A 71,540-nucleotide genomic window follows, 5' to 3' on the forward strand; every position below is an offset into this window, starting at 1 on the left:
ACGCAGTGATTTATTAGACATTCTTTTTTAATTCACTGACTGTGCTTATGGGATAAGATCATACAACATTTAATGGCTGAAATATGAGCTCTGGTGTTCTGAACCTATATGAAAGTTTGGAAAGTGGCACACAAGAAACCCGCCCTTTGAGTGGTGATCGGTTGACAACGCTTATTTGAAAATCACAGGACAAGCTCTTCAAGTCCAGACTGCATCTTTAAGATACAAAGAAAAGCTTTTATTTATATAGAAAATGTAACAAATAAGCAGACAAAAGACACTTTCCTTTCCCTTTCCCCTTGTCGTCAATCTCGTCATCCTCCACTCACACTATAGCAAATAAACCTTACCGCTCTGGAACAACCAACAACTAGCACAACCAAATTATTCATTAACGGCAGTGCTTTTAGTTATTTATTAATGCTCTTGTATAGTTAAACTTTATGTTACAGTTTTCAGTGTTTCACAGTAAAAATAATTTCCCTGCGGTGATGAAAGTTAATCTTCTTGTCATCTGTTTCTAATACAGAGCATTCTAAAACATAAATGTACTACAGCTGTTGCACACTGTAAACACTCCAACCTAGTGGCTCACAGGTCACAGATATACTGCCAATAATAAAGTTCTTCTACGTGAGTCTGAAATCTGATTTATACTCAGTGTATGTACTTGCATGCCAGAGTGAGCTTGTAGATCCGCTATTTTCGGCACGCGACTAGTAGCAAGGAACTAAGTATAAATCTGGCTTGACTTGTCTGCACATTCAGACGCAATCCAGCACTGCTGCTGTGTACTGAAACTAAAGTAGCGAGGTAGGCTCACTTGGTGGCGCACGTGCATGTGTGTGTGTGTGTGTGTGTGAGACGTTTGTGTGTGTTTGTATGTGTGTGTGTGTAAGTGTGTCACGTGACGTGACGTGTGTGTGTGTGTGTGTGGGGGGGGGGGATATGACAGTCCCCAAATATAACAGATTTGGTGAAAACAACAGCAGGCCTGCTGATCAGCTGCAGTTTACTCAGAGAACACCGTAGATTGTTGAGCTGCTGCCCATTCCCTTTGTTTGTAACAACCCCAGTGCAAGAAAAAATATTCTGCAGAATTTGGCAACATTGCAGAATTAAACGCATACTGAGGATTTTTTTTTTTTTATCATTATATATCGACTAATATATATTGACTGCATTTTATTTTAAATCCTCACTTAACCATAGCCCCTGTTTTCTGCTGTCAGCCTGAGTCTGCAGAGGCAATCTGCAGACTCAACAGGCCAATGCAGGAGCCCAGAGCACTTTAGGCCTTCCATTAGAATCCCATTGGGGTAATAACAGGAACAATGTTATTTTTTATTAGCTGTCTCGGTCGAGCCCTCGGCTGTGACCAGACCTGGCTCCTTGTTGCCACGAGGCTGACTTTAAAGGACAACTTGACAGGTAAAAGGAGAGAGAGAAACCTTTAAGAGAGGAACTGAGAGCTGAACCCAGAAAAAGAGCTAGTGGAAAATGACTCTGGTTCTGGTCCCCATGAGAAAATGTGTCATAAATGTCTTACAGTTAAGTCAACAATTATAACAATTTACATTATATTAAAAATAATTTTGTGTTATACCTACATATAATTTAAAAAAAATCACACCTGTGTGAACTGAGTGGTGTAAGGTCTTATATAGACTGATCAACTGTGGTCTGACGTAATGAAATCACACCTGTGTGAACTGGGTGACCATAGCAACCATGCTCATTTTTTGGTACGAACAGACACGTAAACTAACAAAGCTGAAATCACACCCGGGTGAACTGGGTGACCATAGCAACCATGCTCATTTTTGAGTACGAACAGACAGACACGTAAACTAACAAAGCCAGTTGTAGGAGTGGTTTACACCACTCAAAAATTAATCATTGCTTGTCAAGATGTTAAATTGAGCTCCAACTGCCAGTCTGTAAGAAACAGCCATGGAACTGCATGGGCTTGCACCACTGGACAACACTAATGTAATTACAGGAATGTTCTGCTTGCTCAGAGGCTCACTCCAAGGGTGGAGTACAGCACAATACAAGGCCTGCTGCACAAAACCAGACATTACTCAAGGCTGAAGCCCTGCCAAATCTAGCCACCTCACTCACCTCAATCCTCTGTATTACTGTCAAGTGATGTTGACAGTAATACACAGGATTACAATGGCAGGGCTGAGGATCTCAGAAAGTAGACAAAAACATGTCTTCATACTTACACACTTTAAATGCATGCATGGCCTCGGATCCCATAACTACCCTGCTATAATACTAGGTAAGAATCAATTATCTGAGCAGCTTGTGCCACATATCTGCATATTTCATTCCTGGGGTTGCACACAAGTATGCTAAAGAGATCCTTGGATCTCTTTAGCATACGTGTGCAAGCCAGCACCATATTAGAAAGATGGATATTCTCTTATTTACCAAGAAGCCCTGCCCCGGCAGTGTGCCTTTGGTTCAGGTCAGACCATGCCAAGTGTACAATCAGGCTGACCTTGCCAAGAATTACCGTAACCAGGAATGATGCAACAATCAAATGAATGTTTCTGACTATGACAGTTAGCTCAACACTGAAAGCTTATCAAATTTGCATTGCTTTTATATATTGGGAATAAAGAATTCCCCTGGGGATAAAAGGTAGCAAGGACACTGATTAAAAAAACAATTAAAACAAAAATATGTGAAAGTTTGTCACTTTGAAAATAACGGATGTTTGTATGGGATTCAAAGCTACTCATATAAGTTAAATAATGACCCCTGCATGGCATCAGATCACAAGACTGCCAAGCCTCTATATACAATAATGAAGTTATTTCCCCTGCTTCAGGCCTTACACTAGATGCAAAAGTTTTTTTGTTCTTTTCATTTTCTTAAATTGTATAATTGCCAATTACCCCATGTATACTCTGGTCCCTCCCGATCTCTACCAAACTCCACTGTTGTCCTGGAGGGCAGCAGACATTATGCAGATATTATGCCTCCTCTGACACACATGGTGTTGCTAGCTACTCCTTTTCACCTGATGGCATTAAGCGGGCTCATCTCTCCCAGATGCTGAAGCGGCACCTATCTGCACCGACCGGTAGGAGTCACTAGTGCAGTCACTGCAGTGACAAAGACATACAGTAATCCCCTGCTGCTTGTCCAGGAACACTGCCAAGTGTAGCCTACTTGTTGGAGTGCTTCAAACTTTGATGGTACAAAAAGGCTGTGGTCTCAAGAAACACACACCATGAACACAGTCATCAAATCAAAGCCACAATGTCATGCAGTCACATCAACCATTCATCTCTTGTATAGCCAAATATTTAAGGAGAGACATTTCCCCTTCAACAACAGTCAACAGCAACAGCACCACTAGTAGTAGAAACAGTGTTCTGGCAGCAGGACCATTTTCCACAATAAGGCAACACTCCAGCAACATGGAGTTATCATAGCTAAGTGATATTGTCTGATCACTGAGGATCTGCCATCTTGGCTTTGTCTTGGTAAAACAGGTTGTGCTCATCTGCCGCCTTGCACTCAGTGACAGTCCTTATCTAATATTGGCTTCCCATTTCTCACTGGAGAGTCAAGTGTTACAGTAACAGGTCAGCCTTAATCCTAACATGGTGGCCTTCTAATCCTTGTGCAGAACTGGTCGCTCCAGTACTGCTGAGCGCATCAGCGCTGCCAATGGATCAAACAGGTCCAGTTAACAATGTGGGCTATTATCCTTACCTTCCTAAGCCCACAAAAATAAACATGGCTATTAATGTAAGCAGTGGAGAGGGCTAACTGTGATACAGGAATGAAAGCATCAAAACAGTATGCTTTGGTATTAAAGTTTTACAATTCAATCAAGAGTAATTTCAGTTCAGTCAAACCATAAGATGTCATTACTACTAAAATACTGTAGCCTATATATCTTGCAATGTTTAATTTCATATTTGAAAAAATAAACCTAGCCTACTCCAGCCTACATTAAACAATTTAGAAACAATCACACCCGTGTGAAGTAAGTGGTGCAACTCCGTGTGGGGGTCCCCGGGAGGGGGGGGGGGGGGTTCCAGACCCACAGGAACGCACCCATGGTGCCGGCCCGATTCTGGCGAGCCGCCCCACGTCCGAAACGGTTGAGAAATGACAGAGTTACCGTGTGGGGGTCCCTCTACTGTACCCATACTGTACTGTACTGTACTGTACTGTACTGTACTGTCACTGTAGTATACTGGCACACCCAAAATCACCATATATACAGTTAATATGTGCGTGTGTGTTTGTGTGTGTGTTAGGTTGCGCACAGGTGGTGAAAAACAACCATGCTGTTTTCGTGCTCAGACGCACCCAGCTACCCAGCCAGGCAGGCAGGCGCCCACACACATACTCACTTAACACAGCCGACGCGAATCGCGTATCAATACGTTATCAATTAATCAAACGTCGGGTGCGAATCACGTATCAATACGTTTCAATCACTTTTTTATAGCATACTTTCATTCATCTTTTTACCCACCCGGACAATGAAGAACCATCGCCCTATCATTGCTGCTTAGACTTATTGTAAGTCGCTTTGGATAAAAGCGTCTGCTAAATGACTGTAATGTAATGTAATGTAATGTAGTCCCGCTCACGTGATCAGAAAAAAAAAAAAAAAAATAAAAAAAACCTCCCCTCCTGAAAACAGGAGGGCGGGCCGCTTTACGTGTATAAACCAGTGTACAATGGATGCGCCCATGCCGATCTAGTCTGTGTGTGAAAAGAATCAAATTTCACCTAACCTCGCCTCACCAGGCTTTCCTCCACCTATTGGCTTTTATACTCGATTCCCCCCTCCCCTCCTGTTTCTCCTGCAGGAGGAGGGCCTTGCGAGATGGGGGCTCATGTCTCGGAAAAAAACATGAACGGAACGCTGTTACGCTGCCTAACACATGATCTGCAGATTCTGCACCAGATCGGCATTGCACAACGTCTGCAACACACATGGACAGATGCATGTTTACTTCTTCATACTGTAGCGACCAAACGATCCCCGAGCCTACAATACTACGAACTAACAAACAAACTACAGTATCGAGAGGGGCCGCCATGACAACAGACAGTCTACCGTTGGTGGATCACGTATCGCCATGCAGAGCCGTCATAATCGGAGATCGCTCAGACGTGTGATTGTAACGCTTTTTTATTCATTATAATTGTAGTGATAAGACCGCAATGAACGCGTCGGGGACGTAATCGACCCGGGTGTAATGTATAACGAACTTTTCCGCGTCCTAAACCGTGCATGCCCAGGCATGTTCCCTATACTAGCTTGAAAAACAAAATCAGCTCATGATGACAACGCGTCTCACCGTTATACTATAGTTCTGAACCGAACGGTGGAATGGGACTTTTTATAGCCGTACGATCAAGACTTTTGCTGCCCAATGTGCCCATGACCCCCCCCCCCCCCCAATGTTACTGCGATCAAAACAATGAAAGCAGTGAATCATCATCATCATCTAAAGGATGCAGAGTTATGAAGGTTTATAGTCAGACATTGACAGGCAGATATAACAATAAACACAATAAATATGCTATACATCCTATACACCGAATGAAAGCCCTGAATGTGTACTTTTACGAGGAAAAGAGTAAACATTGATCCCATGTACAGTCTGTCATAAATTGGTTACTGGGTGGATGCACATTGCGCCCACCAGATATAACTGCAGAGAAGACATGGACCCGAACTCAATATTCACAAAATAAGGCCTATAGCGACATATAAATACTATATACCGTATGAAACAGAAGACTCTCTGCTTTCATAAGAAAAAAACTTCTACTGTAGTAATAATAAAAATCACACCCATGTGAAGTGAGTGGTGCAACTCTGTCCCATATTCTGTTCTCTGCTTATTCAATACAGCTCGCTATATACGGACTGAGGCAGAAAGTCATGTAAACCTTTTATTTACAGTTTGGTCTGTAAACTTCTACTGTAATAATAAAAATCACACCCCTGTGAAGTGAGCGTTGCAACTGTTCTGTACTTATTCACTACAGCTCGCTATATACGGACTGAGGCAGAAAGTCATGTAAACCTTTTATTTACAGTTTGGTCTGTAAACTTCTACTGTAATAATAAAAATCACACCCCTGTGAAGTGAGCGGTGCAACTGTTCTCTACAGTTGCGCGGTGCAATTGAAGTGGACAAGTTCAGCTTTCTTTTGATGTATGCGTGTGATTCTCGCTATAAGAGAACATTTTGCTGTGGGCCCCCGAACAAGGCCTTTGTGCAATGTTAAACGGTAGCAACATCCAAATAGGCCTGTCGAGATCTTGTAGCAATCAAAGTGTTAAGGAAGTGGTTGCACCACTTAAAAAGGAAACTATCTTGCAAATGCAAAATAGCGCTGGATTATAGTCACCAGTAAGACACCTAAGGGCGAGACATCAGCCATGGAGCATGTCTTGAGTGTACAGGGTTTGATGAGGTCAGATCAACATATGGAATGTCAGAACAGGTCAGCTACATATATGGAGATCTAAGGTTGGTAGCGGGGTCATTCTCTTGAGTGTACAGGGTTTGATGAGGGCCGGGACTTAATTATTGGGCCTGTGGAGAACTCTAGTTTTCGCCGGCTGCCGGGTGCAGCTGCACTAATAACTTTGGGGCAGGCCCGTCTAGAGTTTGAATGGACAGGTATCAGTCAAAAGGGAGACATCGAAGAGGAAGGATGGATTGGGAAGGATCAACATATGAAATGTCAGAATAGGTTATGACATATATCCATATATGGAGATCTAAGGGTTTGACGTCAGATGTAGAGTTGCTGGCCAATATTGATGACAACTACAGGGCAGCGCTCTGTGGATTCGTCTATATAGTCTACTTGCCAGCCTCGACAAACAAAAACTTTAGGCTACTCAAAATGTCCTGAAATGTTAAGAAATATTAATTTCAAATTGTCTGGAAAATAGCAAAAAGAGATGTCACGATGGCGATGCATATGTTGTGAACTTGTAGATCGGCTCTGTTCGCTACAATGAAGTACAGGGTGTAAAGTTGTTTAAGTATTAAATGACAAATGTTTGATCATTTGTCAACCTTGAGAATAGTGGAGGGAGACAGGAATCATAGATAGAGAGAGTGACATGCAGCAAATGGTCTGACCAGCATGGAGTCAAACTGGGGACTCGCTGTCAGGCAGTAGAGGCCACGTACATACTCCCTGTAACCACTATGCTATCGGGTTGCCCTCAGTCTCAAAGGAATTTTATTCTGGGTTTTTGAGTGGTGCAAACGACTCCAACAACCAGCTTCGTTTGTATCCGTGTTTGTGTGTACCTGTAAGTGGGGCCCAAAAGAATGAGCATGGTTACTATGGTCACTGACATTACGTCAGACCACAGCTGATCAGGCTATATAAGACCTTGCACAACTCAGTTCACACGGGTGTGATTTTTTTTTACAATGAGGGTGAAGAATATACGTATATACCTACAGTATGTATAATATATTATATACAGGTATAGGCATTTTGTATTAAAGTACCCATTAAGAAAGTATCTATCTGGGAAACTAAGCAATTAAATGGGACTAATGTTTCATTGCAGACAATACGATTCCATTAAACTCTAAACTCTAAACACAAGAAGGGAGCCAGATTAAACGGAGAAAAGAACACAAAGGGGAATTTGAGTGCCAGTTTAGTAGCACTTTGAATGTAAAAAGCTGCCTTTAGACCCATTCAGCATGTCACCTGTGCCCTGTGCTTTCTCTCAAAACTGTGACAGGGCGTTTTTTCTACCAGCCTGCCTTCCGTTGTAACACACAGGGGAGTCAGATACGTGCCATTCAGCCCTGAGAGCGTTGAGAACTGGGACACCCACAACATTTACTTCTGTACAGACATACAAACACACACACACACAAGTGTGTGTGTTTGTGTGTCTAATGAGCACAAATACACGCGCATGCATTGCATATAGTATAACCCCCTCAGGGCATACAAGAGAAACTTTGAAATATAAGTTATATAAGTTATGCCATATGCACAGCAAACTCCTGAGTGCCAGCTATAAGTTAAAGCCAGCGCCGCCATTCCCAGATTAAACATGATGGAAAACCCATTCTGAATAGCAATGATGGATGGAAACGGAGGCCTTTCCAAGCTCAAACACAGCTCTTCACGGATGAACTCACACCAATTAAAACACAGGCGAACAAAGAGAGGACCTCTGTATGTCAGATCTCTCTCTCTCTCTGGATTTTTCTCACTAATTAAATTACAAAAAGAAAGACAGACAGACAGACAGACAAAAGCTGGCAATGGGCTGCGATTTATATTAGAGACACAGTTAGCGCATAGTATCCTTTACGTTTTCACATTAACTGAAGCCTTTGTATTTTACTTACTTTAATTTAATTTCATGGAAAGGCCACTTTAGTTGACAATAATCACATATAATTCTGATGAAAACACTTAGAAAATAATTATAATTTCGTTACATCCAAGTCGTAGCCTACTAGCAGAGCTGCAATGTCATGAGACATACAGCTGCACTGTACGTATGTAGCCTATTTATAACTGCAATTTGTGGGTAGCAAAAAGTTATTCACTTGGACATCTCTTGTGTATAGGTGTCCCATAGGGCTGTCCCCATAGAAGAGATTAAACTCAAATAGATGGATAATGACAGGAATATCAAGTTGTGCTTTTAAAAGAGTATAGACAATAGACATCATCTGCAAAATCAGCTTGTGTACGTGTTCCCCTTCAAATTATTCAAATTGAAATTCCACTTTATTGAAGAAGACCATGTAAAAACTTTCCCAAGCCATAGCTAAACTCAGAAAAGTTTTTTTTTATTAATCGGTTAATAATGGGTATTTACGTGGGACTGTGTAACTGTAAAAAATTAAACCAAATTGACCCTTGCGGGTGTCCATTTGGTTTAATTTTACACTCTCAAGAGTTCAATTATTTTTAAACATCTGCATAACTTATTTTTCAAGAAGTCTACACAATTAGAGAATGTAGTAGAATTGTTATTTTGATCGTTTGCCTGATAACTTTCCTATGGTACCAGTGCCACATCAATAAACCATGAAATTGTGGGCAAAACCTTATCCAACGATAATCAAAATATTCTTTAGTTTGGGGCTATTTTTCATCGCCTTGACATGAAAAAGGTTGAAAACCACTGGTTTAAGTTGTTTATAAATAAAATACAGACTATTTCTAGTCAACTGAGCCATTATACATACATTGTAGAACCAAGAGGCCCCAGGGCAGATTTGGGGTGACATGTAGCCTATGCCATGATGCCAATAGATTTGGCAGCCCCAAGGACATGGCTTAGGCTGATCATCACATTCTTTGCAATTCTATGAGCAAGAGGGACATGGCATAACAAGTTGTGAAAGTAAATTATATGTAGCCTATACCAGCTAGGTCGTTGAAAAAAAAATACTGTAACATCATGTAGCCTATACACTTCTGCCTACCAGAAACTTTGGTGATTTTGCCCTCATTATCACTTTCTATTTTATTGAGAGAAACTTAAACCCTGTCATGAAATGACTTAACTGAATATTGACAGTGGGATTTGTGTGTGGCTTGCCGCAGCGGCTTACTGAGAAACATGAGGGCAGACATGGTTAGAATGCAAATATAACACATTGTTATAAACACCCAAGGCCTGATTCTCCGTTTATATACAGTAGATGCTTACAATAGCGAATTGCGAAATGGTTTGCCAGACAGCTGTATAAGCAAAAAGGCACGTTGCTGGAAAAACATCAATATGGGTGATGATTATCAACGTAGGCTATAGTATCACAGAGCCATCAGCGTAATGTCACATCTGGTCAAATGCAAGAACCACGTCTGCTCCTTATTGTGCACAGTAATGTATGTGAGAAACAACCACTTACCTTCCACATCCAGGCCATTCTAAATTCTATGCAGACAATGGTGGACCGCTTGTTTTCGCGAGCCGAAATAAACACCATAATCTGTGTTTGGGAGTGCATGTATTTATGCACGCAGCGTAGATGCTGTGTGGTTACGAGCGGAGATCATCTCCATAAATATTGTAGCGTACCGTTATTCGTGTTCTCTTTGCGTTCTCCATGGAGCTGCTTGGACTGACGCTCACACCGCCACTGGCCGGCGGGCACGCAGCGCCGCCTCCTCCTGCGTCATGTGACCACGTCTGATTCTCATTCCTCGACTCTTTTGCTGAACAGTCAAACTATATATATAGTCCATAGTACGACGGTGTCGCTGAGGAGGACGTTCCTGCACAGTCGGCAGGAGAAAGCAGTGTCAGATAGATTCATATTTTGTTTTTGTTACACATGTGTCTTGAACTGAAAATCTACATATCTACAAGCTGACAACAGCAGGAAGCATATGTCAGCTTGTAGCCTAGATCAGCACTTTTTGGAGTGGGATACTGGTGCTTTAGATCATTGCTTCCCAACCTTTTCAAGTTTTCATACTGAAGTACCACCTCAGAAAATATTTGGCTCTCCAAGTACCACCATTGTTAAAATACCTGCCCTTTTTGTTGCATTCCTAAGCCAATAATGCTGCTGCTCTGACAAACCTGTCTAATCACTAATCAGCACAACTGATGATATTTCTAAATGTGATTAATCCGTTCTCAAATCTTTTATTCGCGGCTAGGTGTGCTGTCATGCTCATTTCAGCACGGCTGGAGAGCCTATTCAACAAATTGCTTTGGTCAGAAGACCTACCTGTATAGTAATATAAATATTTAATTCCACTTTAGTATTTTTTCTCCTTTTTTGGACAGCAAATATAAGATTTAAAATTAGGACTACCCCAACCTATAACCCTAAAAAGCTCAGATATTTACATTTGTTGTCCTTCCTTGTTGTATCGTATCGTCAGATGTACAGCTCAACGTTGTGTAGCCATGCCCTCGTTTCTGGGCCTGCGTCGAAGAGGCCAGCTTCTGAGGGTGGTCTGTAAAGGTGGTAATTGTATGTTCGGCAGTCTCTTCAGGCTCATCGACCCCAGTGCATATAGGTTCAGTAGGGTCCATTGCCGGCATGGTAGCCACCCATAACCTCCACGAAAAATTCCAGTCAGGATTTAAACCTGCAGGCCACAGCACCGAGATGGCTCTCCTACAGGTTTTGAATGATCTAATTTTAACTGCCGATTCTGGTATACCTCTGCCATTTCAGTGCTCCTGGATCTTTCAGTGGCTTTCGATACTGTTGATCACAGGATTCTCCTTTCTCGCCTCGAGCACCAGATCAGCATCACAGGCACCGCCCTGTCCTGGTTCAAGTCCCATCTATCCGATAGGACTTTTGCTGTTCAACTGGGGGATTTCTCTTCACCCACAGCTCCCCTCACATGCGGGGTCCCCCAGGGATCTGTCCTAGGCCCACTGTTATTTCTCCTCTACATGCTTCCCCTCGGGTCTATTTTCACCAGCCACAATATCTCCTTCCATTGCTATGCCGATGACGTCCAAATCTACTTACCCATAAAACCAGATTCAATCCATTCATTTCAACCACTCCTAGACTGCTTAGAGGATGTCCAAACCTGGATGGACAAAAACTTTCTGACACTTAACCAGAACAAAACTGAGATCATCATCTTCGACCACAACACTCATCCCCGGATATCCTCGCCCCCATCAAATGCTCCACCGCCAAAAACCTTGGCGTAGTCTTTGACAGTTCATTCAAAATGGACAAACACATCAGTTCCGTCGTTAAAGCTAGCTACTTTCAACTCAGATTACATTAAGTTAAGCCCTATCTCCCCCGCCAACAATTAGAAATAGCCATTCATGCTTTTATTTCTTCAAGATTAGACTACTGCAATTCCCTGTACATCGGTCTAGATCAGTCATCCCTCAGGCGCCTGCAGCTGGTCCAAAACTCAGCAGGCACAAAGAGACGCGAACACATCAGTCCTGTTTTGGCCTCACTTCATTGGCTCCCCATCAAATTTATTTGCCTATAAATCCTTAAACGGGCTAGCCCCGATATACCTCACCGAGCTTTGGGAGCCTTACATTCCAGCCAGGGCTCTGAGGTATGCTGATCAGTCACTATTATGTACTTGAAACCACCAAAAGGACCAGGGGCGACCGTGCCTTTGCTTCAGCCCTCTGGAACAACTTACCTTTCCCTATCCAATCTGTCCAGTCCATTGAGGCGTTCAGATCCTTATTGAAAACCCACCTTTTCTCCTTGGCTTTTAATTGCACTTGTGTCTGCTTGCGGGCGCCGCTGTCATTGTGCTGTCATGCAGGTTGTGACAATCACATTTTGGGGCTTTCCTTGCCAGGGTGAGGTTAACAGCCTTCCGTCAGAGGCCGGCCGGGGCTGTTGATGGCGAGGTCAACCTTTTTGACGTGTGGGCTTCTGCTCCAGGCTGGAGAGAAGAAATTGTGCAGATATTCATCGTGTCTTGGCAGAGGCCGTGCTCCCCAGGTCGTGCCAGCGAGACATCGGATGAGAGACCCTTGACCCGAGTCCAAGTTTCAAGTCTACAGCTCTGCCCATTCCATAATTAAATATCCTACCTAGTTTGGGGAAGGAAACGTTTCAGTGGCCAAGTAGATTTGCATATACCACTGCACCTAGACTTTGTCTGCATTTAATTTGTCTACATTTGTGTACATTACATTTTCTCATGAATTTAATAAATCCTAAGTGTCAGGAGCAGTAGGCAGCAAGTGAACAGTGCAATTTCAAGTCTATAGTTCTGACTATGTTCTTGGAAGTGCATACACAAAGAACTGCATACACAAAGAGTAAAAGGAAATTAAGGCCAGCCATGCATTTGAAATGGCCATTGAATCATTAAGAGGCTGTGGATGGATACTCTGTCACCTTTTAAGATGCGATAAGCTATCACTTTCGTGCACAGAAATGCTGATACTAAAGGTAACACTATGCCTCTGAGATAAAAAACAGGCCTTTTTCCACCCATCTGTCTCAGATCACTCTCTCATAGAGGGTTCATCTTACCAGATCTCATGACAACCAAGTCAGCCATCTGGGCCACCAGGGAGCCATCCTTTCACCCTGGATTTAGAAGCATTAGTGGAGTTCCCTTCCAAAAATGAAGATGAAGATAAACGTCAATTGAAGATGCGCCACCTGTCTCTTGTAAAGTTTGTGCAATATTAAAGCATGTTATAGCAGATCACTTAAGACCTGCAAGGAAATACGTGACAGCAATTTTACAGCATGTACTTACAAATATAATTAATATGATATTGACTGAAAAAGATGTATTGTTTTGAAATTGAGCTGTTCATTTCATATATGACATACATGACTTTATATGACAATAAATTTGGATTTCTGACAACATATAGGCTACAGTATATGAGACCAGTCTTGTCCAAAGACAAAGAGCATAAACTATCTCGTACAAAGAGCCACAACACAATCCCACTATAAATGCGCAAACTCTCTGTGAGGTGTGTAGTTCATCTATCTCATATTGATGATAGTCCTCTCCAAACTTTACATTCATTATAAACTGTGATTTGATCGGTTCAGTGGTTTACAAGATCCAGACAGACAGACAGGCAGGCAGGCAGACAGGCAGGCAGGCAGGCAGGCAGGCAGGCAGGCAGGCAGGCAGGCAGACAGACAGACAGACAGACAGGCAGGCAGGCAGGCAGACAAGACAGACAGGCAGACAGACAGGCAGACAAGACAGACTGGCACAAATGTGATGGACAATAGACCGTAAAGCTCTGTTTCCACAGAGCTTTACATGAGGCCATTGTGACTGTAAACAATCAAGTTCAAGTTCAACACTTGGATTCCTATTATTACATGCAGGCAAGAAACTGAAGGAAAGCAGGCCCACACTCATGAAACAACATTTGCTACTTCATTTTCAGATTTAGCTATTGTTAATGAATGTAAAACAATTGTAAAACAACCAAAACCTGTACTGCATTTGAGCTCTCACTTCCCGTTTTTAGAGAGAGAGACAAAATTGTGGCTCCAGTTCTCTGCTTTCTGATCACCTTGTTCAATGAGAGTGCTGGTCCGTGTGGGTCTGGTTCCCAGACATTAGTGAGAGGAAGGTTGAATGATGGGCCCTCTCATCTTCTGAAACCCTCTCCCTCTACTGACAGACATACACACAATGTCACAGGCGGATGTTCCCAGGCGATGTCTGCGAATCATCCCTTTACAAAGACCGGTAGAATCATTTTGCAGGACACAGTGTATAGATTTGGAGACGGGAATAGACAGAGAACAATTAAACTATAAAAAAATCACACCCGTGTGAACTGAGTGGTGTAAGGTCTTATATAGACTGATCAGCTGTGGTCTGACGTAATGTCTGACGTAATGAAATCACACCCGCGTGAACTGGGTGACCATAGCAACCATGCTCATTTTTTGGTACGAACAGACACGTAAACTAACAAACCATGCTCATTTTTTGGTACGAACAGACACGTAAACTAACAAAGCCAGTTGTAGGAGTGGTTTACACCACTCAAAAATGAGATAATTGGAGTTCTGATGCTTTACAGTTCCATCAAAGGAGACTGTATTTATATGTCAAACATATTGAAGATACATTATTTGGCTTGGTAGTAGCACTGTTGCAAGGTTCACTGAACTTAATCCCAAATTCTTATAGTTGTTTTCATAAAACCATGTAAAAAAAACACAATCCTGTGCCACCCACATTCACCCAAAATAGTAATGCTCCTTATGTAGTTGCACATACGTAAAACCCATAAAAAGAGTAGCTATTAAAACTGTAATGTCTTCAAGTGAAGGTATGTGATTATAGCCTGATTATATTGTATCTACCCATCAAGTGGACTGGTCACAGCAAGAAGCTCCTGTGGCCAAATCCCACTGGGGGTTGACTATAGGTAGGTCTATGTAGAGTATGCATGTTCTGCCAATGTTAACGTGAGTTTCCTCTGAGTGCCCCAATTTCCTATCACAAATAGACATGCATGTTATGTGCATGCTCTACATACACTTACCTTTTTACTATTGGTGTTTGCTCTGTCTTGTCCCAGAGCAAGATAATGAATCCCTAAATGCTCCGCAGGTGCTGTATTAATATTGCCCACTGCTCCTAATAGTTAGGATAGGTACATTTCACATTACAGTATGTACAAATGTACAGATATAGATAGATTAGCCTAGGCAACTGCAGAAAAAAAAAGTTCTTTCATGTTGTCATTCAAATGCTACCGGTGGTGTCATCTCATCACGCACGCACGCACCCCCCCCCCCCAGTGTGTGTGTGTGTGTGTGTGTGTGCGCGCGTGCGTGCGTGCGTGCGTGCGTGCTGAGATGACAATAGTATGTCATCAATGTGCTATCTTTTTTTCCTCTGTGTGTTAAGCATGTTATATATTACATATAATGTAACCTAATTCTGATCAGTGTTTGGGTCTATTGTATTGTGCCTCTTGTGCAGATCCAAAATAAATAATAGTGTGTGAGTGGGGGGGGGGGGGGGGGGGGGATTAATGCTTTGATCGAGAATAATCTGGACAATTCAGTTTCATCATGGGCTCATCAACAATAGTACTCAGTGCATAGTGTATTGCGTAGTAAAAAAAAATAAAAATAAAAGACCACAGACAACAAATGCCTTCAACAAACGTTGAAGGCATTTTGTGTGTGCTAAACGTCTCCCTCAGGTACTCATGTGTCTCTCATTGCCATGGTGCTCGACAGCCAGCCCAGAGGCACAGCGGTTGAAGGGAACAAGTGGAGGCTTATTAGGGGACTCAGAAGCTACTGAGGTGTTAACGTGAGCTGCACCAGCATAAAGAAAACAGTCTCATAATATGAAGAAAATGACTAAAAAGAAACATTATGTGCTTGAACAGACAAGAATGGAGAAGGATCACTATCGTTATCTATTTCTGATCAACGAGGAAATGCGAAATGTGAAGAGGTGGTTAAGGCATGCAGAGGAGACTAGTGGATATTCTCACCAAATGCAGCAGTCCCTGAATCTAAGACTGCACACCTCCTCGGCTCAGTCCCTGAATCTAAGACTGCACACCTCCTCGGCTGAGAATTGCACAACTTCCATTCCAAAATTTGAAAAGTTATCTAATAAGCAGGACTTGCCAGGTTTGGAAGGAAAGACACTGGACTTATTGCTGAGTGACAGCCATGGGGGAAGAAAGAATGGTCGAGACATATGCACATCATTGCTGCCGCTTCCTCCTCGTCAATCATCTGATGTGTGGAATGGGACATGCAATGCTCTTCAAGATGGCTACTCTTCAATAGGCCTGGGCCGGTCACATACAGACATGAACAAGTCCCTGACCAATTCTATCATCTCTGGTAGGTTGGTGTCAAAGGAGAGGATTGATGCTGAATTGCCAGGAGTGACAAATGACCTGGCGATGAGATGGAAATCGTTTGATTGTAAATCAGGATATGCAAATGATGGCAGCCTGAAGAGGTGCGTGAAAAAGGCCATGTCTAAAAGTGCAATTCAAGAGGGCCTCAGAAACCTTGTTCTGGAACACAATAGGCCTATGGCACCTATTGAAAAGGAGAGGCAGAGACAAAGAGCTTTAGGAGAACAAGTAAATGAATTCATCAAAAGGCTTACGGACACTTCTTTGCAAGGTGATGCATGCAGACAGGATAGCAGAGGCCCAGTGTAGACAGAAGACACTATCAATATGATATGACATTTAGGGCCTAAAGACTTTGGAAAGTTCTACTAGTAGCCTAGTGAGATTCCCTGCTCCTCAACTACAGAGCAGAGAAGCTCAGTATTTATTTAGTTATTTGTATAACCTGGTCCTGTCTGTTATTGTTTGTTTTGAATGCTGCATGTTTATTATGTGTGATATCACCTCTCTGTGATTTTTGTTGCCTTGTTAACGTGGTTTTGATGTGTACGTGTTTGTATTTGCATTGAAGAAACAAGATAAAATAGATAATCATAATTAAATAATATAATTAATAGTAGGCTACATAAATTAAAATATATAACTACACACTGAGAGGTGCCCTTAGTATGTGCTGTGAGCATGGGTTATTATGGTAGTAGTAGCAGCAGCAGTAGTATGAGTGGGGACACAGAATATAGGGCACTACAATAGAGGGACACTACAAAAACATTACATATTAACTTTACTCTTATTCACTATTGTGTCACCCAAATCACTTCACACATACACTTAGTTAGGGAAAATGTGCTTTTGGATAATGTTGTTCCATAACATCACTATTTACAGTAGTAAGCCTACCATCAAATTCAGTTCAACCATGAGCACACCATGTGCTTTTGCAACAATGTATTTACTTGTTTGCAGGTTTGCAGAAGCCCACAGATATGGAATTAGATTGACAACACTATAAATCTAATCTGTGTGTGCTTTCAAAAGGCGTTTACTATTATTACTAAGTTTACTATTAAGGCAGCTACTACTAAAATACTGTATGTTAAAGTTAACTCCTCCCTTTTTCCCACTCATCATAATGTACAGTATGTCTCTATTCATTGTGTCTCTTACCTCTTTAATCAATATTTAGACTGGAAATAAATGTCTTGGGGGACCATCTAGTTCTAGTATACTCTCCTAGGTTTGGGTTTACTTTAGGTCTTAATTTTAAGATTAATTTTAAGCGTGCCTGTCTGTCTTAGATGAAACCAGGCATGACAACATCCATGAAAAGGGCCATGTCATCAGGCTCTGGCCATTCTGGCTGAGACTCTGGAACCCTGGGATATTCTTAGCAAACTCCACCAATGAACCACTGAGATAATGACTCCCACACCTGACTGGAGCGGCTTGCGGCCGCCAGCAGACATGAGTTCAGAGGATATGCTGTGGAACTTTGGCTCAGTCCGCAGGGATTTCATTCCTACTAGAATTTGACACAAAACGTTACTTTAGAATAATGTAATATAAAGTACAAAAACCTTGCACACAATCTTCTTTAAACACTCACTGTAGAAGGAATTGACTATTTTCATAATAGTATGATATTAATCACCCTATGAAAATGTTTTCGTATAATAGTATAACATTTTTGTAATGTAAAAACATATAGTATGACTTTTTTGTATAATAGATTAGTAACATCTCTTTCATATAATAGTGTAATACGTGCAGGGGATGGATGAGATGGCTGTTTCCATGCAGCAACGCTCCCCTAGGTACAGGATCATTCTCTGTCAACATGACTACTGTGTGTGAGCTTGCTGTATGGAAAACAAAATACACTGCAACCTGTAAAGGGGCAGTTCACACAAGTTTCCCAGAGAGCAAATGAGCTCTTGCAATCCCAGAGTGACCTGGGTCTTAATCTGGCTTCAGTTAATTGGGAATTATTCGAACCTTCTCTAAACGTGTATGTATATATATATACACACACACACACACACACACACACACACACACACACACACACACACACACACACACACACACACACACACACACACACACACACACACACACACACACACACACACACACACACACACACACACACACACACACACACACACACACACACACACACACACACAAAAAACAATAATCACACCCGTGTGAAGTGAGGGGCGCTAATATATTAAAGTCTAACTCATGTTGATTAGGTGATGTAATGGTGAGGTGATGTAAAACAAACGGTGCCAACACAAACATTAAATGCCATAACAATAAAGAGACAATATGACGTAATGAGGGACAATATGATGTAAATTTGACGTAAAAATGACCTTCAGAGCTAGAGATGTATTCATTTGCCAATATTAGCGAAGAAATAAAGATGAATGTTCTATCTGCCCAGATTCCTCTGCCGTTTTCACTTTTCAGTGTCCCTGTATTTCTCCCAAAGTCACTGTTTCAGTCCATTGATCGTCATTATAGAATTTGGGGGGGTAGTCACCAGAGTACAAAAATAACTCCCATCCTGCAGCAGCATGCACCGATAATGACCCTTATCATTTGACCCATTTAGGCCTGACCTTCTAAATCCTCCAGTTTTCTGAAATAAATATTTTCACGATTTTTCAAAAATAGCAGACCTACAAGCTCGTAGCGCGCCACTCGGTGGCGCGCTATGAGCTTGTAGATCTGCTATTTTTCAATAGCTAAATTATAAAATGTTTAAAACAACAAAAGGGGTTCCCGCCCAAAATGGGTTAACTGTCCTTTTGCGCAGATCACGCAAACCTCAGCAAAAAGAAAAAGACAATATCGATGGCCTCCAACTGTAGGTCCCATCCAGGGCAGACTGGCTCTACCACATTTGCTGTATACTGGGGTGGCCAAAAATCAGAAAATCCTATACTGTGTCCAAAATACCAAAACCAAGCTGGTGCAAAATTGAAAATTAATCACACCTTTTATCATCACCTCCCCACACTCTCTGCACCTCTAAACCTGTTGTCAATAGAACTTTGGTCACAATTTCAATTTGTGACACTTCCATTCTAGGCTCTCTCTAATCTGGCAATACTTTCACTTTATGGAATTATTGACAAATATGTCTAGAACCTTATCCTTCTCAAATATTCTACCTTCATCAGTCAAATAATTTAATTGATTCAGAAGCAAAATGTCATACATCTTGATTCAAAGTTTCCCCAGCTATTTGAAAATATCCTCCAAACTCCTCCCAATCTAAAAGGCCTCATTTCAGGTATTTATTCTCGTGTAATCCCTCAGAGATGCTTTCCTCAATCAAATCAAATAAGATTAATGGGCAGAGGAAAAGGGGACATAATGGAATGATGTAAATACATATATTTATGGACTTCTCCTCTGCTTATAATACAGTCCAACAGTAATCTCATTTTGTGGATTAGGTTTAGGGAGTTTCTGAGAGAGAGACCCCAACGAGTCTGTATTAATAACACTCTGTCTGACTGCCTTGTCCTAAATACTGGCGTTCCACAGGGGTGCGTTTTATCCCCTCTGTTATTTTCCCTATACACAAATGAGTTGAAATACAACAACAAAGAGTTCTCTCTCATAAAGTACGCTGATGACATGGCCCTGGTTGCCTGCCTGCAGGACGTTTCCAGTCCCTCTTACTCCCAGCACATCGACCGTATTGCCACCTGGTTTGACAGCAGCTTCCTTGACCTAATGTCACCAAGGCAAAAACCCTGACCATGGTCTATAGATCACTCACTGAGAGTGTTCTCACTTTTAACATCGTGTCCTGGTTTGGGAATCTCTCAGTTAGAGATAAAAACAAACTCAACTAGAAAAAGTGCCCTTCTGGGCACAGGTCTCCACCAGGAGGATAGGATTGTGTGTGATGTTTGGCAAAATGTTTAGGAGTAATATAAACATGTTTGTGTGTGTGTGTGTGTGTGTGTGTGTGTGTGTGTGTGTGTGACGTGACTTGGCCTGTTGTAGCGCCACCATGAGGCTGATTTGAAAACTGTCAAGTGGCATTTCTTCCTCAGCCTAGTAGTGGGAATAGGCATGCACAGTTTCACCGCAATCGGACGCTGCGTTGCGGAGTTGTGGCAATTTGTACAAAACGGGCTACTCCTGAAAACTTTAGAAGCCAATCGTAGCCAATCAGGATGGATAATTATGAGAAATCAAACAAATCACATGATCACATGACTATGGAGAGCATGTGTACCGATTTGCGTGAAATTTGGATAAAATCTGAAGGAGTAATATTAGAAAATGTGGTGGCGCTATAAAGAGCAGATGTGAAAAATTCCAGGCAAAGGTTTTTCCTTGGCCTCTAGGGAGTGTGCATACATGGTTTTACACAGATCGGTGCAGTTATAGGTAAAAACACAAATCGGCCAGTTATAGCGCCACCATGAGGCTGAGTTGAAAATATTCAAGTGGCATTTCTTCCTCAACCTAGTGGGAATGTGCGTGCAAAATTTCACGGAAATCACACCATGTGTTCATGATTTGCAGCATTTTGTTTGAAACGGAGCACTCCTGCGAACTTTGGAAGCCAATCTTAGCCAATCAGGATGGAGTCTGAAAAATCTGAAAGACCCGTTTCGTTGAATGGCTCTAGAGAGACTGTGTACCAATTTGCATAATGTTTGGACAAAATCTGTAGGTATACTGTCAAAACATTTGTTTTGCACAAAGCGGCCTCCTGGTGGCGCTATAACAGGCCAATGTGAAAACTTTGGGGCAGAGGTTCAGCTCTGGCATTCAGGGAGTGTGTGTGCAGAGTATGGCTGCGATCAAGCCAACGGTGCCAGAGATTAGCTGTTCACAGACGGACGGACGGACACACGGACGGAGTGCAAAACATACTCTCTCCCCATGCCTTCGGCCTGGTGGAGACAACCAGGCAAGTAAGATCATTGGAGACAAACAATTGCAACTTCAGGGCATATACAACCGCTCCATAACCAAAAAAAGCAATTCAGATTTACAATGATTCTACCCACCCTCTTCGCTCTGAATTTGACTTGTTGTCATGGGGCAGGAGGCTTAGGGCAAAACTAGCTAAAAAGAAGGGTTACAAAACTTTGTTTGTGCCAACTGCTGTGGACATTTTAAATAAGAAAATGTTTAAATAGTTCGCCTAATCCCCACTGTTCATGATCACTGTTTTTATATAGTATTGTAATGCATCTGTGTATTTTATGTAATGTTTTATTGTTGTAACGGACTGCCGGTGTGCCAAAGACAAATTTCCATTTTATGTAAATTTAATGGACAATAATGTTTTCTTTATCTTTATACTGTATGACTGGCTAGTTAATATGTCATGTGCTAAACTGTGTGTAAACCCATTTAAGATCTTACATAATTCTCATCTTTACAAGTCTAGCCGCCCAGGCTTTCAGAACGAGTTCGGAAAGCCCATATACGGGCATGCCCATACAGTACTCCATATATGCCTATATCTCCCTGCATGGGTATCTGGTTTGATGACATCAGATGACATCGGATTTTTGATGACATATCCATATCTCCATTTATGGGCATTTTCCTGACACGTTATGGGTCCACTTAGAGAAGTTATTCTAAGCTTGCAAGTTAGCTGACAGTAGCCTATCTTCAGAATAAATTCAGTAAATACATTAGTGATGTTCCTTTAACCCCTCCTATATATTCAGCTATAGTATAGGTTTTTGTCCTAACACAAACACTAAATGCCATTGACAATAAATGGAGAATTTATGTCGTATATGTAGACGAGCAAATCGGCTATTTTGTCCTAACAAACATTAAATGCCATTGACAATGTCTATGTTTTCTTTTTTATATACACTACTTTTTTTAAACCTTGCATGATGGTTGAAAAACAATGTTTGTTAAAAAATGATTTCAACTAGAGTAATTCGTTAATAAATAAATTAATTGATATTTATTTTCATATTTTTATGAGGGGCGCACATACAGGTACACAGGTTTAATGTTTAAACGTCTTTAGTTCAATGTTTGTTTTGTAAACACCATTGACAATGAAGGGAAAATGTACGTCATAATGTGCCTCATTACGTCATATTGTCTCTTTATTGTTAATGGCGTTTAATGTTTGTGTTAGCACCATTTGTTTTACATCACCATTACAAGCACCTAATCAAGATAAATTAGACTTTAATATATTAGCGCCCCTCACTTCACACAGGTGTGATTTTTGTTTTACACCATGAAGATGTATGATATGAGCGCCCTGACTTCACACAGGTGTGATTTTACTTACCTATTAACTAGCCTACTGCACATAATGTGAAATTTAAAAAAAAGATCCGTTTGATCAACACAGACAGATATATTTCACCAGTTCTAATGATCCATGTAGTCAATGAAAAATGCATCTCAGACAGAATGGTTCCCAGATTGATAAAACATTGACAATTTCATAGTCAAGTGTTTTCCACCACACACATTATGTGGGTGTGGATATGCCATTTTTCCCTTTCCCTCTAGCATGTGGTGCCAACAAGAAACATGCTAAATCAAAACGTAAGATTTTTGTTTGTAGCACGGAATGTGATTTGATTGTCTGATGTATGATGATAAGAGCGCCCCTCACTTTTCCCCCCCAGCTTTATGTGTTGATGAATGTGATGATTTGATTGGCTGAGCACGGAACATGATGTATGATAAGAGAGCCCCTCACTTTACATGAGTGTGATTTCTTTCTATGGTTGTTTAATGTGTCTTCTGGTCACCCCCACAGCTGCACTAACACTGAAGTGATGTCACTGCAGCATATAAACAGTGATGTGTACTGTTCCTGACTCAGATTGAGTTTCAAGGAGGGTTTTGTGTCTTGTGGTTTTATGTACTGTCATCGATCGGAGATCATTAGTATTCTGTTGCGAATAACCCCTTTGCTCTGATACAGGTCCTGTACCATAAATACGGGCGAGCTGGTCAACCCAGAGGATAGCGAGGAAACTGATCTACGGTTAGGCATGGACAAACAGACAAACGATGAACCTCCTCTTAGTTTCCCCAAGACTCTGGAGGGGTTCGGCTACGCCTTTAATGAACAGGGCCAGATGAGACATGTGGAGACAGGAGAGGCATTTGTGTTTAAGGTCAGAGAGGATGACCGTAACTGGAACCAGAAACGCTACGAAGCGCTGGGAGAAGTCCTCAACCAGCATGTTTTTGAGCTGCTAGAGAAGAAGTGCAACATGACCAGAGTGATGGTGCCAGTGGATGCCACAGAGAATGAACCCAGCAGTTTCATTTTCCTGAGCCCAGACGCCCTGACCAACCCGTCCAAGTTGCTGGTTCTGATCCAGGGCAGCGGGGTGGTGAGGGCTGGCCAGTGGGCCCGCAGGCTCATCATCAATGAGGACCTGGACTCAGGAACACAAATCCCCTTCATCGCCAGGGCCATGGAGGAGGGCTACGGCGTGATGGTCCTCAACCCCAACGAAAACTCTGTGGAGGTGGACATGCCGACCCCGTCCTCTCTGGTGCCCTTGTCCCAGTCCGAGCCCTCGGATGGCCAAGCTGAGAAGGACATGCCGACCCCGTCCTCTCTGCTGCCCTTGTCCCAGTCCGAGCCATCGGATGGCCAAGCTGAGAAGGACATGCCGACCCCGTCCTCTCTGCTGCCCTTGTCCCAGTCCGAGCCCTCGGATGGCCAAGCTGAGAAGCGTGACAAGGCATTCGACAAGCAACACTGCAACTCGGATAAGGAGAGGGAGACGAAGCAGATCCAGATACGGGAGAACAGCTCTTCACAGGAACACGTGCTGTACGTGTGGGATCACTTTGTGTCCAGAGCCCAAGCCAAGGATGTCTTCATCGTGGCCCACAGCTATGGAGGGTTATCTTTAGTTGATCTGATGAAACGGAGGGAGGCCGAGTTGAAGAGCAGAGTGGTTGCTGTTGCCTTTACAGACTCCGTGCACAACATCAGGCTTCAGAAGCCCAACCAAGGTGTACAGAACTGGATGCAGAAACATTGTCGTAACTGGGTGAGGAGCGAGGAGCCCTTGGACACCCGCATGAGAACCAACTGGCCAGACTGCCCCTGCGTCTCCGCAGGTACAGACGAGCACGAGTTGACCTCCTGGAGGAGCTTCCAGTCCATCTTCAGGTTCTTCAACAAGGCTCCGCGGAAGGAGGACAGGAGGAGATGAGGATGGAAAGAACAGAGAGTTGGTGTGATTTTTATTTATTTTTTAATATTTCACAGCGTCAGTGAGACAGGAAACTGGGAGAGAGAAGGGGAGTGACATGCAGAAAATGGTCCATTCCAGGAGTGGAACCACATACACACCCTACCCATCCAGCAGTGGGTCTCCCCCTGATCAATACAGATTAAAATAGACATACTTAGGCGGCCAGACATCATCTTGTATACAAGCTAGAAAGGTGCTCTCCTCGGAGAGGCTCGAATAAGCTGCGGGGGAACATGTTTATGTAGGGTCCGCCATAGGGTCCGCCTTTTCACATTTGTGGCGGACCCTATATGGGCAGAATTGATAGTGCTTTAAAAAGGACTCTTTTGAGGTGCCTCAACATACAATTCGGGTATGATTGGATCTTGCGTTCATGATATCGTTGCTGTTGGGTGGACACCTTGCATATCCAAACCTTTAGAAACAATTGTGAAAATAGCCGAAAGCTCACAATGCCTCGTATTGCAATGCTTGCGTTTGAGCTTGGAGACATTCTTTTATGATGAAGTAGGTCATTCATTTATGAAATAATAAGTGAGGGGGGCATTAAAAGTGCAATACACTTGGCTAGGGTTCTGATTTTTGGGCCCCCGTTTTGGAGGGACATTACTAGCCCCTCCTATGTCCAGCTTTTGGTGTATGTGCTAACACACCAAATTTGTCCTACACAAACATTAAATGCCATTGACAATGAATGGACAATTGTGTGTTTAACACTAAAACTGGTGACGAAGGTGAGGACGCAAATTATTTGCCAGAATGAGATGATGTATGACGATGTCGAAGTGCCCCTCACTTCACACGGGTGTGATTGTTTTCCCCCCAAACATTGAAAGTCCATAGACTTGGCTGCCAACTGACATCATAAACATTTCTGATAGCCAGACGTTGGCCTCATAAACATATACAAAGCTGGTCATAGGACGGCCTAGCCCAAAGGTACACTCAAAGCTTTCCCTTGTACATCCCAAATTTACTTAGTCATCCCTATTTCAGCGTTTAGATGTTCATGAACAAAATGTGTTTTATTTGCATTCAAGTGGTATGAAATATTTCCTACACACCTAACACAAATCAGACCCATCTGAAGTGAGTGGTGCTGTGCTGTAATATACTGTACTGTACTCCCCCCTGGTGTGTGTGTGTGTGTGTGTGTGTGTGTGTGTGTGTGTTTGTGTGTGTGTGTGTGTGTTTGCGCACTCGCTCTACTGGCCACTTTGGGTGTTGCAGCTACATATGCCCATGTTTTCTTCGAAGCGTCCCAAACCTCATATCGGCACAGAGCATGATCATAGGATATCATAAAGACATTGTGACATGACATGACATGACATGACATGACATGACATATAGTTATGTATTGGATGGAAACAACACGGTCACTGTCAAAACTGAAGGGACTGGCTGGCACAGAGTTAAAATGATTAGGGACTTCTGTCTAAGGGTTATGAAGACCTGGCCATCATGGAATTGTTTGTGAACAGATAAATTATCCACCAACAGCTTCCCAGGATTGGACTTCCTCAGTGGAGGCTGAGCAGCAGAGGAAAGTATACAGACATAGTAAGAAAACAAAGGGGGAACAGAAGGAGTAGGAGAGGAATAAGGAGACAGGGGAATAAGCAAATAGATCAATTAATTAAAAAATCACACGTGTGAAGTGAGGGGCGCTTTTATCATTATACATCACCATACATCATCTCATGAACAACTGAATTTATGCGATTGGTTAGCCATTTGCTCGTCTACATATGGCGTAAACTTTCCCTTCATTGTCAATGGCATTTAATGTTTGTGTTGCCACAAATTTACGTCATATTTGGCGGACATTTTACCCAATTTCTCTTTTCATTTATTGAGACGTATTATATTGAGACAAAAGCTGTATATAGGAGGTGCTAGAGTGAAAAATGAGAAGGTGGAAGACACCTATAGGAAATTATATTAGTATTATACATATTAAGTTATAAAATATTTCAAAAGTATGAAACATTTGGAAAAAGGAGGTGGTGAAGGAGGAGAGAAATGACCTGCAAATATATAGCAGCTCTTGCAGAGCCCATGAATATGTTCTTCCTGTCTCCAGAGGAGAACTATAAGCAGCTGGGTGGAGGAGGAACAGGAGATGGTGGTGGGGAGGAAGATGGAGATAAGACATGAGGAAGAAAAGAGTGTTCCCCAGGTTCTATGTTCCCCGCTTACCCAAAAAAGGTTCTGTGTTCCCAGGGTCCTATGTTCCCCACTCAACTAAAAAAGGTTCCATGTTCCCCGTTTACCTCTAGAAAAAGGTTTCCCTCTCACCAAATAAATGCAGGAAGTATTATAATGAATAATTCAAATTATTAATAACATCTCTAAGCACACATAATGGGGAGAAATTACTATCAGAAACTTGCCCTTTGGGTGACCTAAGAGCACCCCCATTCCTTTCCCCTGGTGGCCATCTTGGTGGTAAAGAGCTGCTCTGCTATAGTCTATTAGAGCATTGTTTCCCAAAGACTGGGTACCCACGGGTGGGTCACGGGAGATTTCAATTGGGTGGCCAGCCATTCATTGGTCAGACTTGGTTTTGGATAAGTAGGCCTATATAGAGTGTATTTAATGTGAAGGAACAGCTACTGATTAGGAACATTTTTCGCACCCGTGCTGATTATCAATATCCCCTAATTCATTCTGAAGTGATTTGACTGAAGGTGCGTTCAGACTTGGATAGGTAGAGCAGCACAATTACATACAAAGTCAATGCAAATACAAGAAGTTGCGCCAACAGGGAAAACGGCGACGCGAACGGCCACCTAGAGTATGTTCGCCCCTGCTGGAGCTACGTTCGCGTCCACCCGACTCCGCGTATCGCGTGCCAGCAGCCAATCAGCGTTGAATTGCATAAATAAATCATGTAGTAGCAGGAATTATGTTAAATATATGGACAGAGTTTAATTTGTTTAGTCGCTAACACAAACATTAAATGCCATTAATAATAAAGAGAGTTTAACGTTTGTTTTGTCTGTGTTTGTTTTACATCACCGTTACATCATATAATCATAGCAACACGAGTTAGACTTTAATATAATAGCACCCCTCACTTCACACGGGTGTGATTTTTGTAGTGTATAGTCCGCTGAACCAATATGGGAGTGAGAACAACGATCTGGTACCAGTGCCACCCACTTTCAAAACAAATACGGTATGCGAAATTCTCGGGAGGTTGTAATTACGTGGCACACTGACTGATTGCATGTGCCACGTAACCTCGCCTCACCTGTGCCGCCCACGTGTTCTAACACATATTGTAGAGCCTCACCAATAGGTCCTACAGCGAGGGGCAATAGTATTGGCTTAAGTTTGACGCATGCACATAAAGATTCAATGTCCAGAGAGTTGTGTTATTTTTCGATATGTCAATCCATTTATTCACATAAAGCCAGATAAACTCACTTGATATAACAGGACATGAACGCCGCCAGCAACATACAGCATATAGTGTCACGGTCGAAAACAGTTTGGCTTCACCTATTGCACACCTGAGTGCAATCACCCAACTGACAGGTAATAATGGGTTACCAAGGTAACCACCCACCCTCTGACTGACAGATGGGTGACATGACGTCATTAATTAGCAATGTCACAACATTCATTTAAATAAACAAAACAAAATAAAATAGGAAGGCAATTTGGCTCAAACACATGAAAAAGCAAAACTTAACCTTTCTGATTTTTCAGGTTCTCAGGTTGCCATCAGAAAGAGTAAGATCAGACGGCACGGCAAACCTTTCTGTCACATTTAAGCTGTCACATAGCAAAGTCGCAAAAAACAACAAAGATGGGTCAAATCTACCAGGTCATGGTGACTGGATTCAGGGGAGAGAAAATGGCCATTGACTTGCAACACAGATGTTCAAATGAAGACTATGACAGTGTTGCAGCTGAAAAAGTAAATTGCAGAAAGGCTTCCAGGCAGCATTGACAGTGAGACACTGCGGCTGATCTTCGCAAACAAACAACTGGATGGGGATTCAACACTTCTGTCATCTTATGGAATCCAGCACCTGTCAATCATCCAGTTAGTGATCAGAGTTCCTGGAGGACTGACAGACGAGACGGAGATGGCGAGAGAAGAGAAACATGCTGCCGATCTTTGACCCTCCCTGTTGAACTCCCTGTTTATGCCGACCCCATTCCTGTATTGTTATTTAACACGTATGACACAATAAATAGCCTATCAGGCTATATTGTTCATTATTGTGAATGTGATTTAGGTCATTGGCAGAACTTTGTTGGAACCACTTAAGTTAAAAAATCACACCCGTGTGAACTGAGTGGTGTAAGGTATTATATAGCCTGATCAGCTGTGTTCTGACGTAATGGAATCAGCATCAACCAATCAGCATCAACCATGCTCATTTTTTTAGCACAGACAGTCAGACAGACTAACAAAGCCAGTTGTAGGAGTGGTTTACACCACTCAAAAAGGGGGGGGGGGGGAAATTCTCCTTCTACAGCACTGCCACCAAAGCGTGGAATGCCCTGACCCCTACCTCAAATCACTTACATCTTTTAAAACAGGCGTGAAAATCCACCTTTCAAATGATCACCCTCCCCATCTTTCCCCCCCAACGCTGTACATTGTGTTTTTCCTGTGATGATACTGAATTTTGTTATTCTTCATGTCATGTCTATGAATTGATTGCATAGGGCCGAAATGGAAACAAGGATTTGTTTTGTGCCATCCCTTTTGGACTAAATGTTTGACTCTACTTGTTTCTATTAGCGCAAGAACAATGCCTTCCATAATGACATGCATGTTAAAGGGGAATTTCTCCCTAACCCTTCTTTCCATGAATAGAAAGCCCTATCGATGATGTCACTGTAGGCAGACATCTGGACTGTCCACAGCAACCTCCTATGGTTGACTGGGGAACATAGAACGTTTTTTGGTTGAGTGGGGAACATAGAACCTTTTTGGGGGTGGGGAATATAGAACCTGGTGAACATAGGGATGACCCCGTTGGAGCTATATGAGAGAAGTGTGGGAGACGATGGCAAGCAATTGGTGTGGAAGAGTGGAGGAGAGTTGGAGAAGAAAGTGGAGGAGGGGATGATTGAGGTGGTGGAGGAGAGAGAGGCAGAGACAATCCACATGCAGTCAGTGAGATAAAGAGAGGAAAGGGGGTGGAGGAAGAAAAATCGGAAAAAGGGTGAAGGCCATGGAAAACCATAGGAACATTTTGGAGATGAATTAGTTATAGCATAGTTATTGGTCAGACTTGGGGTCAGAAGATGCACACTGGTCACATATAGTCATATAACATGCAATAGTTAGTTAGCTTTCACTGCATTAGCCAGGGACATCTTGACCAACCGGGCGGTCATACGAATTGGGAATGAGTATGTTGCAATGTACCAGGCAGGTTGCACTAATCATGGGTTGACAGGCCGTAATAGCCAACATTATACTCCGGTTTCACCCTGATGCATGCAGTATGTTGCCCTGACCGTTTCAACCCATGTATCCATAGTGGCTGGCGCTGGTTACACCACTTTTGAAAGCAGCTTCCAAGAGAGATGAGGTAAGTAAAAGTATCTGTGCTGAGCTGTGATGAATTATGAACTCTAAGTAAACAAACCCTGTTATTTTCTCACATTTTTCTTTCCATGCCAGGGCACTTACTTGCTGCATCAGACCCAGAGACACTTGGCGAGTACAGCCGTCACAGTAATTTATTGTGTCCTTCCGTTCTGAGCTTCTGCATGTCTCAAGATGTAGTGCTGATCCTTATTTCTACCAACTAGGGTGAGTATTAAAACAAAGATCCAGCTCCATTTTACTTCAATATGTGAGATATTGTTAAACAAATAATGACTGTACCTGTACATCATTGACCTCAGAATGTGACCGTATCTTTCCCCCACCGTCTCTCCATTTCCTCCCAGGCTTAAACTAATGAGAGCCAGTAGGGTTTCACAGTAGCTTGACAACCAACATTGTCCCTGCCCAGATACCGGGGAAGAAAAAATTGTTTTCATTGTCTTCATTTGGCAAGAAGAAAAAGAATCAGTGCAAAGAAAAAGAAAAACACTTGTGTGAAGTGAAGGGCGCAGCGAGGGCAGTGTTTATATCACATGTCATTTACTGCCCTAAACAAAGTCCATAGACTTGGCTAGCGACGGGGAGTTTATAATTAGGCTCTAAACAAACATTAAAAGTCCATAGACCTGGCTGCCACATGACGTAATTTCATCAAATGTTCGTAGAAATAAAACAAAAAACTCACAAGTTTACTTGCCGATAGCATTTTCCACTAACACCTGGAGTGTTACACAAACGTATGAAACTCCTATGTATAGCAAATACTTCATTAGTGGGATCACTCTAGTCCCCATTAATAGGCGTGTTATTTACATCATGAAGTAGCGATTACAAATAGTAAAACTATTGTATTGAAAATAGCATCCATTTTGCCATTGCACTAACATCTGTGTAGCTATAGAAAGCATTTAAGATCAGATTTTACATTGCGGAAAAATAGTAAAATGTCGGAATAACGTGTTCCTTTCACGCGCTACGTCCGGCCGGGGAAACTCTCCCCTGTCAGGTGAATAGAAGCAGCTTGGACTCCTCATGAATAGAAGGAAGCATGAGGTCAATCCGCTGCCCCCCCAGGTTGGCAGAGGAAGTGTAGCGCCCAGGATTACATTAGATAATTGACACTGGGCGAAAACAAATGGGTTACAACATTGTGGGATAAAACATAAAAAATAAATAAAAATGTATTTCTTAGAGGGTGGAAAGTAGGAAAGAATGTGAAAGTATCATAGTACTTTATTCTACAGTTATAAAAGAGTACCATAGTCACAACACATACCAGCAGAGTTTAGGCCCATTATTAATACAGCAACAGTCTTAGAATACTTTCCTGACTATGGTAAGGTTGCCACCTAGTGGAGCCAGGTCACCTGACACACGTATTACTACCATACCTCCATAATTTCGCCTTGATAGCACAGAGGGAAAGTTAAAGTTATATTGCGGAACATTCATTGTCTTCAACAGGCCAGGAGGTAAAAACTGTTTGACTCTTTTTGGGAGTCTGTCTGTGCGCAGCTAATCTTCATGAAGTTTTGCACTCACTGTCTCCATAGGCCAAGGAAGACCAGAAACGGTATGTATTAACTTACATAGTAGCCTTGCCAAGCCATGAGGCCCATAGGGCAGGATCCTATCTCCTGTTTCTGTAGCATGAGGCAGCATGATGTACAAGTACAGCCCCTGGACATGACGCTAGTATGTTGCAGGGATTTACCCCCAATCCAACCCTTGATGCCGAGTGCCAAGCAGGGAGGCACTGGGTCCCATTTTTCAGTCTTTGGTATGAGGCCAGGCGATCGAACCACCGACCTCCCAGTCTCAGGGCAGGACACTCTAACCACAAGGCCACTGAGCTGGAATTTGCATAAATTCAGTGCCAGGTCTCCCTTAGAACAAAGAATATTATATCTTTTATCTCCACAGGACTGACACAATTGAATAAACAAAACATACTGGGTTACACTAATCTCCAGGTTTCCTCTCACAACGGAGGTGTATCCTCATATGCAAGTATCAATACTGCAATGAAGATATACTTTTAGGTAGAAGTTCTGTATTTAAAATGTACTCGAGTAAAATTACAAAAGTATCGGCATCAAAATGCACTTGTCTTAAAGTACCAAAGTACTCATTGTGCAAAATGCCCCATTTCACAAGTTCAAAATGAATTAAAAATGTTTTCTATAAGCGATCTGCTATTTTCAAATGTCCAAAATGTAATCATCAATAATAATTGTAGTGGAGTAGAAGTACAATATTTGCCTCTGAGATGAAGTGGAGTAGAAGTAAAAGTACTGAAAATTGGAAATACTCTTGAGTACTCTTTACTTTACTACTTAGTAAATGTACTTAGTTACATTACACCACTGCTCACAGGGCCGGATCTACCATATGGGCACGTGCCCAGGGGCCCTTGGGCACCAGGGGCCCCTTAAAAAAAAAATATATATATATATAGATATATATATATTTTTTAGCTCCACAGAAAATGTCCCTGCTAATCCGAATGAAATAAATGGTGTCTAAAAAGATTAGTGTTTTATTGTTGGTGAGAAGGGCAGCTGAAAAGTGCAATTGTGTGTAAAGCAGCAACAATGCAAGAAACAAAATGGTAATGGTTATTTGTTGTACAACTTTCGTTTTGTTTTTATGTACAAAGACATCTTGAAGCACACTTCAGGGATATACATTGTTAATTTATTGCTAGCCAAGATGATACACTAGTAATATCATTACTCACATTAACACTCAACTTACATACACAGACAGGAGCGCAAATCGGTTGAATCTGAGTGACCCAAGCAAAAGATGTTAAATATAACAATTCAATATTTGGATATCCTAACAATGATCATAAATACACATTGGTCTTTGATAAAGTGGTGAACATGCGTGTGAAGGTACCTAAACAATATAAATTAATTAATTCCTATAATGTTTGTAAGATTAACTGTACTTTTCAATTGGTGCTGATAGTATTTTCTTTGTAATCCATCTCCAAATATGCATTGCAAACGCTTAATATTACTTACAGACCATATCCACAGATTCAGTTCATTTGGCAAGACAAATGGACATCAGTGCAGTTGGTGGACATAGGAAGCAACAGCTACCATGTCACTGTCAAGTGTCAATATTGTTGTTTGCAAAACAAGAACATTTTAAAAATCTCACTACCACCCCTCTAACCTTGCACAGCAGCTGCCAGCTGGCATCGCAAGATCGCAACTCCGTTCTTCTATGTGAAGCAAACCACATGGCTGTGCCAGCTTACACCCCCCCAGAATCATAAAATGATGTTTCAGCTGTGTAACAAATCTATCCATTCTGGACTTCTGGTAAACAGTTGATAATGTTGGATAGAGTAAAAACACCATAACAAATACATAGTGTAGTTATTGTGCATAAAATATCACACTTGATGCTACCATTATGTGTTTCCAGTCATTACCTTACTTAATGTTTATTTGGAGGGGTGCTAGCCCCTCCTATGTCCAGCTTTGTGTTTGTGTAAAGACACACATTGAAGACAAAGTGAGGATGCAAACTGTGATTGGCCAGAATGAGATGATGTATGATAATTAAAGAGCGCCCCTCACTTCACATGGGTGTGTTCTATGTTTACTTTGTCAAGCGACAATATGTTTACTTGTTATGGCTGACAAGTGTCACTCGACAGAAATGGCTGATTTTCAACTGAAAAAAGGGTGTTGTAACTTTCTTCTGCCTCAAGATGGTTGTGTGGATTGCAAGCTAGAGGCCGTCGTCACAAAACACTGACTTGATACACAAGTTGAAAACAGACTTTTTAGGAAAAAAAAATAAAAAAAGAATTGCCCCAATGCAACTCCAGTTGTGAGTCCTGGTATTAACACAGTAATAACTTAATAACTTGTTGAGTGGTGCAACCACTCCAAGGAACAGCTTTGTCCCTGTGGGACTATGTCACTATGTTTAGAGTACCAATAGGGGGTGCTGTTGCACCACTTGCTTCAGACTGGTCTGATTTTGTTTTTACACTTGTTACAAGCCGTTACATTTCAATGATGGAAGCTACAGTATTTAATCTGAGACAGGTGGTGAGCCAATAAGAAACAATGCAGGGTAGGTATGAGCAGCGAGCTGCTCTCATTTTGAGCCCGTTAATCAGGCTCAACTCTTACACAACAAATGTTCTGACATCTTTACTCAGCCCTGCTCACAGAGATTTGGTGCTTACAAAACAATGCACTGTTGAACAAAGTGATAAAGAATAAATATGGGCTATTTCTATGTTGGATACCAATCAGGAGTATCATCTGCCTACATCCACCATCACATGAAGTCACCGTAGCACAGACATCCACAGTCCGTAACGACCGGAACTAACAACAAAACACCTCCACCATCTGGTTCTCTAAGGTTCAGAGAAAATGAGCACAGGAGGAAATTGCTAGCAGTTATAAGCACTATATATTCTAAAACAGTTTGGTACCGTTTGTCCCATTGCAGGATTTGTATTAATTTTTTATTTTCTTTACTTCTATCAAAATGTCATGGAATGTTGAGCAAAATAAAATCCCATTTGTTTATGGCTTTGACCCAGTTCCTTAAAAATAAAAGAAAACTCTCCTGCAGCTGAGAGGACTAGAAGGGTGACCTGAGAACCATATCATCAGAGCTAATACGTGAACCTTAAATGTCAGACTAGAGAGCAGCCAAGCTGAAAGCAGCCTGTGCAGACTTCAGCTAATATGCACAGAGGTCCTCTCTGCATCAGAAAACGTCCATACCTTGCTCTAGGTGTGATTGGTGTGAGGCTGGGTGTGCTTGGCAGGGTGGTGGTGATACTAGCAGTAGAGGTGGTGGTGTTAAAAGAGTGTTAGCTCAGCAGGTCTGGTTGTACGCCTATCCTCCGGAGAACCTCCTCAGGCATACAAAATACAGGGTTCACCGCTTTGATCTGTTCATCGCCCAGCAGGGACAGACCTGCCACTCCGAACAGTGTGTGGAACGGATCCACCTGTAGCAGACGACAGAGGGAGAGGAAATGAAACAAGAAAAAAAAAGAAAAAAGGGTGGGAGTCAATTTAATGATAAAGCGTGATACAAGTATAAATGGAAAAGATTCCAAGGAGTCCCCAGAAAAAGTTGTAATGTAGCATCAAAGTCAGTTTAACTACCATACCATAATCCTAGATATGCCATTTTCAAACAATCTTGACCACAGAATATATTCAGATGGGGATCCACTGCCAATTACATATTCATTTTGGGGTCCTTGACATGAACACGTTTGAGAAACACTGCCTTGGGTGTCCAGTTGAGTGCATTTGTACACTCTGTGAGTTCACTTGACAGGATTCTCTGTGTAGTGTTCCAATTCAATCAGCTCACCATGTCTCCCGGCCTGTCAGCGAAGCCTCCCGTCTCGTCATCCTGACAGGCTAGAATGAAGGCGCGCAGCTTGGCTTTGTCTATCCAGTGGATCCTGCCAATGATCTTCAGCGAGGCCAAAACCCACCAGGAGTAACACACGTCAGGGAGCTGAGAAGAGCCAGAGAAAAATGCTCAGTTTCATCTGTACTGAAATTTTGGTTTTTCCATCGTGTTTTCTGAAGAATTGAGTCACCCGCAACATGACCCTGGTTCTCTACTCAAAGTTGTGTGGGTTGTTTCTCTCAAGGCACTTGTAATTTATTTTGCCTTTCTGTACTGAAAGACAAATTAACATTTATCTGTAATTTATTGCCGGAATGCTATTGCTACTGTATATACAGTAGTAGCCTATAGCTGTATAGCAGGTACTGTGATAGATAGATATGCTACACATTGTCGCTTTCAGAAGGAAACCTTTTATGTCAAAAACTGTTACTTTTCCGGACAATAAAAGAGCCTGTGTTCCAATGACAGTTATTATTTAGTCGCAAGATCTTGTTCCTTGCCAATATAGTTTATCCATATATACAAATTGGCTAAATTGTGACTCATTGTGACTCACATCGATTAATTTGCACGGCCACTGACCTTCTCAGGACGACCATTGAGACCTCCAGATGGCAGCTGCCTCTCACAAAGCCACCAGCCCAGCAGGTCAGCATTCACTTGGTGGAGATGACCCGTGATGGACAGGAAGCCAGTACAACAGTAAATCTGTAGGCCATTAAAAAAAAGGGGGATTTTCAACATGAGGATGACAAAGTACTCTTATGTGGTGTGAAAAAACATTACAGAGGACGAGGAGACCTACCTGTCCAGCGTGAGACTCTGAGCCGGGTCGACAGCCAAATCCGCCATCAAAGTTCATACAGGACAACACAAACTCCACAGCCTTGTCAACATTTATCGCATCCAATTTGCCCTTCAAAAGGTTTAAATACCAAAAATGTAAGTACAAATAAAGATATTGCTATAAATACTGTATAATGAATCTCGTCTTGTAGAACATGACACAATCCAAAGTAATACTACATGCAGAATATAATAATATATGCACATACCAGTAAGTCAAGAGTAGCAACAGCGCAGAAGGAAAACCTTGTGTCGATTTCCCCTGCACCAAACAGAAAATATAGTATAATGAATCATATATATTTTATATATCTATTTAACACGTTATTTAGATATGAGCTACTACTAAATATTAACCCATTCTGGGCGGGAACCCCTTTGTGTTTTAAACATTATGTTATAATTTAGCTATTGAAAAATAGCAGATCTACAAGCTCCGAGCTTATAGGTCTGCTATTTTTTTTAAATCGTGAAAATATTTATTTCAGAAAACTGGAGGATTTAGAAGAATTATTTTAAATTCTGAGGTCAGGCCTAAATAGGTTAAGCTACACATATAGGAGTAATCTTTAATACACAGGGGAAACCTGAAATTCAAATGTGCAGGAAATGTAAGATACTTAAGACTGCTCCTTGAGGGAAAATATGACCATAAGACAGAGCTTTGCGCACCCCATTTGTCCCCTGCAAACGAGCCATCTTCCTGCTGCAGTTGTCTGACATATTCCACCACTTTGTCAACATCAATCGCATTGACATTGTCATACAAGGACAGGATCTGAGAGAGAGAAAAATATATATACATGTATATATATATATATATATATATACGTTTCACAAGTCTGGTTGGTCATCTTGAAAGTTGCCGTGAAATACAATTCTTCTAAGGACCAGATTTGGACAAAGTGTTGTACAGCTTTTCTACTAGGCTATGAAGAAACATTACTTTATGTAAATGCAGGCAGTGCAGGAGAATCAAATATTTGGTACTCTAATATAGACAGAAGTTCTTCACCACCGAGTTTTTAATTAAATGGATAGTTGAGTTTTCTCATCACAGCAGCAGACAGCAAGCAGTGGGCATAAAAAATCAGGACACACAGTATTCAGGATACTCGTGAATGAACTGCAACGGCACTTGCACAAATCGGTGTTTCGTACGTAAATCGCTGACAAACTGGCTAAATGCTGTGCAGGAGGATGCTAAACGCACACCAGTCTTGGTAGTGGTGCCAGCTCACAGCAGAAACATCTGAGGCCCCTTTCAGATGACGATGGTCTCCAGATAAAACGGCAAGTCCCGTTGCGTTCTCAGTTTTTATTGACCCTTTACACGAGAACGCACACTTTATGAAAACGCTATAATATCGCTAGGTGGCGGTAACGGGCTCCCAAATAGACCAGTCACCCACGTTATGTACAAGAAGAAGAGCCAGCGCCCCCTTCACGCAACAGTTTCATTGTTCCCCGTGTCAATCACACTACAAGACACACTACAAGTACACACTGCAACCCCAACTTTTCAATGACTTACATAGCTTGCTGTGTTAGGTGTTAGACTACGAGACCATTGTCCCCATTGGCCGTGAGTTCAAGCCTCACAGCAGACAGTTTTTCGCGATTTTTGCGGTCACTTTATTTTCTCACATTAAAAACGCTACCAGATTAAAGTTGGGAATAAATAATACTGAGGTAAATGTTAATTAATAGGTTAATAGGGGAGGGTGATTCCTTTTGGTTTAATCACCTGGGGAGGGGACTGGATTTTTATTTTCATTCACAGGGAGGGTGATGGTGGTGACAGACAGCCCAGAGCATGCAGGCAGAGCGCGCCACGGGATGGTTATATATTTTATAATACATTAGGCTACATAAACGCTGCTGCCGCGGCTGCCACCTATCACAATTGAGGCATTTTATTTACATCATGGTTTTACATTCACCATCGCTGATGAGCAGCGCTTTGTAGGCGAGGAGGGAGGCTTGTTCAGGAACTCCATTATATCATAATTATGCATCAATGTAGTAATATATGCGCTGCGAGCCAACGTGAGCCATGATGTCATAAGTTTTGCGGATTCACCGTTTTGCCTGTTTACACGGAGAAGGGATAAAACGGCGTTCTCAAAGATTTCCACTCTGGGAGGTGGTTTCACTTTGATGCGTTTTCACCTCCTGAGAACACCCTTCTCGTCTAAAAGGACCCCAGCAAACGATACTTTATTTTGCCGTTTCTTATGAACACCATCCTCGTCTAAAAGCCACCTAAGTCTTGAAAAGACAAAAGAGTGGCCGCACACACTGATAGCCAAAGTGCAGATTATTTATTTGGATGCAGAGTAGAATAGAAACCAACGTTTCGGCAGGTACAACTGGTACAGGTACAACTGCCTTCTTCAGGGTATGATTTAACCCAAATGGCCAAAAAACAAGCAGGAATACATTAAAGTCATAACAAAGTCTTGTCTCTACCAAAACGCACTGATGACTATGATGGTGAGTTATCCAAATAAACTGTTCAATATATTATTATAACTATCCAGTATCCAGCCTCCATCAGTGTCATTCCTGCTTGTTTTGACACAACTTGGCATGAGTTATTCAATCTAGGTCCATATTGTATTGATAGACATTAGCTCATGCATACTCCTGTGTTCTGACATGACAGAATGCAACAACAGAGCTCTTGAACAATTCTAGCCTATGCAACGATTTTCTTAAAAAACTAGTTTTAAGATATACATTGTCTATAGATCTGTGGATTGTCTATAGATCTGTGGGCACAAATAACATTGGTAAATGTATGGTAACGTGGAAAAATGACAGCGATGGGACTGTCCTTCACATAATGAGAACCTCTCAACTAGCCACATTCAAACTTGCCATGTCTAAGAGCACTTGTCAATGTCGTATGTCCTATATAAATAAATGCGACTTGACTATTGCCGACTTCGCACAGAACTTAAATGCAGTGTTGAGTGTGAAGTCGGTTGGGACAGTGGGTCTTCAGAAGTGGCATGTGGCACGATTCCATACAGAGTCAATTCAATTTGCAACAGCATCACCCGTGAATCACCCAACACGAATGACAGAAAGGGCTAAAAGTGTCCGATAGGCCACCGCTCCACACTAAGTGTCTCTCGTTTCTCGTTTGAATAAATAAATAAAACATCACCTGCACTGCACTGAGGGTGTAGAGTAGATGAGGATCATGTCCAATGCTGGCACTGAAGCCTCCGCAGTCATGCTGACAGGACTTAATAAAATCTGTGATCTCTTCACGGTTCATCCTAGGGAGCTCGCTCATCAGGTCCATCACCGTCAGGCCCCAGTAAATCCCACTCATCCTCAGGTACTCGGACAGCGTGTACTCCTGCAGAAATGAACAACAGTGGTGTAAAGGTTAGAGTTGGCGTGACCATCAACCGGTAATCACGACTCGAGAGTCGAGACTCTCCTAAATGCAATCACTGTCCCCACCATATATGGCTTGTCAAATGTCTACCTACTCAACCGTCCATCAGAAACGACTTAGTGACTACAATTTCATTTAGCTTCTGCTTAACATTTTCAGACGATCCAATAGTCAGAGCAACTTTAAAGTGCAATAACGGAGCAGCATGAAACAACAGGGAAAGTGTGGTTGAATAATTAGAGCAGGACCACTCCCAGATTCTTGGCAGTTTGAGCAGGAGTCACCATGGTGTTGTCAATAGTAATTGAAAGATCCTAAATGAAGCAAGACTTCCCAGGGAAATATGTTTTGTTTTTATTTTGTGATTATGTTTTGCTGTGGTGAGAAGACTGACATCCACAGTGAGATAGGTCTGAGCAGTCCGGTAGATACCACTTGCAGTGATGTGAGTGAGTGCAGTGATGCAAACATATTAGAAAATATGTCTAGGAGAAGCTGGTAGGCCAGGCAGGGAGCCTGAGCGGTGTGGAGAGAAATATAATGTAAAACTGCTACAGAAACAGTATAGATGACATTTGATAGAAAAGGTTGCCAAATAGTCACGGTTACTTACGTAGTCATCCTTTTTGGAACCATAGGCTGCTATGTAATCCGCATGTTTGTCTAACAGAAGAGTGTTAGGAGCATCAGGCTTGATGACAACATCTTTTACTTGGGTACCCTAAATAAAATAAAGAATAATGTGTATTTAAAACAAAAACAGGACTCAACATATAAATGTTACATTGAAGACAGGCTTTGATTGATTGATTGAAATATTTATTAACAGTTTGCAGAATTACAGTACATTTCAAGCACAAACTCAATACAAAGGCTGTTAACTGTGAGTGGACGACCCAATTATGCATTACACTTGTTTACGTTTAAGAGGGTCCACCATGTTCAATTCATCAAAGGTGAAAGGCTCAGGTGATATGTCAGGCGTGCAGTGGAACAATATAAAGTTATGTAGCTATGTACTGTCTTGTCTTCTACAGTGTATGCTAGAAGAGTAAACAAAAACAAAAAAGACTTAAGCAACCAACAGATTGGCTAATTCTTAGCCACCCAGCCAGCCGTGTTTCATGGATAAGCAGCCGAATATAAAATAAATGTTAAAGACATTTAAACAATGGATAATTCAAACAACATTGATTGCTATATGTCTGACATTACAACGATACAACGAATGATAGTGAAATGTAACGCGATTTAATCTGATGTAGAACGCTGCTTACCATTCTCGAATCTCTCGCATGATCAGGCGTCGCAGTTATACTACGTCATGACAGTGCGTCAACAGCAATGGTCAACAATCTAGTGGACAACATTCTAGCTCTGCCTCTGTTAGGCAGCTACGTTTCCATTTTAAACTGGAATACATATTTTTCAACATGATCTCCATTTAGTACATTATGAAGAGCATAACACGTTTCTCGGTATTGCTGCAGATTCCAGAAACCTTCCCTTATCTTGCGCAAACCAATTAAAACGTCCCAGATTGACCGTTTCCATGGTGACGATGACAGTTTGAAACGCCTGTTGTGGGTCAAAAAGTTGACTCATATCAAATATCAACTTATCTCTTCTGATTCATGGAGACCAGTCTTCACCTTTATGAAACCGCTATCATAATCTCTCGAATTCCTTATGAATATTACTACTTTATTTATTTTATAAATAATTATTGTATTACTACTTTTTTTTAAATATTTGTTTTTCACACTTTTCTCACCGGTTTTATCAGTTTGTTATGTACTGCCCTGCTCTTTTTAAACCTTTTAGAAGTTGTATCTACTGTAGGCATATCTGGGTATTGCTGCTTGTTTGATGTGTACTTTAAGGCACTTAGTTTTGAAGTTATATCCAAATAGTTCATATTACTTTGTTAGATTTATTAGGTTTACAGGTTATTGGTAGGCCTATGACTTAAAATAAGATTGTGAAACAATTACTTTTAATATAGACTATGTAGATGCATTTTTACTTTGTTCATTCCATAGTTCAAAACATGTGATGATTTATTTTATTTTTTTATGTGTAGTGTACAGCTGTGCTGTCTCTTGTTGCTGTCGGCAGTGACAATCGAGTGAGTCTGACCAAGACCTTGTCAAAAATCATGATATTAGGAGACAATATGAAAAGACTCATTTTAACTTAATATATACATTTATTAAATTTAAGAGCTTAAGCATAACAGTAAGAAAATGTTCACTGGCATAACGATCTATTTTACATTGGTATAATCAGTTACAATCCACATTCAATCACCCCATTTCAAAACAATCAAGGCTTGAAGATGTGATATCATAAGGCAATCAACATGTTATTGGTTCGGATTCTGAGTTCAATTGATCAGTACTATTTGCATGTATACAATAAGATGTTACAAGGACAACGTTTCAACAACTTGACCAGGAGCTCCAACGAGCACAAATGGCCGTGTTTGTGGTTTGGGGAGCCAGCAGGGGGGCATTTTGAGGTAGTCCAAAATGTTAATGTTCTGTGGCCATTGTCTCTGTACATAGCAAACTACCACATGTTTCATCATTGTAAAGTACAGTAATGACATTGTTACATATAACAATGTATGAGAGAAGTGTGTGTGCACGCGTGCGTGTGTGTAAGAAGTGGGGCTCCAATGCTCCTCAGACCAACAGTAGGGGTTGACAGTGACTATACAGATGGGGGAAATGGCAATTTCTTAATTGGGGAAGAAGTGAAACAAACCAAAAACCCAATAAAACAGAGCACAAAGTTAAGGAGATTCTTGGCAGAGTTCATTTCTTGTATTTTCCAATGTGTTCACGGGCAATGATGAGTCTCTGAATTTGGGCTGTTCCCTCATAGATCTAGAAAAGCAGATAAAGATTCAAATGGTTAATTATGCACAACTTTCCAATGACATTTGGTGTAAAAGTAGTGAATTGATATATCATCACTACCAACCTGGTAGATTTTGGCATCCCTCATCAGTTTCTCAACTGGATATTCGCTGTTGAAGCCGTTGCCTCCAAATACCTGAACAGCATCACTGGCGACCTGGTTGGCAATGTCTCCGGCATAGGCCTTGGCAATGGAGGCAAAGTAGGTGTTCCGGCGGCCCACATCCACCTCCCAAGCTGACCGCTGATAGCCCATCCTGGCCAGTTCCACCTTCATGGCCATCTCAGCCAGAAGGAATGACACTGCCTGGTGCTGTGGATGAACAAGACAAAGTGATTTGTTTTGAGTTACAGGTTACCTTGGAGATTTCCTGTCATTTGGAAGATGGCTAGAAATACAGCATCAGTTTTTCCACTTAGTTTTAATTCATGTGAATATACTTCTGCTCCTTTGGAATCTTCATTATTTGTTAAAAGGCTGATGTACACATTAAAAGGTTGGTGACAGGTGTGTAGGACAAAAAGTCCATTTGATTGTCTGTCCTGATGAAGGTCTAACGACCGAAACATTGAATAAAGCACAATATTCTTTGCAAGTTCCCGACAGTGTGCGGGTCCTCTTTCATGTCATTATCATCAGAGATCCCCTTTTGAATCTTCGCATTTTACAATCTATACAGTACGTTGCCATTGTGTTAAAACATTAGTTATAACTAATTTAAATAACCTATAAACTGGTGTACCAGCCAACCCAAACAATACAAAAACATGTACTTTCCAACTCCCATTGGACCACCACCATGGTCCAAATTTACCGTAAAACTGCCTTCGCATCATGAATTACATGACCTACATTAGCAATGGCGATTCCAAAGGTCTTCCTCTCCAGTGCGTAATTGGTGGCTTCATCAAGAGCTCTCTGTGCCAGTCCTGTTGCCCCTGCCGCTACCTGCATCACATCATCAGTCATTATTATCAACCACATGAATCCTTGCATCTGGGGTGAACATTCAGCAAAGATGTTGTGAGCTTGTACATCATCTATTTTCAGAGAGTTTTGGCGTAGAGGAAAATGGTAGTTGTAGGATTAAACATGCAACACCTCCAGTATCTAACTTACTGGTGGCCTGGTTTTGTCAAAGGCTCCCATAGCAATTTTGAAGCCAGCTCCCTCTCCGATGAGAACATTCTCCATTGGGATCCTCACATCCTCAAATGTGATACCTCTGGTGTCTGAGCACTTCTGGCCCATGTTCAGCTCCTACATGGGCAGAGAGATGTGTTATAAAACGTTTTGGAATTGGACAATGTTTCTCAAATCAGACTGAATTTCAACATGAAGGGAGCCATTTGGACAGACCAAAAATGTTAAGATTCTTTAGTAAAACACTGCTAATATTATATAAATAAATGAAGTCTGTCACAAATGTAATAGAAGACAAGAACATCACTACAGAATAAGTGGGGTAGAGCGCAATTTCAATCATTTTATCATAATGAGTATTATGATAAGATATTAAGATTATATCTTAAAGTATAGGCTATAAAACATGTATCCAAACACACTTGTGGAATTAATTTAATCATCTGAATTTATTCTTTGGCAGGCCTACGACTGAAATGTAGGGCCATGTGCATTTAGAAAAATGCTCATCATATGGCTATCGATATTGCACAATTATATATTTTGTATTATGAGTTTAATGCCCTGTCAGAACTTATTTAGCACATTTACTGTGTCGATGAAGGCAAAAGCACATTTTTAATTACTTAATGTTTACATTGAGGTTTTTTTAATGCACAAATAACATGCACATAAAAAGTGGTTGATGATTGACTAGAGAAAACCTTCCACCTTGTTCTTACCTTCCTACCAACCAGTATACCAGGTGTGTCAGCATCAACAATAAAGCCAGTAAATGCCTTGCTGGTAGGGCATTTAGGGTCAGCATTAGTGCGAGCCAGGAGGAAAAACCTGGGAATATGGAGAGAAACAAAAAGGTTCACTTCCTGGAGAAAAATAAGAGAGGTTGTCTCCGCTAGGCCAAAAGGCATGGCTGAGACCATGTTTTGCACCCTGTCCGTCCGTGATCAGCTAATCTCTGGCATGGCTGGCTTGATCACAGTGAAACTGTGCCCACACTTGTGCCAGAGTATATCACCACAATGGCCTGTGATTGGCCTACCGAACGTCCGGTCTGTGACGCACACGGAAGCTTGCTCTCTCTGTAAGATGGTGCCTGAGCTGCAGATGCCCCAGAGCCAAATTTTTGCACGCACATTCCCACAAGAAATGCCACTTGAAAATGTTCAAATCTGCCTCATGGTGGTGCTTTAATGCATGATGTGACAGATAACGCCTTCAGCCAATCAGCGTAACATCATCTCCAGTTTCCAACCAGCCATTTAAAAGAGATGCTGTGAAGAGGGACTTTTATGGCTTGACCCTGTCTTATCGCTGCTTGCAGCTATGTTTTGCATTTGTTACTGTCTTTTTTTTGCTACTGCAGTATTAGCTTGTTATACAAGGTACTACTTCTGTTATAAAACATTTACAAATATATTGAAGAGAACATCATGTGACCACACACCAGTTAGCTTTTCCTCCATTGGTTATCCACATTTTCTGTCCGTTAACAACATACTCGTCCCCCATCTTAACAGCTTTGGTCTTGAGGCCAGCTACATCGGAGCCTGCACCAGGCTCAGTCACACCATATGCCTGCCAAAAACACAGGAGCCCACACTTCAAGATCTGGTCTTACACTCAATTTAATGGTGTAACAATCATTAAAAGATGACAAGCAATACTTACACACATAAGAGGCTCCTCTGTCATTCTGCCCAAGTATTTCTTCTTCTGTGCCTCATTACCAGCAAGGATAACAGGCATTTGCTGTGTGGATAAAAACAAATTATATTTGAGATAAGAGACACAGGTCTTAGACACAGTTTGCCCATGTCATTTTTAGAACAGGTTTGTTGGGTTCTTCATTTGTAACATTGCTTCAAGACTGTTTGTGCAACCAGAACCATTTGCTATATCCCAGTAAATTTGTCTTAGTTAAATAATAGTTAGAGGATCTCAAATGGCAATCTTTGTCAACTTACACCAAGAGAGTTTGCCTCAATGGCAGTCTGGACTCCAGTGCAGCCATAAGCCAGCTCTTCTGTGATAAGGCAGGCATCAAAAATTGACAGGCCCATTCCACCTGGAAACAAAATGATCGTTTCTTTATTATCTTGTTTCATGTAAACGATTTTATGAATGGTCTTTAATGCTTTAGGTAAATCCAAATTTCATATCTAGGACTATTTGTGGACCAAAATGTGTCAGCTAAAGTTACAAAATAGGAAACGGAGTGATAATCAGTCAGAGATTATACAACAGGTTGTTTCGAGGAAGCAATGTGATTGTTTGATACAGCTTTCTAGCCGTGCTTAAACCACGATAATGGCACGGCTAATCAAAATAATTCAGTCGTGCTTTTCTCTCAGAGCAGACTGTGGCTAGGCTAGCTAGTTTCTTGGGACATTTGTGGTCGTAGTGGCTACATCTGTCATTGAAACAAATATATTTTTTCAGCGATTATCTTAGTTTTAAGGGTAATTGTTGTATAATTGCAATATTACACTCGAAGGTGTTCTTCATAGTCATTAATGCACTTTAATGCACTGTGATACTTTCGGAACTCAAGTACATACCATAGTCCTCTGGAATGTGAGAGTTCATCAGACCAAGCTCCCATGCTTTCTTGATGACTGGGAAGGGATACTGTAAAATGTATAATGGCAACAAACAAAAAAAAGATAGTGGTGGTCAATCTATGATCTAAAACACTTCCTCAGTTGTTACTGTACTAGTAGCATTGTGTCTGTGTGTGTGTGTGTGTCTCCTCAGAAGACAGGGTGTTGCCGTGAATAGCTGGTGTTCCTCAGGAGACAGTTGGAGTCTAGTACCATCTCCAAACTCTAGCCTAACTTCAGTGAAACCAGGGAAGACATCACAATTTCCCTGACTGCAGTGCAAAGTGGGTACCTCAAGAAGACAGTTAGGGAAAGTTAGCAAAATGTATGGCAAATCTCACATATGGGTCTACTATTAGCTATCAATTTGTTCCAAGCCAACTAACTCCCTTGGGAAACTTACCCCAACTTTCAGCAGCTGTCACAAAGTTTCCCCAAGAGAGTTGGTTTGGAACAAATTGAGGTGATAGTAGACACCTTTATGAACACATGACATTTGTGAAGAAAACTATAGTGGTAAGCATTGTTTTTTGGAGATTTGCCACACATTTCACTAACTTTCCATAAACATATGGTTTGTCACTATACAGAGCAACCACAAACCAAATTCAATAACCAAATCTCAGCTCAGACCCCACTCGGTATGTCCCAATTATTCCTTGCTACCGTCTGATGATTGTTCTTGAGGACAGAATCAATGACCAGCCTGGCACATTTCACTTGGGGAACCCCCATTACAGTACAGTAACAACAGAAATATGATTGAGGTTCTGAGGGGGTTATCATTCATGGTTTCTTCTGCTTCCCTCAAATGTTCAATGAGCTTTTATGATAATTAATTATTACACCCACCTCGCCACTTCTGTCATATGCTGCAGCAACTGGAACAATCTCTTCACGTGCAAACTTCCTTGACAGCTCCTGGAACTCTTTTTGCTGGTCAGTGAGTTCTGTTGACAAACAGAAATAGGAGTCTGGCTTGTATGAAACTCAGTCCTTTATGTGCAATTTCACCACGTGACAGAAAGTACAGTATTTCCAGTATCTGAAGTTGAGAAAGGATCCGAGCCGGCTAGGCTACAGACAGCGAGAAAGAGAAATGCTCATGCTTTGTGAACGAGAGGACTGAGGCGGAGCTCGAGCGTGTGTGTGTGTGTGTGTGTGTGTGTGTGCCTGTTGGAGTTAGAATGAGGTATAGGAACACATGGCTGGTACATTTCGGCAAATTAGTTTCTTTTGAAAGTAATATTTAGAATCAATGTGTAGCCTATTGTTAAATGTATGACAACACAAAATGCATCAAATTCAAAGTGAGTAGGCTATATGCAATATATTGACAGGCATACACCCTCATAGATATTTGCATTATTTTATCATTTAGAAATCAAATTATGCAAATAGGCTATAAAGCCTTTATTTATTTTTTACAAAAAAGTTCATTTTGAGCTGTGTAATTGAACATTAGACAGTATCAATACAAGCACAAGGTATAACAATTAATTGAAATTGGAGAAAAGGGGGATAAAATAAGTGGTTGCTCAACAATAAAGTACCTATTCTGTACTCGGTATCGGCAAGTACTAGAAATTAAGTATTCGTACAGAAGGGGGGGAAAAAAGTATCGGAGCATCTCTAATCCATAATCTTAAAAGATCACTCTTGCCTGCCCTGGCTCAACTCACCAAATGAGAACCCCAATGATGATATCTGCTGGGGTGCAGCCTTTGCACTGACAGCAGTGCTCTGGAGCCTGAGTCCAGTCTGCACACCGGCTCTCAGCACCTGAAGGAGTCAACAGAGTAGTCCAATCTGTACATAGCCTTAAAGGGCCACTTCATCACTTTTCAACATAATCATAATTGGTCATCAGTCCTCCTCACTAATGTTCATGAAATAGAAACACAAAAAAAATCTGTCTCATAGGAGGGCTGTGGACAGTTCAGAAACACATCCACCAGTGACATCATCGATTGGCAATCCTTCTGCCTAACGATGATGTCAGGTGGACGGGTTTCATGAGAGACAGTGTAGAAAACAAATTGTGGCATTTTATCATGAACATTAATGACCAATTATGTATATGAAGGTCCTAATGGGGTTAAATTCGCTCTACTGTTACCACCAGAGGCGTATCTACAATAAGGCGAGGGCAGGCGACCACCTGTCCAAATCCATTTCTCGCCTGGCCAAAATCCATACAATGAGAAGAAAAAAAAAAGGACAAAAACAAGATCTGAGAACTATTAATGGACAGCTGATTGGCCGTTGCGGTAGAGCGCGACCCTCAATCACCCATTGGAATGTAAATGCATGCCTTTGTATCCTACTCGTCTGGCAGGTATCTCTCTTTGAAAACCTTTAGTGCTACGATTGTGCGCGGGGAGACGAAAATTAACACATATCTTGCCTGGCCAAAACGTAATTCCTGGATACGCCACTGGTTACCACTAAAACGTGGAATGCCATACAAACAGTGCTTCAAACGCGCCAATAAAAAAAAAGCATCTCTTGTATGTTATTTATTGCTTGTTTTTATATGTCTTGATGAACTGAATACACGTGACCACAATAGGGCTGTTTTGTGTTATCCTTAAATCAACCCTGACCTTCAAGGGACACTGTGAAATAAATCAATTCTTGGTAGGGATGGGGTGAAACAAATAGAACAGGCACTGCTGAGAACAACGAACTAAGCTCAGCTGGTAATAAACCATAACAGGTATGAGTATGACACCATTACACCAACTAAGTTACCAACCATTTAGCCTAACATCGTCAGCACAGCAGATCCTCACAAGAACTACGTTACTACATTAGCTTGAAATTAAAATCATGCCTAGATAGTTTAAAGGTCCGCTGACATTCCCCCTTTAAGTAGTATAATGTTGCCATTGACACGCATACCAGAATGCATTACATGGGTGTAAGAAGTTACTGGCAATGGACAAATTTAAAACGCATTGTATTGATGACGTCGGTGACTCGGTGTGAACTAGCCGCCTAGCTAGGTTAGTGTGGACACTGGCTTTAGCTGTTATTAAATGTTTAACTTAAATTGAACTACCTACTGCATGACGAGCTTTAATCTGTCACTTTAAAACACTGAAATCCTGATTTGTAAATGACAATATTAACTTATACATTTACCTTGTTGAAGAGCATTGTTGACATTTCTACAGAATGCCTTGTACCTCTTGAAAGAAAAGATATTCTGCCAACTTAAAGTGCCAATGCCAACCAATGGCAACACTCCCTTGAACCACGTGGTGGATCTGTCAGAGACTTTTGCCCTACTTTCATTTCGCGCATGCGTTTGGTTTGCTAAAAAAAGAACAGATCTACAAGCCAACAACGCGTCACGGTGCGACGCGCTGTAGATCAGTTATTATATTAGCTTAGTCCTGAACTAACCTTGCACAACCCCGATATCAGACCAATTAAAAGTGAGAAATAATCTTCTGATTCTGTTTATCAACAAAATGATCGCAATAACTAATTAAACCAGGGTTCTCCCAAAGGAAAATTACTGCCTGCCGTATTGCAGAATTTAGTGTTTTTATTCAGATTTGCAGTCATGCATGCACAATAGCTCCACCTGTTGGTGTTTTTGTAAATGGTTTATACATCGTTACGTCCCATTTTTCCTGAGCCCTTTAAATGGCATTGAAGGCATTCTTTCATACGAGTTTTGGATTTTCTTTCCCAGAAAGCTATCAAATTTAACAGGAAAATGTAAATTAAATTCTTATACTTTTAACCCAGTCAAATACTAATGTATGGCCATGTTCTCATACAGCTGTAAATGTCATTTCTCAAATTACTTGACTGTATTTTGTACTTTCATGACCAATTTTCTGACAAACAAAAATAAAATCCAGTGCATGTACTTCATCCGACCTAAATATGCCCTGCACTGAACAAATTTGATTCTGGACAGATCATGGCATCCTTAACGTCTCATCAACTTGTGTATACATTACCTACAGTATGCTTTTCAAACCACTGACATAGAATTTACAGCCATTATATAAACCTCAAAACAGTCAGGGTAAACCCTCATATTACCAAGATTAACCACTTAAAAAGTATTTCCACAAATGAACAGATGCTTTGGTTCAACTGGTTAAAATGCAATAATGCAACAGCAATCAACTTCTTTAACCACACATGTTAACGCACATGTACACAAGTTCAGTAGTTCACAGGTTATTCCATTCTCTACACTAGCCCCATATACGTTTGTCTGATGTAAAGTCACATGAGAAGCTGACTATACAAGTTTCACTTTCTTCAGCACCAACATTCGCCAACAATCCATCATGTGGCCCTGATCTTCTTTGGGCTTAGGTTCTCACAGGCACAATATGCGCTGTAGTGCATTGGTGGAATTTGACGGAAATACTGCTCAAGGAAATTACGTACTCATTACAAATCTGTTTACATTCTGTGTATGAAACAAGCGTTGTGATTGGTCGACAAATATTGTATCCAGGGGAAATCAATCTGACGGATGTTGCAGACCGACATTCCCAGCTATGCTCTATGCCTTATATTGTGACCAGGCTTTTCTCTTCGCAGATGAGTAAACCTGGGACAGAGGCTAGGTTGACCTAGATTAGAGCTGGAATGAGCTTTCGTGGTAAATTGACCATCGACATGACAATGTTGAGATGTTATATAAGAAAACAGCAGACAGGTTACGGAACATTTGGGACTTTATTGACGCATTACAATGCTGCACATTTATTTGCCTTTTTTGGCTTTGATTTTGCGCATGTAGAACTCAAGTTCCTTTCCTTCGAGGACATAGCCGTCTGCTCTGCCACACTGGCCAGGTCTGGAGGCAATGCAGGCTGCAGGAAAGAGAGAACAGGATTTATTTAACAGCAGAACTTTAGGTGACAGGTCATACATTTTGTGTTAATTACATCACAATATCAAGTACCATAATATGACAGTGTTCAACTGTGACCAAAACAATTGGAGGTTGCACATTATAGAGAATCAGAGATGTGACGTTCGTGAACGAATCGGATCATTTGAACGGCTCTTTGAAAGGAACGATGGGATCCGGTTCACAGTAGGGAGCCGTTCCTTTTTGGAGGAGATGGGGGGGCAGGGGGGTTTCAATCAGGGCCGGTCATGATCAATCTGGCGCCCTAAGCAGGAGACACTGGGGAGGCACTGTGGACACAAGCTTTAACAGATTTCTAGACTCACCAAGAAGTTTGCCCTGCTGGAATTGCTCCTCGAGGAGGGTGTTTATCTTGGAAGTCTTTTTGCGTTCATCCAGCTTCTTTTGGATCTTCTTGGACCTCTTCTTGTTCAGGATCTCCTCCTCCTCAGAAGTCTGGAGTGTAAACACATGCCAACACATTAGACAGTCATACACTTATGTTCCAAGCATACACCCGACAGGCTGTGGATGCACTCGATTTTAACAATTTTTCATCTGCCAGAACACATTAACTGAAGCTCTTGTTAATATTGTGATCCAATGAGCCATAACACATGACAAAGTGGCCTGGTACAAAATTCTAATCTCTGGTGTGGACAGTTGCGAGCACAATAATCCAGACAATTTCTACATCCATCAACTTGCTACATGCAAGTCCCTCTTCCATATTCCCCAGTTTAAGTGATGGCGCCAGTACTCAGGAACTAAATGACTGCAATGAGTAATTTCAGTAAGCGGTATAGACATGCTTTGATCTGGTTAAATTAAATTGAAATTTCCAATTTAATTTCCACAACATTTTTCAGCAATACACTGCCCAGTACAACCAGTCCTAAACTGCCAGTCACTGTGCAACTCCATGGAGCAGTTGGGGGTTCAATCAGCGTCTTGCTCAAAGGCACTTAAAACAGTTTGAGAATTTTGCTTATTCACTTCCCAGCCCAGATTTTGGTGCAGTGGATCGAACTTTCTGCGACAAGAATGTATCTAATCTTTAGCCCACCACTGGCAGAAAGCTTTCCAGCAACCAAGTGACGTCATCAAGCGAGACAAATGTTAACCAATCAAACTTTAACATTGAAAAGACAACTGCAAAGTTGTCTTCCTCAGTCATAAATATCCACATTGACATTCAGTAGCAGAACTGGACAGTTATCTTCATAGACCATTAAAACCTAAAACGTTTTATCCCCGTAAGTTGAGCTAAACATGCAATTAAAATACAGCTTTGATTATAAAACCTACACGTACACTACCAATACATCAGTTCCCTTCACATGGACAATGTTGTTTTTATCTAACTTTTACATTAGGTTTTCACATCTTGTTTTATTCTTGTAAAAGCAATGCTTCACCACAGTGCAAATGAGACATACCAGTTTGGCTCCCTTCTTGCGTCCCAGAGGAGTGGCGTAGTGGGCCTCATACCACTGTCTGAATGGCAGACTGTCAACAAGGATGATGCAGTTCTTCACCAGGGTCTTGGTTCTGACCAGCTCATTGTTGGAGGCATTGTAGACGACATCAATAATTCTAGTTTTGCGGGTGCAGCCTGTGGACAAACAATCAGGCTTATTAGCATAAACTACAGAAATCTACAGAGGTTTAACATGACAAATTATTCTCTTTGCAGGACTGTTCTATCTCAGAGTCACTAATATCGTCACTTGCACTCAGTAGCAGAACTGGACAAAGTTATCATCACAGAAAGACAGGTACTCCTGCATCTTTGAAATACACTTCATGATGAAACACAAACTTACACTCAGAGCCCCAAGAAAAGTTGCCAACATCCAACCTCAGGGCACGGTATTTCTTGTTTCCTCCGCGAACCCTCACTGTATGGATACGGCGAGGTCCGATCTAGGAGAAAAGTGGTAACCAAGTTCAGCATGTGCCTTAACAAAATGGTCCGATATTGGTTCATGAATTAACAGTAATTGTGTTAACGTGTCAGAGTAACTATGACAAGTGTCATTGATAGGTCCAAATGTTAAACCAAAACGGCCAACCTGAAACCTACCTAAGGTCATGTTTTCATCACCCACGCAACATTAAATTGAGGGTCAGGTCTATAGGTGGTTCAGCTGCCATGCTCACCTTTGTGTTTGCAGGAGGGCGACCAAGCTCATACTTCCTCTTCTTGTGGTAGGGCTTGCGTTTACCGCCGGTCTTGCGGCGTTTATGCCAGTTATCCCGGGAAATACCTGGGGCCAAGGAATAGAAACATCGTTTTAGATGAGGAATGGCCTTAATGACAGCTGTATCAACCATTCAAATGTATGCTTGAGAAATCAGTTCTCCAAGGTGTTATCCGCATATTTACATCGGATTCCGTTTAATTCATCATGTCACTCAAGCATTTGTTGTGTAGACTAGAAAGTTGCACATGTCACTAGGTCTAACGTGGGTTGGTGCTATAGCGTTAGCTCAACAACTGCTTGCGCTCTCATATAATTCACAAAACAGTTACCGCAAAATAATATTTGGCGTGCCGGCTACAACATATAAATGTTTGGGCAAATGGCGAAATATCAGTTTATAAAAAGGTATTTTAGCACTGCAGCATTCCAACTAATGTTTAGTGGTGTACCAGCTAGCTACCCGATGTATCCTAGTATACGATGCTAACAGGGGAAGCTAACTGCGATAACCCAGATTACAACTCACAATAAATGAATTTCCAGACAACGTGCTAAACATTTTTGCCGATATAAATATACTTTCAGGAAAACTAAAAAGTAGACAACGAAAATGACTAGTTAAAGTTAAGTGTAGCATAACATCAATAGCAAAGGCCTGTGTATGCGAGCAGCCATTTTTTGTGAGCAATTCAGACATCACGCTTAAATTACTTAATAAAACCCCAAAGTATGTCAATAAACTACTAAGATGATCATGTGTATGTTAATATAATATTAAGCTTCAACATGACAAACAGTTATTTGCATTTTCATGCTGTAAAACATTAGATGGATAAAGATTCTCTCTCCAAACCGAGCATGAAAACACGTACCCATTCTCAGGCGCCGGCTAGAAAGAGGAATCGCAAGGGTTCATGGGGAAGTTTGAAGCTTCCCTTTATCGCGATAATCTACGAGAGTGCGATTGGATTTATTTATTTATTTATTTTCACATCAGGATGTGAACTGTGAATACAATTTTCAATCAATCAATCATGTCTGGGGAATGGGGACTTACTGACTACAACTTATATATATATATATATATATATATATATATATATATATATATATATATATATATATATATATTGATTGATTGATTGATTTATTAACAGTTTGCATTGCAGAATTACAGAATTTCAAGTACAATTTAATACAAAAAACTGTTAACTGTGAGTGGACGACACCATAAAGCATTACACTTGTTTACAATAGGGTCCACCATTTTCAATTAATCAAAATTCATCATATATATATATATATATATATATATATATATATATATATATATATATAACACTTAAGGCAGTGTTCCAGTGATCACCCTCCCCTGTGCCAATAATGGCACTGATCATAATCTCTCAAAAACTAACCTCGCCTCATCAGTCTTTCCACCTCGAGGAAAACTCAAAAACAGATTTAACAGATTCGAGCTAAACAAACAGCAGAGGGCGCTGTTTTCTGAATTTTCATTTAATTTCACTTCATTATTCAATCATTCAATTCAAGTTCTGAATCGCCAGAACATATTTTCTTAATGGGCGATTCAGGGCTGGAGCCAGGCTAGGTTGAAGATGGATATAGCCTGACACTTTTGACAAATTTAATTTAGTTCAGAACATATATTTTTTGAATGGGCATGGCTAGCGATTCAGGGCCAGAGCCAGGCTATTGTTAAAAACTTTCTATGGGGGCCCCTGTCAGTGTTGGAAAGTAGGCTAACTGAAGTAACTTATTACTTAAAGTAATATTATTACCTTTTTCCAGTAACTAGCTACACTTACTTTCACATTTTGAGTAATAATATTATAGATAGGCAGGGCCTACTAATATATGTTACTTCACATTTTGAGTAATAATATTAGATATTACTACTAGGCCTACTACTTTCCAAAAGTAACTTTACTATTTCCACGACTCTCACGAGCCTTGGTGGTACTGTGGACTTTGGTGTTTATTAATGGTAAACTGGGTTGGGATGAGTTTCTTTGCAGGCTGATGATGCTGATCTGTCTGGATCTAGACTCGTGGACACGGAAACAATGCACACTTGTCTGTACTGTACGTGATTGATTGATTGATTGATTGATTGATCATTGTATTAACAGTTTGTAGAATGGGTAGGCCTACAGTTCAATGAATGTACAGGTCAATACAAAATCTGCTAAAAAAACCCAGAAAAAGCACTAAGACTTGGGGCGCGTTCGGAAATACCGCACCGGAGAAATGATGAAGGGCGCTCTTGTCATCGTACATCAATTTATGTTAGTGTAGCCCCCAGCCAAGACCCAGTCTCAACAGCCCTGCCAATCGGGCTCAGCCCGGCACGGTAGGTTACACGTTGGTCTGGCGTGGGAGCCCCGGCCGGGTTCAATCCCTGCTTCCGCGCAATGCTACAAACGCAGACATTTGACATTGCTACATAAGGTGGTCCCTTATTGGCCAAGCGCTCCCCAACATGTGATTGGTTAGCCGATTTGCTCGTTTACATATGACGTAAGTTTTCCCTTCAATGTCAATGGCATTTAATGTTTTGAATGTTTAATTTACGTCATATTTAGCGGAATTATCAGCTCTTATCATCATACATCATCTTGGATCATCTCATACTGGCCAATCAGAATGCCAGTTGCCTGTGATTGGTTAGCTGATTTGCTCGTTTACATGTGACGTAAAATTACCCTTCAAATGGCTTTTAATGTTTAATTTACCTCATATTTAGTGGAATTCTGACATAATTTCTCCGTTCATTGTCAATGGCAAATATTGAGATGTGTGGGGACAAGATTTAGCGGACATTTGACCTGAATTCCCCTTTCATTGTCAATAGCAAATCTTGAAACGTGTGGGGACAAAAGATGCAATTACTGGTTACTGGTAACTATAGTACTTTTGGCAGGGAGTAATATGTAAAGTAATAATATTACTTTAAAAAAAAGTAACTAGTAATAGGTAATATATTACCGTTTTTGAGTAACTTTTCTATCACTGGTCGCTGGCACAACATATTTTCAGATGGGGGTCCATGGCCATTACTGTGGGGATCCTTTTGACATAAAAAAAATCACACCCGTGTGAACTGAGTGGTGCAAGGTCTTATATAGTCTGATCAGCTATGTCAGTGACATCACACACTAACCATAGCAACCATGCACGTTTTTTTGGTACGAACACGGGTACACGGGTACAAAGCCAGTTGTTGGAGTGGTTTGCACCACTCAACATAAAAAAAAATCACACCCGTGTGAACTGAGTGGTGCAAGGTCTTATATAGTCTGATCAGCTATGTCAGTGACGTCACACACTAACCATAGCAACCATGCTCATTTTTTTGGTACGAACACGGGTACAAAGCCAGTTGTTGGAGTGGTTTGCACCACTCAAAAACGTTGAGAACTGCTGTAGCCTACATCACTCACTCAAAGAGCAACCATCCCACTATTTGTAAAAGTAGAATAAAACATAATAATAAATAGGGGAAGCAATCTGGGTACCCATTGGAAAAACAAAGGAAAAACAGCACCCTCTTTTCATAGGAAGTGGAGGCCTACTGCAGCAAGAAATCTGGCACTGATCGGATATTGAGTCATACATATAGATCAGTGGTTCTCTATGTGGGGTCCAGGGACACCCAGGGGTCCTTGATGGGTTCCCAGGCCATCCCCAGCAATATGAATTAATATAGCATCTTTAACTTTTACATCAGCTATTTGAAAATAGCCATACCTAAAAGCTGACAATGAGCTACTGCTACAAGCTGGGCTATACTTTCAAATTATCGTCCGTCAGTGGTTCCGCACTGATGTCTGCAATGTTGATTAGAAGAGTGAGTCAGCTGTGAGGCCCGTGACATGCCCAAATATGGAATTCTAGGGGCCGATTCATACTCCTATTTTAGAGCCGAATAAAAGTCGGTTCGGCGCTGTAGCGCCTACAATGTGACGTCATTTGAGGTTCAGGGGGGCGGGTACGGTCCTAAAGTCGGCTCTTCGGTGCTACTGAAAACCTCTGACGAGCCGAAATCATTTCGGCACTACAGCGCCGAAACAGCGGTAAAATAGGAGTATGAATCGGCCCTTTTAAGTCAGACATGGCCCCAAATATGTGGTTTGCAGACCAAAAAAAAACTTCTGCTAGTGACCAGCCTTTTTTTTCCTCTTTTCCAATCTACTATTATTTAGATTTGTTTTTTTTGTTTTTTTGTATTTATTATTACTTGATATAAACAGAACGAGAAATAAAATTGACTAAAGAAAAAGGAACAAAAGAAAAAAGAACTGTATGGTTCTCTATAAAAACTGTCAAATGAAAGGAAAAAAGGGCCAAATAGTTTCATCACATGCTGTATGGCAATTGATTTGTTAAAACAAGAGGGAAAAAGAGGGGAAAAACAAGAAAGAAAAAAAAAGAAAAAAAAAACTCTCCCCAATTAGTTGGAGACAAGATGAAAAATCTTGGCAAAAGATCGTTATAGTCTTTTCCCTCACACAGTTTTCATCCGTTCACATTCTTTGTCTTCCCCTTCCATCTTTTCTCTCCTCTGGCTCGTTCTGTTCTTTCCGCCATTTGTTTAAACCATGGCGGTGAGGTCCATAATGGGTCATTTAGTCAACCTCCTCTATGGTTGGGCCATCCGCCGATGGAGGCTGCTGTGAGTTGCCTCCTGGCATTCCTCCTCCCATTCCTCCTCCTGCATGCAGCTTGCCGATGATGGGTGCACACACTGTTTCAAGCTCTTTCTGCTGATGGTTGTACTCCTCTTTGTCAGCCAACTGGTTGTTCTCCATCCAGGCTATGGCCTGGTCACACTGATCAATGACCTTTTTCTGGTCCTCTTCGCCGATCTTCCCCTTCACATTGTCATCCTGCACACTACTCTTCATTTGGAAGGCGTAGGATTCCAGGGCGTTCTTGGCAACCATCCTGTCCCTCTGCTTGTCATCTTCATCTTTGTATTTATCAGCATCCTGCACCATCCTCTCAATTTCGTCTTTGCTAAGCCGGCCCTTATCGTTGGTGATGGTGATCTTGTTCTCTTTGCCTGTGCTTTTATCCACTGCAGACACATTCAAGATGCCGTTGGCATCGATGTCGAAGGTAACCTCAATTTGCGGAACTCCTCGAGGAGAAGGTGGGATTCCTGAGAGCTCAAACTTGCCTAAGAGATTGTTGTCTTTGGTCATGGCTCTCTCTCCTTCATACACCTGGATGAGGACCCCAGGTTGGTTATCAGAGTAAGTGGTGAAGGTCTGGGTTTGTTTAGTGGGGATGGTGGTATTCCGTTTAATGAGAGCCGTCATAACTCCTCCAGCTGTCTCAATGCCCAGGGACAGAGGTGCAACATCCAGCAGCAACAGGTCTTGAATATTTCCTGATTCATCGCCTGACAGAATGGCAGCCTGGACGGCAGCTCCGTAAGCCACAGCCTCATCTGGGTTGATGCTCTTGTTCAGCTCCTTTCCGTTAAAGAAATCCTGCAGGAGCTTCTGGATTCTGGGGATTCTGGTGGAGCCTCCAACAAGGACAATTTCATTAATCTGTGCCTTGCCCATTTTGGCATCCTTGAGGGATTTTTCAACAGGCTCTAATGTTCCCCTGAAGAGATCAGCGCACAGCTCCTCAAAGCGAGCCCTAGTAATGGAAGTGTAGAAGTCAATTCCCTCAAAAAGAGAATCAATCTCAATGCTAGCCTGAGAGCTGGATGACAAGGTTCTTTTAGCCCTTTCACAAGCTGTGCGCAACCTCCTCAAAGCTCTCTTGTTTTGGCTGATATCCTTCTTGTGTTTCCTCTTGAACTCCTCTACAAAGTGGTTGACCACACGGTTGTCAAAGTCCTCCCCACCCAGATGAGTGTCTCCAGCTGTAGACTTCACTTCAAAGATGCCATCCTCAATTGTCAGGATAGACACGTCGAAGGTGCCCCCACCCAGGTCAAAGATTAGGACATTGCTTTCAGCCTTTCCTTTGTCTAGTCCATAGGCGATGGCAGCTGCAGTTGGCTCATTGACTATTCTCAGTACATTCAGCCCTGCAATGGTACCAGCATCCTTTGTAGCCTGCCTCTGAGAGTCATTGAAGTAAGCTGGGACTGTGATGACAGCATTGTGCACCGTCAGGCCCAGGTAAGCCTCTGCAATCTCTTTCATCTTTAATAGGACCATGGAGGAGATCTCCTCTGGGTTGAAAGATTTCTTATCCCCCTTGTATTCGACCTGAACTTTGGGCTTTCCTCCATCACTCACCACGTTAAACGGCCAGTGCTTCATGTCTGACTGCACCACAGCATCCTCAAACTTTCGGCCAATCAGTCGCTTGGCATCAAACACGGTGTTGGTAGGGTTCATAGCCACCTGGTTCTTGGCTGCATCTCCAATGAGTCTTTCAGTATCGGTGAAAGCTACATAGCTGGGGGTGGTCCTGTTTCCCTGGTCATTGGCAATGATTTCTACTTTGCCATGCTGGTAAACCCCCACACAGGAGTAGGTGGTCCCCAGGTCAATGCCAATAGCAACACCTTTTGCGGCCGACATCTTGAATAATAATTATCTAGAAATAAACAATTAAACAATACTGTGTATTAAATTATTAGAAGTTGCAATTATTCAGCTATTCCTTACAATTAAAATTTAGAAGTCGCACAAAACTGTCAGAAATGGCAATGAAATTGGGTTGTGCAAGTATTATATACTGTAGGTGGGGTGTGATGTCAGTTATGACCTCACATTGTGATTGGCTGAGTACAACATGCTGTATCCTAGCAACGTCCACTGACAACTGTTAGCATCCACAGGAGCATTTGAAGGGCATCTAACATTTTACAGCAAGTATGGTATGAGCAATTTATTAATCAAAATGTCTGTTGATCAGCTTTGTTCACAGTCCTCCACCTGTAACGCAATGGTTCTCAAAGTGGCCCCTGGGGAACCCCATGGGTCTTTGAGCCTGAGGGGATTCCAGGGGGTCCCCAGCCAAACTAGTTAATGAATCAGTTTGACCACTTAGCTAATAGATCTATTTTCAAAAAATATTGAAAAAGATATGATTAGAAACCTAATATAGGTCCCTGGCACAAAATATTTTCACATGGGGGTCCATGCATGGTCAAACAGGCCACATACTAATTTGGGGCCGAGGGTCCATCATTTAAAAGGTTTGAGAACTACTGCTCTAATACCCATCTTCATCCTTGTCCGCTGCATGTGGCAAAAGGGTAAAATCAGCACTCAACGGCTTCTGACAGAAATATGGGGAGGGGATTTTCTTTCTTTTTACATGAGCTAGGCATTGTCATATTCTACTACGTGCTGAGAAGCCACTCTGCCAACCGCCTCGTAGCATAGTGGTCTAGTGACTCAACTTTCAATCCACACCTCCTGATTTTGAATCCATAAGTAATTATTTGCTAGACTGGAGGCATTTCATCTCTAGATGTCAATACATTCTGACCACCACTTATAATTCCATTTCAACATATTCATCATGTACAACACTTCAGAAAGTGAATTTCAGTGGTCAGAATACTATATAAACAAAGATCGTTTATGAACTAATTCCTGCATATAAAATAAAAACTAAGTTTCCCCAACCCATTTCATATTTATTATATGAAATAATAAATAAGGCTTTCACTCCCCCTCACGTTATATGGGTATTTGAGAGGTGCCCCATATATGCAGATATCCGACATATCTTACAAAGTACAAACCTATCGAATCCAACATCACAATCTCCATATAGGCCCATCTCACAGCATTTCCCCACCCCCTTTCCACGCCCCCTTTTGGAGTTAGTGGTGTTATTTTTTTTGCGGTCCATAGGCCTCCATGTTAAAAGAGGTATTTTCACAAGCCACAAACTACCGTTTTGTAAAGGTAAGGTTTATTCTACTTATTTGAGTTGTTATACCATTGTGTTTTCTTCATATTATTATCGGTCTTTGACATTTTAACATTAGGAAATATACTTCTCCAGATTCTCCAGAGAAAAAAAGTGTAAATGCCTAATGTTAAATGACACCACTAGTATCTACCGGAAGTGGGCGTGGAAAGGGGGCTGTGAGATAGGCCTATTCGGACCGGGAGATCTAAAGATCCATATATGGAGACTAGGGGCTCCAATTTTGTCGCAGCCTTAGCCTTTACCCGCAGCGCGGCCCGCAATTCAGCCGCTGCCCGAAAATTACGAATATAGGAGCTTTCTGTCCCTTAATGGTATTTTCTTCCCGTGTCACCCGCTATATTTTTTGCCGACACCGGTATTATTGAGTGGTGTAAACCACTCCTACAACTGGCTTTTGTGTGCATAAAAAAATGACCATGGTTGCTATGTTCAAAATAATTTCTGACGTAATTAAATCACACCCGGGTGAACTGGATGACCGTAGCAACCGTGGTCATTTTCTCTGCGCAGAAAAAGCCAGTTGTGAAATCACATCCGGGTGTGATTTCATTACGTCAGATCAGAGCTGATCAGGCTACATAATACCTTACCTTATTTCATTACGTCAGACATTACGTCAGACCACAGCTGATCATGCTATATAAAACCTTACACCACTCAGTTCACACGGGTGTGATTTTATTATATAATTCCCGCATAAAATTAAGTTTCCCCAACCCATTTCATATTTATTATGAAATGAAGGCTTTCACTCCCCATTCACGTTATATGGGTATTTGAGAGGTGCCCCATATATGCAGATATCCGACATCCACAAACCAACATCACAATCTCCATATTCGGACCGGGAGATCTAAAGATCCATATATATGGAGACTAGGGGCTCCCATTTTGTCGCAGCCTTTACCCGCAGCGCATTGACCACCACTTATAATTCCATTTCAACATATACAACACTTCAGAAAGTGAATTTCAGTGGTCAGAATACTATATAAACAAAGATCATTTATGAACTAATTCCCACATAAAATAAAAATTAAGTTTCCCCAACCCATTTCATATTTATTATGAAATGAAGGCTTTCACTGCCCCTCACGTTATATGGGTATTTGAGAGGTGCCCCATATATGCAGATATCCGACATATCTTACAAACCAACATCACAATCTCCATATTCGGACCGGGAGATCTAAAGATCCATATATGGAGACTAGGGGCTCCAATTCTGTCGCAGCCTTTACCCACAGCGCGGCCCGAAAATTATGAATATATGAATATGACCTTTGTGGAGTCCTGGACGCAAATGACAGGCTCATGTTTCCATATAGTTCTTTATTATATACAGCTATGATTGATTGGCAATTGTGTAGATGTGGTATTAAACTTGGTAATATTCCTCCACCAGTCATTTTAAGGGTATGGGTGTGTAGAACTCCTTTAGTGAAGAAGCAATAGACTTTACTCCTCCCAGGGGCTCATGTCTGTGTCAATAGCCACGCAGTTATAAGCAGCATAGCGGAGTTTCTCCTCACAAACCTTTGCACTGCAGGACAGAGAGACAGAGGACAGGAAAGAGAAATGAAGCACACTGGGGAATTAGACAGCAATATGTGCCAGTAAATGTCAAACGCAAAATTAAAGAAACAAGAATAAGTCAATAGTTCAATAAGAACCAAAACTCATCTACAACTACAAAAATCACCCCCATGTGTCATCATGACGTAACATGGCGATTTGCTCAAACACATGATGTAAATTCTCCATTCATTTTCAATGGGAATTTAACAAAAATACAGATTTGCTCAGACACATAATGTAAATTCTCCATTCATTGTCAATGGGAATTTGATCTTTGTGTAGAGTGAACTTGTGACTCTGGCTCACAAAACAATGATGATATGATACACAAAGAATCAGTAAAAATGTGAAGGGTAATGCCTAAAATCCCTCCAGGGGCTTGAGAAGTTCAGGCAGATTTCAAATTATGTTATTCCAAAGATTCAGAATGACTCATTTTGGCATTTACCTTGGGTAGTTGGGTAAATAAAGGGTACTAGAGCATGTGGAGGACTGTGGAAGTGCATCTGTCGTTTCAGAGCTGGAGAAGAAGAAAAACGTGTTTTAGAAAATTAAATACAATTTACCTAAACCTGCGTTCATTTGGGGAGTAGGACCCTACATACCCTTGCTTATCAGGAAAGATGTAGATTGGAGCAGGTAGACGACTCCTCCCGGTCACAAACCTCAGAAACCTGCTACGGTCCTCTAAAAGCAGAATTCACGAGAAGTCTCAATTATAGTCTCAATTAACAATTACAATGTGTTTGCCAGTACATACAATAGAATAGTGAATAAACTGGGTAAACTGACCATTTGTGAAATTCATTAGTGCTTCCCACAAGTATTGCACTCTAACATCAGTTTGTTCCAAGTCTTCATATCGAGCTGTTGGGCAAATAGGAACATCAACATAAGCAATGTATTGTGTTATTGTAATATCGTTTAGGCAAGGACCAATGATAAGTATCATATCTTTTATTTTTACACCTACTGTCTCTCTGATATGTATGTATCTTGGAATCATATGGAAATAGGAAAGTAATTCATAATGTAGTCATCCAAATTACAGCAGTCTCTACAGTGCAACAGCTTGTACTGAGTGACCTCGTAAAAACACTCACTGAGTCGTTTCAAAGCTTCCACAGTAATCTCAGGATCTCCACACACTTTTTTCTCCACTTCTTGCCAAGTAAGCAGGTCCAACACAGCCTGGGGTACCACCTTCAAAAGGCCTGCTTGCATGGCTGAAATCTGACGCACGCACACAGAGTAGAACGATAATTTAGTCTAGTGATAGATGTATATAAACGTAACATAATCACAGATAACCACAACTGAATACTTACAAATAGGACACTGTGGACTCACAAAACATACCTGTTGTTTGCCCTCATCTAGCCGGGCTTTCTGCACCAGGCGGATGAACGCCTTGCGGTCCTCATAGCGGACTGCTATGTTGCTCCCCCCAGGGATGAGCTCCACCATGTGTCCATCGCTCAGAAGGGTGGTATACACCAGCTCCTCACCAAACTTAAACTCATATGTGTCCTGGTCCATGCTCTCCATGGCATCCAGCAGCTTTACCTGAATACCACAAGATGCAAACTTACATCAACAACACCCATTCAACTATATGACTTATTGACTTTGTGTTTACTGAGATTATGTTCTTTTTTTTGTAGCATGGCCATTCTTGCAGACGCTCCAGAGAGAACTTCAGAAACAACCATTTTTGCAGCCCTAGTCCGTAGTGCTTACCAGTACACAGTCAACAGCAGGGAAGTCCTTGTTCCAGCTCACTGCCTCTCCAGTCAGCTGTTTCCACACCAGCCCAGGTAGAGCCAAGACCTGAAAGAGACAGCAGAACCTATTTCACAACGTTTCCCAATCAGCTAAATCGTAATTCAAGGTGATAATAGCACCCTGGTTAACTATCCAACAAAGTTATGTCACAAACCAGGAAGTCTTTGCCTCGGAGAGCAGCTCCCATGAGCTGCCCAATCCACTCCAACTTGTGAAACTCTTTACAGGACGGGTTGGGCACATAAAAATCCCTGGCCTCTCCTGACCCCTGGAAGAAATATAATGAAAATATCAGAAAATATCTGCAGTGCGCTCATCATTGTGTTATATCAACAATGATAGGATGATTAAAAAAAGGCTATGTCTGTATCAGAAATGACTTTGGACAGTACAGGTGGAAAACTTTAGTTAAACTTGCTGAGTGACAGATTATTTTACCTGGTTTACATCTTCTGATAATTGTACTTGAATGTTGACATGAAATAATATAATCCCATTTAGTTTCTCATTAGCGCGAGCGGAGCGTGACAAAATAGGCTACCGCTTGTTACGCTGCTACTCGCTAATCATGAACACACATGAAACTAAGGCTACGGTAAAATACAGAGGATAACATGGACTTGAAGCGCACGGTAGCGTGTGGTAGATTCACGTCTGGAATTCCCTTCTCACGTACCGGTAGTAGCACCGGTCCGCATACCGGTGGTTGGGAACCTGGTCTACACCCTCCCCACGACCAACAGCTACTGTATGGTCGTGAATTGTCAATGACTATATTGGGGCGAACTAACAGGATGCTGAGGTCCACTGTCATGTTGAATGCATCAAGCGAGAAGTGACTCTTAAGCAGAGTGTGCGAGTAGTACCTGGTTGGATGTGCGGGTGAAGAACGGTAGAGGCATGGGACACTCCGCTGAGCTGGGGCAGAGCTCTTCTGACATGTCAGCCAGACTGTCTCGAAATCCACCACCTTGGTCAATGATTCCCTCTGCGATGAATTTACACTCCCACCACTGGTCATATCGTGCAGGCCACCTGACAGACCAAGAACAATTCTTTACTGTAAATTCGTTAAAATATAATATCAAATTGTCTGAAAACTACATCTTAGCGAAATGCAATATTAGGTCAACGTATGAGGGGCCGGTGACCCTAATTAAGTGGATCTGCTAATCACAGATGATGATAAAGACGTGTGTGGTTTCATTATGGCGTCAAGTCTTGCATTTTGGCCTTGGAAGTACACACGTCTTTTCTAATCAAACCGCAGGTGGCCTTGGACGTGTATACACGTCTTTAGAGCTTTTTTATATATATGAAACGAACAATAAAAAAAAAATTGGCCTCTACTTCTGCACCGTACTCCTTGCGGTTTCACGCTGCCGTTCACTCGTTTACGGCTCAGAAAGAATGGCTCGTATCTCCTAATCTAGGGAACTCTCCATGGTTTTAACCACATGGGCAATGTTCTGTCTTCATTTCTGACTTCAACATGCCATTGTTTGGAATATTAACGCTTCTAGAGAGACTTTAGTGTGACCAGCGCGAGGTAAGAATGGAAGTTTATGTCTCCCATATCTGCTGGCACTCTAGTGCTTAAATTTTGAAAGATTCTGGCGGCATCCAAATTATTAACGTGTGCCTGTAGCTGACTAGTGCATTTTACCTATACTCTTTGTCATATATATTATAGAAAAGAAAGGTCACCTCACCTGTAATCCAATGTTTTCTCAAACTTGTCAGATGGTTTGAGACCGTCATACACCTAGAATATGTGAAGATAAAAACAAGCTTTGTATACACACAAACACAACATAATCACTATAACAATAATAATTTCCTTCAACGGACAACTTGATAAAAAGCTAGATAGTGAGATAATGATAATAATTACCTGTGTGAAGACAGCGTTCTTGCAGCTGGGCTCCAAGGAGGGGTTGTCTCTGTGTTCCATGGCAAGGCGCCGGTTAATGTAGAGGCGGGGCATGAAGTTGGGTTTACTGGTCTCAGAGTCCTTCAGGCATTGGGTGATGAGAGCCGAACGGCGCTTAGATAGCAGCAGGAATTGCTTTATACTCTAAGGGGGGGCCAGAGAACATGCAAGTGAATGAAAAACAGTGAGGCTTTGGATGGAGTTGTGCAGTGACAGGTTTTAATTTATTAACACAGTCACTCATAACAGCATTACATTATGATGCAGGTTAAACTTGTAGGCTACATCATCAACATATGATTGGAAAGGACAGAGCTATAATAACATGTAGCTAAATAATACATATTCATGTGCCCTACAATAATCATGTAAAGCAGAAGTGAAAGGAAAAGCAGTCCATTTAAAACACTGTTCACTCTTTATACAGTTTCCACATAACTCACTTTGATCTGGTTGAATGTGCCCAAGCTGTAATCCCAGGCAGGAACTAGATGAGGCAGCAGACTGTCCAGAAGAGAGATGAACCTGCAGAACAATACATAAAAAAAAAGAGACAATATGACACAAACCCAGAAAAGAAAGATTGATGAGTCATGATTAAGAGCTACACCATATTGCCTTAACAAGTAAACTAGCCCATAACTAGTGATGCCAGAAGTTGAATATATATAGCATGCCATTTATAATACATATATAATTTATATATATTATAATATAGAATTTTGGGGGAAATGTCTGGACAAGAATAATTTCCCACAGCTTTTGCAGGTCCCTACCTCTGAATGACCAACGCCCTGCGGTAGAGGACATCGGGAGGCGTTCCCTCAAGACGGGGGTAGCGCACCAGGTTGGAGGACTGGAAGACATCAGCATTCAGGCCTAGGTCCCTCTCGCACGACGACTTAATCTTTAGGCCTCGGATCCGAACATCGATGCCCTCATCTGCATGGGGAATAAGAGAAGGAGAAAGACGGTATCATATCATCTCATCTTATCTTAGTTAGAAACTATTGGAATAATAATAATTTATTTCTGATTAAGTCAGAATGCTATCCAATTGTCCAATGACCACCTCAAATTGACAGAACAGTACCAAGTTGAATTGACTCAGAACTATTCGGACGTTTGCAACCAGAGGCGCACAATGGAGGTATCTGCATGAAACACTGCAAAAAAGTAAGTAAGTAGTACAAACCCTCACCCCTACATTCTTCTATCCGGACCTCAATGACAGGCAGGTGGGAGGTCATATCTTCCAGCACACACACTTCTCCAATCAGATTGCTAGAAGCAAGATGAGAGGGAACAAAAAAGGAATGAATTTCAACCAAGCAGACAGTGTGGAACAATTATAAATAAAGTCAAGATATAGTGCTGAATCTGCTGCTGGTCGCCTCGCAAAGTATTAAGAAATTAGTACAGAAACCAATGTTTTGGGCAGGTAACTACTTCTTCCTTTTTCAGCGTATGTAATATATTTCATTCCAACAGCATGAATATAGCCATATTCATAAGTAACATTTCATCATTCTGCTCTCATCAAGGGCAGGTTTTGTAGAAATGCTTTAAAATGCTTACTCATCTATGGTGACATCACTCAGCTTTTTCAGATTGTCCCCCTCTCCTCCGTACACTGTGATTCTCTTGGGCATGTAGTTGTCATCCGTGGAGTCGACCGTCAAAATCAGCTTACTGCATGGCACAATAACGATATAAAATCAATGCTTTGGCACGCCCTGATGCCCATGCATTGTTAATAGGTGTTTCATCTTATCTCTGCTTCCCCGTGTACTGTATATGTGGTTAATGATACTCTGTGATGCGTGTCTTACTTGACCACGGTGCCCCTCTTCATGTGGAGACGGATCCAGTGCTGTCCCTGCATGCCGTCGCTCTCCCAGTACGTTTCCGTGTCTCCATCAGTAAGACAGCTGGCGCCTCCGCTGGGGTCCTCCTACAGAAAGTCAGACACAGATGATAAATCTATTAAATAAGTAAAACATACGCATTCATTGTCACCTCCGTTGAAGTCTGCCTACACAAAATTCTGTTAAAAATGTAACACATACAGATTTACTGGCACCTCTTCTAGGGTCCTCCTATATAATGTACACAGATATCACAAACACATACATTCTCTCATTAAGGGCAAGGCAAATCATTTTGTGGATTAATATGTGGTATTGCTATGACATCAGAGTGTCATCCCAGTGCCAAACTGTTGTGATATACAGGTACGTGTACATTTGATTCTAGAGCTCTATTGACCATTTTGGACTGACCCCAGAACACCACCACCAAACAATGTTGAGGTCTGAAAGCATTTTACTCACTGAACATGAAGATACATCAATGCTGGTCACACACTGTTTCACACTCCCAAGATTCTCATCCTCCTTCCCTATGTGGTCATAGAAGTAGTGCACCAAGTCTTCATCACATTCATATGTCCAGGTAGGTGGCAGATATCTGGGAGGATCGAAGAGAAGGGAGTCAACTGTATACAACTATTTATTTGTCCAACCGGGTCGTCTGCTAATATTTGTTTTGCTTTACTCTGTTTAGTTTTTTCGCCTTTATTTAACCAGGCTAAACAAGTTGGGGTGGTTTTTTTGGCAAGGCCTCTTTAGGGATAGGGGAAAGGAGGCTATAAGAAATCAACAGATTGAACACAGAAGCATAGTAATGGAAATAGATTAAATGAAAAAAATATACCCAATAATTAATATTACACAGAAAGAAAACAAACAAATGAATAATTATGGCAGGAGAGATAAGAATACAATCACACTTGTGTGAAGTGAGCGGTGCCTTTTATAATGATGATGTCAACAGGGTAGACACAAAAAGCCACACGTTCATTTTGCCATCGACTTGGAAGCCATATGACGTCATATGACACAAAGCCACACGTTGGAGTGGTTCGCACCGCTCAAAAAGAAAACGCACACAACAAAAATACGATACACACGTGACGTTTCAGTCTCATTCGGCGTGTCACACAAACCCAACTCACCTAAGCTTCTGGATGGCAGCCTCGTCGCTCTCTGCCACCTTGGGTTTGAATCCCAGGTGCAGGGTGTGCTCCACATCCACCACCTGCTCCCACCGATCACAGGGCTTGTGGTCGTAGCCGAAGAGCTGCTGGTGCCTGGTCATGGTGTCCTGAGACTCCACGGGCACCAACCTGTCGCCTCCGTCCGTGTGCTTACACACCAGGATCCAGCCTTCCTCCAGCTCCTGGCCCACACGGTGCTCCTCCAGCTGGTCCTGGGGGGGACGTGGATGTGGAATGAAGGCAGTATCTTTAAGACCCAAGGTGGTCCATTCTACATAACATATGTATAGTCTATCAATCCTAGCAGTATTTCATGTTTTCTATATCAGTGGCGCTCAGACATTTTCACATCAAGGAGCACCGACCCCCATCTCAAAACATTTTGTTCCGGACCAGTGGAAGCAAAGATTTGCGTTAAAGATGTTTTCAATATATATTTATATTCATAGATTTGTATAAACTTTCACAATTTTCCAAAAATAGCAGATCTACCAACTTGCTGTGACCTTGTATATGTGCTACTTTTAAAGAGCCAACGTTTTATGCTTTCCCGGTTTTAATGGATTAAAATGACTATCATAAAGGTCCTTTCTGCTTTTGTGGACAGTTCAGTGGAGAAAGATGGTGATGGTAGCATGACGATCAGCAAACATGACCTGGCTGACGCTGGGAGAAAACATAATGCTGCATTCACACAGGTAGATGTAAGATACAGTCTACCATTCATTTGCTATGGAAGCCAGTGAGTGACACAAGATACATCTGACATTTGTACTGTAGCTGCTGCAAAAGCTACAACAGCTACAAAGACGTTGAGCTGGTTTCAACTTCTGCTACAAAGATACAAAGCTACAAATACGCTGTGTAGCTTTGCTTTTGCACAAGAGATGGTCACGGCCACACAGCCAACTCAAGGTACGGCCACAGAGCCGACTTGGGGACCCAACGCAGCTCCTCCAAGGAAAACAAACAAATGAACGGAGCTGAACGTGAATCCCCCCCACCGCCCACCCCTTTTTTCCCCTCACTGTATATGTTTCTTTTCCCTTTTTACCTCCATTATGATGAATTCCTGTTCTGTTCTTTGTCTATATAGAAGTGTATTTGTACGTCTCTAAATGTTTTTGATGAATTGAACATGGTGGACCCTATTGGAAACAAGTGTAATGCTTAATTGGGTCGTCCACTCAGTTAACAGCCTTTGTATTGAGTTTGTGCTTGAAATGTACTGTAATTCTGCAAACTGTTAATAAATATTTCAATCAATCAATCAAAGCATCTTTGTATCTTTTGCATCTGCCTTTGTGAACTCAGCATTAGACATTTAAACTACTGTAGTGTTAAGGAACATTTTGCAAAGGAGTTTAAAGGTTAATCCAATGGATCTGACAACAGGATGATGAGGTAAACTGGACGCATAAACATACAGCAACTAGAAAATTCACAATTCTGGGAAATTGCAAGTGTGGCTGCTAGGTACAGTATGATGATGATGTATGATGATGATGTATTGACCCACATGACGTCACAAGGGGTGGAATAAAGGCTGTCGCAATAAACTAAAACTTTTG

The 71,540-nt window shown here is 41.6% G+C and overlaps 7 protein-coding genes across 9 annotated transcripts in view; 1 reads left to right on the forward strand and 6 right to left on the reverse strand.

Annotated features, from left to right (window-relative positions):
- The window catches only part of st6galnac3 (ST6 (alpha-N-acetyl-neuraminyl-2,3-beta-galactosyl-1,3)-N-acetylgalactosaminide alpha-2,6-sialyltransferase 3), a 55,777-nt gene extending 45,591 nt beyond the window's left edge, over window positions 1-10,186 (reverse strand). Inside the window, exon 1 of one of the 2 annotated variants that reach the window (XM_079529982.1) lies at window positions 10,091-10,186. In XM_079529982.1, coding sequence (XP_079386108.1) covers window positions 10,091-10,120 — 30 coding nt within the window. In that variant the 5' untranslated portion in view covers window positions 10,121-10,186. Of the gene's footprint in view, window positions 1-9,920; window positions 10,012-10,090 lie in introns of those variants that run through there. The other variant, XM_079529981.1, reaches the window with a different exon arrangement.
- A 9,840-nt stretch (window positions 10,187-20,026) lies between these two features.
- On the forward strand, window positions 20,027-24,588 carry LOC306943127 (cotranscriptional regulator ARB2A-like; the record flags this gene model as incomplete). Its single annotated transcript, XM_079529329.1, has 2 exons — window positions 20,027-20,136; window positions 23,334-24,588. 2 exons carry the CDS (start codon window positions 20,027-20,029, stop codon window positions 24,586-24,588), a joined length of 1,365 nt encoding a protein of 454 aa, XP_079385455.1.
- An 8,304-nt stretch (window positions 24,589-32,892) lies between these two features.
- On the reverse strand, window positions 32,893-41,315 carry rabggtb (Rab geranylgeranyltransferase subunit beta). The gene is made up of 9 exons (XM_079530555.1): window positions 41,180-41,315; window positions 40,516-40,623; window positions 39,663-39,860; window positions 37,160-37,265; window positions 36,697-36,749; window positions 36,447-36,557; window positions 36,224-36,349; window positions 35,594-35,743; window positions 32,893-35,219 (listed from the first exon to the last, which is right to left on the reverse strand). The coding sequence occupies exons 1-9, from the start codon at window positions 41,180-41,182 to the stop codon at window positions 35,079-35,081; spliced, it is 996 nt and encodes a 331-aa protein (XP_079386681.1). The 5' UTR covers window positions 41,183-41,315; the 3' UTR covers window positions 32,893-35,078.
- Window positions 41,316-42,079: 764 nt separating this feature from the next.
- On the reverse strand, window positions 42,080-49,854 carry acadm (acyl-CoA dehydrogenase medium chain). The gene is made up of 12 exons (XM_079529516.1): window positions 49,721-49,854; window positions 48,256-48,355; window positions 47,426-47,523; window positions 46,532-46,601; window positions 45,938-46,038; window positions 45,642-45,722; window positions 45,418-45,548; window positions 44,693-44,801; window positions 43,947-44,087; window positions 43,680-43,775; window positions 42,891-43,139; window positions 42,080-42,793 (listed from the first exon to the last, which is right to left on the reverse strand). Exons 1-12 carry the CDS (start codon window positions 49,742-49,744, stop codon window positions 42,722-42,724), a joined length of 1,272 nt encoding a protein of 423 aa, XP_079385642.1. The 5' UTR covers window positions 49,745-49,854; the 3' UTR covers window positions 42,080-42,721.
- Window positions 49,855-51,270: 1,416 nt separating this feature from the next.
- Window positions 51,271-54,599, reverse strand: rps8a (ribosomal protein S8a). The gene is made up of 6 exons (XM_079529388.1): window positions 54,547-54,599; window positions 53,631-53,737; window positions 53,294-53,393; window positions 52,907-53,082; window positions 51,794-51,923; window positions 51,271-51,426 (listed from the first exon to the last, which is right to left on the reverse strand). Exons 1-6 carry the CDS (start codon window positions 54,548-54,550, stop codon window positions 51,317-51,319), a joined length of 627 nt encoding a protein of 208 aa, XP_079385514.1. The 5' UTR covers window positions 54,551-54,599; the 3' UTR covers window positions 51,271-51,316.
- Window positions 54,600-58,320: 3,721 nt separating this feature from the next.
- LOC306943198 (heat shock 70 kDa protein-like) lies at window positions 58,321-60,246 on the reverse strand (the record flags this gene model as incomplete). Its single annotated transcript, XM_079529400.1, has 1 exon — window positions 58,321-60,246. The coding sequence occupies one exon, from the start codon at window positions 60,244-60,246 to the stop codon at window positions 58,321-58,323; it is 1,926 nt and encodes a 641-aa protein (XP_079385526.1).
- A 2,688-nt stretch (window positions 60,247-62,934) lies between these two features.
- hectd3 (HECT domain containing 3) overlaps window positions 62,935-71,540 on the reverse strand; it is a 10,026-nt gene continuing 1,420 nt past the window's right edge. Inside the window, exons 3-20 of one of the 2 annotated variants that reach the window (XM_079488806.1) lie at window positions 69,928-70,181; window positions 69,245-69,380; window positions 68,744-68,865; window positions 68,490-68,603; window positions 68,113-68,195; window positions 67,688-67,853; window positions 67,355-67,436; window positions 66,873-67,055; window positions 66,691-66,743; window positions 65,845-66,013; window positions 65,133-65,246; window positions 64,934-65,023; window positions 64,553-64,759; window positions 64,297-64,426; window positions 63,986-64,060; window positions 63,799-63,880; window positions 63,642-63,713; window positions 62,935-63,158 (exon numbers count right to left, since the gene is read on the reverse strand). In XM_079488806.1, coding sequence (XP_079344932.1) covers window positions 63,074-63,158; window positions 63,642-63,713; window positions 63,799-63,880; window positions 63,986-64,060; window positions 64,297-64,426; window positions 64,553-64,759; window positions 64,934-65,023; window positions 65,133-65,246; window positions 65,845-66,013; window positions 66,691-66,743; window positions 66,873-67,055; window positions 67,355-67,436; window positions 67,688-67,853; window positions 68,113-68,195; window positions 68,490-68,603; window positions 68,744-68,865; window positions 69,245-69,380; window positions 69,928-70,181 — 2,217 coding nt within the window. In that variant the 3' untranslated portion in view covers window positions 62,935-63,073. Of the gene's footprint in view, window positions 63,159-63,641; window positions 63,714-63,798; window positions 63,881-63,985; window positions 64,061-64,296; window positions 64,427-64,552; window positions 64,760-64,933; window positions 65,024-65,132; window positions 65,247-65,844; window positions 66,014-66,690; window positions 66,744-66,872; window positions 67,056-67,354; window positions 67,437-67,687; window positions 67,854-68,106; window positions 68,196-68,489; window positions 68,604-68,743; window positions 68,866-69,244; window positions 69,381-69,927; window positions 70,182-71,540 lie in introns of both variants that reach the window. The other variant, XM_079488805.1, reaches the window with a different exon arrangement.

This window comes from Electrona antarctica (genome assembly GCF_951216825.1).
Source record: "Electrona antarctica genome assembly, chromosome: 19".
Lineage (NCBI taxonomy): Eukaryota > Metazoa > Chordata > Actinopteri > Myctophiformes > Myctophidae > Electrona > Electrona antarctica.

Bases quoted from the DNA above. Each gene is read 5' to 3' on its own strand.
- rps8a (XM_079529388.1), bottom strand. The intron at 51,924-52,906 runs GTATGTCTCATT...TTTACACTCCAG, and splicing joins GCAAGAAGGGAGCCAAACTG to ACTTCTGAGGAGGAGGAGAT. The intron at 51,427-51,793 runs GTGAGTCTAGAA...TCTTTCCTGCAG, and splicing joins CCAGCAGGGCAAACTTCTTG to CCTGCATTGCCTCCAGACCT.
- rabggtb (XM_079530555.1), bottom strand. The intron at 35,744-36,223 runs GTCAGTGGCCGT...GGCTCTTCTCAG, and splicing joins TCAATGGTCGTCCTGAGAAG to CTCCCTGACGTGTGTTACTC. The intron at 35,220-35,593 runs GTGAGCTGATTG...CGTCTGCTACAG, and splicing joins CTGACAGGCCGGGAGACATG to GTGGATCCGTTCCACACACT.
- acadm (XM_079529516.1), bottom strand. From the start codon at position 49,744: ATGTCAACAATGCTCTTCAACAAG. The intron at 47,524-48,255 runs GTGAGTTGAGCC...GTTTGTCAACAG, and splicing joins ATCATTGGGGTTCTCATTTG to AACTCACTGACCAGCAAAAA. The intron at 44,088-44,692 runs GTAAGAACAAGG...CTGCCCATGTAG, and splicing joins GTATACTGGTTGGTAGGAAG to GAGCTGAACATGGGCCAGAA.